The sequence below is a fragment of the Tripterygium wilfordii genome, chromosome 8 (genome assembly GCF_013401445.1).
Source record: "Tripterygium wilfordii isolate XIE 37 chromosome 8, ASM1340144v1, whole genome shotgun sequence".
In the NCBI taxonomy this organism is placed as follows: Eukaryota; Viridiplantae; Streptophyta; class Magnoliopsida; order Celastrales; family Celastraceae; genus Tripterygium; species Tripterygium wilfordii.
Window position 1 is genome coordinate 6,858,968 of NC_052239.1, and position 72,089 is coordinate 6,931,056.

Genomic DNA, 72,089 nt, shown 5'->3' on the forward strand with positions numbered 1-72,089 from the left:
GCGTCTTTACCTTACGAAACGTGGCACAAATGCTCAACTAGCAAGTTATACTTTTAAGAGCACTAAATAGAGTGGAACGGTCCACATTGATGCTTTGGAATTCCTTAAGTCTCTCCATAGAGGAGCTTTTCTAGTTTTTGTGTAATTTCAAACAAAACTTGGTCTATTCGCGTCTTTACCTTACGAAACGTGGCACGAAGGCTCAACTAGCAAGTTAGACTTTTCAGAGCACTAAGTAGTGTACAACGGTCCACATTGATGCTTTGGAATTGCTCAACTCTCTCCATAGAGGAGCATTTCGCGTTTTTGTGCAATTTCAAACATAACTTGGCGTAGTTGCATCTTTACCTTGCAAAACGTGGCACGAAGGCTCAACTAGCAAGTTAGCCTTTTAAGAGAACTAAATAGAGGATAGTGGTCCACATTGATGCTTTGGAATTGCTCAACTCTCTCCATAGAGGAGCTTTTCAAATTTTTGTACATTTTCAAACATAACTTGGCCTATTCGCTTCTTCAACTTACGAAACGTTGCACGAAGACTAAACTAGCTAGTTAGACTTCTAAGAACACTAAATAGAGTAGAACGGTCCACATTGATGCTTTGGAATTGCTCAACTCTCTCCATAGAAGAGCTTTTCGCGTTTTTGTGCAATTTCAAACATAACTTGGTCTATTCGCGTCTTTGCCTTGCGAAACGTGGCACGAAGGCTCAACTAGCAAGTTATACTTTTAAGAGTACTAAATAGAGTGGAACGATCCATATTGCTGCTTTGGAATTCCTCAACTCTCTCCATAGAAGAGCTTTTCACGTTTTTGTGCAATTTGAAACACAACCTGGTCTATTCGTGTCTTTACCTTACGAAACGTGGCACGAAGGCTCAACTAGCAAGTTTTACTTTTAAGAGCACTAAATACAGTGGAACGGTCCACATTGATGCTTTGGAATTGCTCAAATCTCTCCATAGAGGAGCTTTTCACATTTTTGTGCAATTTCAAACATAACTTGGTCTATTCGCATCTTTACCTTACGAAACGTGGCACGAAGGCTCAACTAGCAAGTTAGACTTTTAAGAGCAGCAAATAGATTACAACGGTCCACATTTATGCTTTGGAATTGCTCAACTCTCTCCATAGAGGAGCTTTTCGCATTTTTGTGCAATTTCAAACATAACTTGGTCTATTCGCATCTTTACCTTACGACACGTGGCACGAAGGCTCAACTAGCAAGTTAGACTTTTAAGAGCAGCAAATAGATTACAACGGTCCACATTTATGCTTTGGAATTGCTCAACTCTCTCCATAGAAGAGCTTTTCACGTTTTTGTGCAATTGCAAACAAAACTTTGTCTATTCGCATCTTTAACTTACGAAACGTTGCACGAAGGCTAAACTAGAAAGTTAGACTTCTAAGAACACTAAATAGAGTACAACGGTCCACATTGATGCTTTGGAACTGCTCAACTCTCCCCAGAGAGGAGCTTTTCACGTTTTTGTGCATTTTCAAGCATAACTTGGTCTATTCACGTCTTTACCTTACGAAACGTTGCACGAAGGCTCAACTAGCAAGGTAGACTTTTAAGAGCACTAAATAGAGTACAACGGTCCACATTGATGCTTTGGAATTGCTCAACTGTCTCCATAGAGGAGCTTTTCACGTTTTTGTGCAATTTCAAACATAACTTGGTCTATTCGCATCTTTGCCTTCCGAAACGTGGCACGAAGGCTCAACTAGCAAGTTAGACTTCTAAGAGCAGTAAATAGAGTACAACGGTCCACATTGATGCTTTGGAATTGCTCAACTCTCTCCATAGAGGAGCTTTTCACGTTTTTGTACAATTTCAATCATAACTTGGTCTATTCGCATCTTTAACTTATGAAACGTTGCACGAAGGCTAAACTAGAAAGATAGACTTCTAAGAACACTAAATAGAGAACAACGGTCCACGTTGATGCTTTGGAATTTCTCGACTCTCTCCATAGAGGAGCTTTTCACGTTTTTGTGCAATTTAAGACATAACTTGGTCTATTCACGTCTTTACCTTACGAAACGTGGCACGAAAGCTCAACTAGCAACTAATACTTTTAAGCGCACTAAATAGAGTACAATGGTCCACATTGACGCTTTGGAATTTCTCGACTCTCTCCATAGAGGAGCTTTTCACGTTTTTGTGCAATTTCAAACATAACTTGGTCTACTCGCATCTTTACCTTACGAAACGAGGCACGAAGGCTCAACTAGCAAGTTAGACTTTTAAGAGCACTAAATATAGTACAGCAGTCCACATTGATGCTTTGGAATTGCTCAACTGTCTCCATAGAGGAGCGTTTCACGTTTTTGTGCAATTTCAAACATAACTTGGTCTATTCGCATCTTTGCCTTCCGAAACGTGGCACGAAGGCTCAACTAGCAAGTTAGACTTCTAAGAGCAGTAAATAGAGTACAACGGTCCACATTGATGCTTTGGAATTGCTCAACTCTCTCCATAGAGGAGCTTTTCACGTTTTTGTACAATTTCAATCATAACTTGGTCTATTCGCATCTTTAACTTATGAAACGTTGCACGAAGGCTAAACTAGAAAGATAGACTTCTAAGAACACTAAATAGAGTACAACGGTCCACGTTGATGCTTTGGAATTTCTCGACTCTCTCCATATAGGAGCTTTTCACGTTTTTGTGCAATTTAAGACATAACTTGGTCTATTCACGTCTTTACCTTACGAAACGTGGCACGAAGGCTCAACTAGCAAGTTAGACTTTTAAGAGCAGCAAATAGATTACAACGGTCCACATTTATGCTTTGGAATTGCTCAACTCTCTCCATAGAGGAGCTTTTCGCATTTTTGTGCAATTTCAAACATAACTTGGTCTATTCGCATCTTTACCTTACGACACGTGGCACGAAGGCTCAACTAGCAAGTTAGACTTTTAAGAGCAGCAAATAGATTACAACGGTCCACATTTATGCTTTGGAATTGCTCAAATCTCTCCATAGAAGAGCTTTTCACGTTTTTGTGCAATTGCAAACAAAACTTTGTCTATTCGCATCTTTAACTTACGAAACGTTGCACGAAGGCTAAACTAGAAAGTTAGACTTCTAAGAACACTAAATAGAGTACAACGGTCCACATTGATGCTTTGGAACTGCTCAACTCTCCCCAGAGAGGAGCTTTTCACGTTTTTGTGCATTTTCAAACATAACTTGGTCTATTCACGTCTTTACCTTACGAAACGTTGCACGAAGGCTCAACTAGCAAGGTAGACTTTTAAGAGCACTAAATAGAGTACAACGGTCCACATTGATGCTTTGGAATTGCTCAACTGTCTCCATAGAGGAGCTTTTCACGTTTTTGTGCAATTTCAAACATAACTTGGTCTATTCGCATCTTTGCCTTCCGAAACGTGGCACGAAGGCTCAACTAGCAAGTTAGACTTCTAAGAGCAGTAAATAGAGTACAACGGTCCACATTGATGCTTTGGAATTGCTCAACTCTCTCCATAGAGGAGCTTTTCACGTTTTTGTACAATTTCAATCATAACTTGGTCTATTCGCATCTTTAACTTATGAAACGTTGCACGAAGGCTAAACTAGAAAGATAGACTTCTAAGAACACTAAATAGAGAACAACGGTCCACGTTGATGCTTTGGAATTTCTCGACTCTCTCCATAGAGGAGCTTTTCACGTTTTTGTGCAATTTAAGACATAACTTGGTCTATTCACGTCTTTACCTTACGAAACGTGGCACGAAAGCTCAACTAGCAACTAATACTTTTAAGCGCACTAAATAGAGTACAATGGTCCACATTGACGCTTTGGAATTTCTCGACTCTCTCCATAGAGGAGCTTTTCACGTTTTTGTGCAATTTCAAACATAACTTGGTCTACTCGCATCTTTACCTTACGAAACGAGGCACGAAGGCTCAACTAGCAAGTTAGACTTTTAAGAGCACTAAATATAGTACAGCAGTCCACATTGATGCTTTGGAATTGCTCAACTCTCTCCATAGAGGAGCGTTTCATGTTTTTTACATTTGCGAACATAACTTAGTCTATTCGCATCTTTAACTTACGAAACACTGCATGAAGGCTAAACTAGCAAGCTAGACTTCTAAGAACACTAAATAGAGTACAACGGTCCACATTGATGCTTTGGAATTGCTTAGCTCTCTCCATAGAGGAGCTTTTCACGTTTTTGTGCATTTTCAAACATAACTTGGTCTAATCGTGTCTTTATCTTACGAAACGTGGCACGAAGGCTCAACTTGCAAGTTAGACTTTTAAGAGCACTCAATAGAGTACAACGATCCATATTGATGCTTTGTAATTGCTCAACTCTCTCCATAGAGGGGCTTTTCACGTTTTTGTGCAATTTGAAACACAACTTGGTCTATTCGTGTCTTTACCTTACGAAACGTGGCACGAAGGCTCAACTAGCAAGTTATACATTTAAGAGCACGAAATAGAGTGGAACGGTCCACATTGATGCTTTGGAATTCCTCAACTCTCCCTATAGAGGAGCTTTTCACGTTTTTGTGCAATTTGAAACACAACTTGGTCTATTCGTGTCCTTACCTTACGAAACGTGGCACGAAGGCTCAACTAGCAAGTTATACTTTTAAGAGCACTAAATAGAGTACAACGGTCCACATTGATGCTTTGGAATTGCTCAACTCTCTCCATAGAGGAGCATTTCACGTTTTTGTGCAATTTCAAACATAACTTGGCGTAGTCGCCTCTTTACCTTACAAAACGTGGCACGAAGGCTCAATTAGCAAGTTAGCCCTTTAAGAGCAGTAAATAGAGTATAGCGGTCCACATTGATGCTTTGGAATTGCTCAACTCTCTCCATAGAGGAGCTTTTCACATTTTTGTACAATTTCACACATAACTTGGTCTATTCGCATCTTCAACTTACGAAACGTTGGACGAAGGCTAAACTAGCCAGTTAGACTTCTCAGAACACTAAATAGAGTAGAATGGTCCACATTGATGCTTTGGAATTGCTCAACTCTCTCCATAGAAGAGCTTTTCGCGTTTTTGTGTAATTTCAAACATAACTTGGTCTATTCGCGTCTTTACCTTACGAAACGTGGCACGAAGGCTCAACTAGCAAGTTAGACTTTTAAGAGCAGTAAATAGATTACAACGGTCCACATTGATGCTTTGGAATTGCTCAATTGTCTCCATAGAAGAGCTTTTCACGTTTTTGTACAATTGCAAACAAAACTCGATCTATTCGCATCTTTAACTTACGAAACCTTCCACGAAGGCTAAACAAGAAAGTTAGACTTCTAAGAACACTAAATAGAGTACAACTGTCCACATTGATGCTTTGGAATTGCTCAACTCTCTCCCCAGAGGAGCGTTTCACGTTTTTGTACAATTGCGAACAAAACTTGGTCTATTCGCATCTTTAACTTATGAAACACTGCACGAAGGCTAAACTAGAAAGCTAGACTTCTAAGAACACTAAATAGAGTACAACGGTCCACATTGATGCTTTGGAATTGCTTAGCTCTCTCCATAGAGGAGCTTTTCACGTTTTTGTTCATTTTCAATCATAACTTGGTCTATTCGTGTCTTTATCTTACGAAACGTGGCACGAAGGCTCAACTAGCAAGTTAGACTTTTAAGAGCACTCAATAGAGTACAACGGTCCACATTGATGCTTTGTAATTGCTCTACTCTCTCCATAGAGGAGCTTTTCACGTTTTTGTGCAATTGCGAACATAACTTGGTCTATTCGCGTCTTAACCTTACGAAACGTGGCACGAAGGCTCAACTAGAAAGTTATACTTTTAAGAGCACTAAATAGAGTGGAACGGTCCACATTGATGCTTTGGAATTCCTCAACTCTCTCTAAAGAGGAGCTTTTCACGTTTTTGTGCAATTTGAAACACAACTTGGTCTATTCGTGTCTTTACCTTACGAAACGTGGCACGAAGGCTCAACTAGCAAGTTATGCTTTTAAGAGTTCTAAATAGAGTACAACGGTCCACATTGATGCTTTGGAATTCCTCAACTCTCTCCATAGAGGAGCTTTTCACGTTTTTGTACAATTGCAAACAAAACTTGGTCTATTCGCATCTTCAACTGACAAAACGTTCCACGAAGGCTAAACTAGAAAGTTAGAATTCTAAGAACACTAAATAGAGTACAACGGTCCACATTGATGCTTTGGAACTGCTCAACTCTCTCCATAGAGGAGCTTTTCACGTTTTTGTGCATTTTCAAACATAACTTGGTCTATTCGCGTCTTTACCTTACGAAACGTGGCACGAAGGCTCAACTAGCAAGGTAGACTTTTAAGAGCACTAAATAGAGTACAACGGTCCACAATGATGCTTTGGAATTGCTCAACTCTCTCCATGGACGAGCTTTTCACGTTTTTGTGCAATTTCAAACATAACTTGGTCTATTCGCATCTCTGCCTTCCGAAACGTGGCACGAAGGCTCAACTAGCAAGTTAGACTTCTAAGAGCACTAAATAGAGTACAACGGTCCACAATGATGCTTTGGAATTGCTTTACTCTCTCCATGGACGAGCTTTTCACGTTTTTGTGCAATTTCAAACATAACTTGGTCTATTCGCATCTCTGCCTTCCGAAACGTGGCACGAAGGCTCAACTAGCAAGTTAGACTTTTAAGAGCACTAAATAGAGTACAACGGTCCACAATGATGCTTTGGAATTGCTCAACTCTCTCCATGGACGAGCTTTTCACGTTTTTGTGCAATTTCAAACATAACTTGGTCTATTCGCATCTCTGCCTTCCGAAACGTGGCACGAAGGCTCAACTAGCAAGTTAGACTTCTAAGAACACTAAATAGAGTACAACGGTCCACATTGATGCTTTGTAATTTCTCGACTCTCTCCATAGAGGAGCTTTTCACGTTTTTGTGCAATTTAAGACATAACTTGGTCTATTCGCGTCTTTACCTTACGAAACGTGGCACGAAGGCTCAACTAGCAACTAATACTTTTAAGAGCACTAAATAGAGTACAACGGTCCACATTGACGCTTTGGAATGGCTCAACTCTCTCCATAGAGGAGCTTTTCACATTTTTGTGCATTTTCAAACATAACTTGGTATATTCGTGTCTTTATCTTACGAAACGTGGCACGAAGGCTCAACTAGCAAGTTAGACTTTGAAGAGCACTCAATAGAGTACAACGGTCCACATTGATGCTTTGTAATTGCTCAACTCTCTCCATAGAGGAGTTTTTCACGTTTTTGTGCAATTTGAAACACAACTTGGTCTATTCGCGTCTTTACCTTACGAAACGTGGTACGAAGGCTAAACTAGCAAGTTATACTTTTAAGAGCACTAAATAGAGTGGAACGGTCCACATTGATGCTTTGGAATTCCTCAACTCTCTCCATAGAGGAGCTTTTCACGTTTTTGTGCAATTTTAAACACGACTAGGTGTATTCGTGTCTTTACCTTACGAAACGTGGCACGAAGGCTCATCTAGCAAGTTATACTTTTAAGAGCACTAAATATAGTACAACGGTCCACATTGATGCTTTGGAATTCCTCACCTCTCTCCAAAGAAGAGCTTTTCACGTTTTTGTGCAATTTCAGACAAAACTTGGTCTATTCGCGTCTTTACCTTACGAAACGTGGCACGAAGGCTCAACTAGCAAGTTAGACTTTTAAGAGCACTAAATAGAGTACAACGGTCCACATTGATGCTTTGTAATTGCTCAACTCTCTCCATAGGGGAGCATTTCGCGTTTTTGTGCAATTTCAAACATAACTTGGCGTAGTCGCATCTTTACCTTACAAAACGTGGCCCGAAGGCTCAACTAGCAAGTTAGCCTTTTAAGAGCACTAAAGAGAGTATAGCGGTCCACATTGATGCTTTGGAATTGCTCAACTCTCTCTATAGAGGAACTTTTCACGTTTTTGTACAATTTCTAACATAACTTGGTCTATTCGCATCTTCAACTTACGAAACGTTGCACGCAGGCTAAACTAGCTAGTAAGACTTCTAAGAACACTAAATAGAGTAGAACGGTCCGCATTGATGCTTTGGAATTGCTTAACTCTCTACATAGAGGAGCTTTTCGTGTTTTTGTGCAATTTCAAACATAACTTGGTCTATTTGCATCTTTACCTTACGAAACGGGGCACGAGGGCTCAACTAGCAAGTTAGACTTTTAAGAGAACCAAATATAGTACAGTGGTCCACATTGATGCTTTGGAATTGCCCAACTCTCTCCATAGAGGAGCGTTTCATGTTTTTGTACAATTGCGAACATAACTTGGTCTATTCGCATCTTTAACTTACGAAACACTGCACGAAGGCTAAAGTAGCAAGCTAGACTTCTAAGAACAATAAATAGAGTACAACGGTCCACATTGATGCTTTGGAATTGCTTAGCTCTCTCCATAGAGGAGCTTTTCACGTTTTTGTGCATTTTCAATCATAACTTGGTCTATTCGTGTCTTTATCTTACGAAACGTGGCACGAAGGCTCAACTAGCAAGTTAGACTTTTAAGAGCACTCAATAGAGTACAACGGTCCACATTGATGCTTTGTCATTGCTCAACTCTCTCCATAGAGGAGCTTTTCACGTTTTTGTGCAATTTGAAACACAACTTGGTCTATTCGCGTCTTTACCTTACGAAACGTGGCACGAATTCTCAACTAGCAAGTTATACTTTTAAGAGCACTAAATAGAGTGGAACGGTCCACATTGATGCTTTGGAATTCCTCAACTCTCTCCATAGAGGAACTTTTCATGTTTTTTTGTAATTTGAAACAGAACTTGGTCTATTCGTGTCTTTACCTTACGCAACGTGGCACGAAGGCTCAACTAGCAAGTTATACTTTTAAGAGCACTAAATAGAGTACAACGGTCCACATTCATGCTTTGGAATTCCTCAACTCTCTCCAAAGAGGAGCTTTTCACGTTTTTGTGCAATTTCAAACAAAACTTGGTCTATTCGCGTCTTTACCTTACGAAACGTGGCACGAAGGCTCAACTAGCAAGTTACCCTTTTAAGAGCACTAAATAGAGTACAACGGTCCACATTGATGCTTTCGAATTGCTCAACTCTCTCCATAGGGGAGCATTTCACGTTTTTGTGCAATTTCAAACATAACTTGGCGTAGTCGCATCTTTACCTTACAAAACGTGGGACGAAGGCTCAACTAGCAAGTCAGCCTTTTAAGAGCACTAAATAGAGTATAGCGGTCCACATTGATGCTTTGGAATTGCTCAACTCTCTCCATAGAGGAACTTTTCACCTTTTTGTACAATTTCAAACATAACTTGGTCTATTCACATCTTTAACTTATGAAACGAGGCACGAAGGCTAAACTAGCAAGTTAGACTTCTAAGAACACTAAATAGAGTACAACGGTCCACATTGATGGTTTGGAATTGCTCAACTCTCTCCATATAGGAGCTTTTCACGTTTTTGTGCAAATTCAATTAGAACTTGGTCTATTCGCGTCTTTGCCTTCTGAAACGTGGCACGAAAGCTCAACTAGCAAGTTAGACTTCTAAGAGCACTAAATAGAGTACAACGGTCCACATTGATGCTTTGGAATTGCTCAACTCTCTCCATAGAGGAGCTTTTCACGTTTTTGTACAACTGCAAACTAAACTTGGTCTATTCGCATCTTTAACTTACGAAACGTTGCACGAAGGCTCAACTAGCAAGTTAGACTTTTAAGAGAACTGAATAGAGTACAACGACCCACATTGATGCTTTGAAATTGCTCAACTCTCTCCATAGAGGAGCATTTCACGTTTTTGTGTAATTTCAAACATAACTTGGCGTAGTCGCATCTTTACCTTACAAAACGTGGGACGAAGGCTCAACTAGCAAGTTAGACTTCTAAGAGCACTAAATAGAGTACAACGGTCCACATTGATGCTTTGGAATTGCTCAACTCTCTCCATAGAGGAGCTTTTCACGTTTTTGTACAACTGCAAACTAAACTTGGTCTATTCGCATCTTTAACTTACGAAACGTTGCACGAAGGCTCAACTAGCAAGTTAGACTTTTAAGAGAACTGAATAGAGTACAACGGTCCACATTGATGCTTCGGAATTGCTCAACTCTCTCCATAGAGGAGCTTTTCAAGTTTTTGTGCAATTTCAAACACAACTTGGTCTATTCGCATCTTTGCCTTCTGAAACGTGGCACGAAAGCTCAACTAGCAAGTTAGACTTCTAAGAGCACTAAATAGAGTACAACGGTCCACATTGATGCTTTGGAATTGCTCAACTCTCTCCATAGAGGAGCTTTTCACGTTTTTGTACAACTGCAAACTAAACTTGGTCTATTCGCATCTTTAACTTACGAAACGTTGCACGAAGGCTCAACTAGCAAGTTAGACTTTTAAGAGAACTGAATAGAGTACAACGACCCACATTGATGCTTTGGAATTGCTCAACTCTCTCCATAGAGGAGCATTTCACGTTTTTGTGTAATTTCAAACATAACTTGGCGTAGTCGCATCTTTACCTTACAAAACGTGGGACGAAGGCTCAACTAGCAAGTTAGCCTCTTAAGAGCACTAAATAGAGTAGAGCGGTCCACATTGATGCTTTGGAATTGCTCAACTCTCTCCATAGAGGAGCATTTCACGTTTTTGTGCAATTTCAAACATAACTTGGTCTATTCGCGTCTTTACCTTACGAAACGTGGCACGAAGGCTCAACTATCAAGGTAGACTTTTAAGAGCAGTAAATAGAGTACAAAGGTCCACATTGATGCTTTGGAATTGCTCAACTCTCTCAGTAGAGAAGCTTTTCGCATTTTTATGCAATTTCAAAGAGAACTTGGTGTATTCGTGTCTTTACCTTACGAAACGTGGCACGAAGGCTCAACTAGCAAGTTAGACTTTTAAAAGCAGTAAATAGATTACAATGGTCCACATCGATGCTTTGGAATTGCTCAAATCTCTCCATAGAGGAGCTTTTCACTTTTTTGTACAATTGCAAATAAAACTTGGTCTATTCGTATCTTTAACTTACAAAACGTTGCACGAAGGCTAAACTAGTAAGTTAGACTTCTAAGAACAATAAATAGAGTACAACGGTCCACATTGATGCTTTGGAATTGCTTAGCTCTCTCCATAGAGGAGCTTTTCACGTTTTTGTGCATTTTCAATCATAACTTGGTCTATTCGTGTCTTTATCTTACGAAACGTGGCACGAAGGCTCAACTAGCAAGTTAGACTTTTAAGAGCACTCAATAGAGTACAACGGTCCACATTGATGCTTTGTCATTGCTCAACTCTCTCCATAGAGGAGCTTTTCACGTTTTTGTGCAATTTGAAACACAACTTGGTCTATTCGCGTCTTTACCTTACGAAACGTGGCACGAATTCTCAACTAGCAAGTTATACTTTTAAGAGCACTAAATAGAGTGGAACGGTCCACATTGATGCTTTGGAATTCCTCAACTCTCTCCATAGAGGAACTTTTCATGTTTTTTTGTAATTTGAAACAGAACTTGGTCTATTCGTGTCTTTACCTTACGCAACGTGGCACGAAGGCTCAACTAGCAAGTTATACTTTTAAGAGCACTAAATAGAGTACAACGGTCCACATTCATGCTTTGGAATTCCTCAACTCTCTCCAAAGAGGAGCTTTTCACGTTTTTGTGCAATTTCAAACAAAACTTGGTCTATTCGCGTCTTTACCTTACGAAACGTGGCACGAAGGCTCAACTAGCAAGTTACCCTTTTAAGAGCACTAAATAGAGTACAACGGTCCACATTGATGCTTTCGAATTGCTCAACTCTCTCCATAGGGGAGCATTTCACGTTTTTGTGCAATTTCAAACATAACTTGGCGTAGTCGCATCTTTACCTTACAAAACGTGGGACGAAGGCTCAACTAGCAAGTCAGCCTTTTAAGAGCACTAAATAGAGTATAGCGGTCCACATTGATGCTTTGGAATTGCTCAACTCTCTCCATAGAGGAACTTTTCACCTTTTTGTACAATTTCAAACATAACTTGGTCTATTCACATCTTTAACTTATGAAACGAGGCACGAAGGCTAAACTAGCAAGTTAGACTTCTAAGAACACTAAATAGAGTACAACGGTCCACATTGATGGTTTGGAATTGCTCAACTCTCTCCATATAGGAGCTTTTCACGTTTTTGTGCAAATTCAATTAGAACTTGGTCTATTCGCGTCTTTGCCTTCTGAAACGTGGCACGAAAGCTCAACTAGCAAGTTAGACTTCTAAGAGCACTAAATAGAGTACAACGGTCCACATTGATGCTTTGGAATTGCTCAACTCTCTCCATAGAGGAGCTTTTCACGTTTTTGTACAACTGCAAACTAAACTTGGTCTATTCGCATCTTTAACTTACGAAACGTTGCACGAAGGCTCAACTAGCAAGTTAGACTTTTAAGAGAACTGAATAGAGTACAACGACCCACATTGATGCTTTGGAATTGCTCAACTCTCTCCATAGAGGAGCATTTCACGTTTTTGTGTAATTTCAAACATAACTTGGCGTAGTCGCATCTTTACCTTACAAAACGTGGGACGAAGGCTCAACTAGCAAGTTAGACTTCTAAGAGCACTAAATAGAGTACAACGGTCCACATTGATGCTTTGGAATTGCTCAACTCTCTCCATAGAGGAGCTTTTCACGTTTTTGTACAACTGCAAACTAAACTTGGTCTATTCGCATCTTTAACTTACGAAACGTTGCACGAAGGCTCAACTAGCAAGTTAGACTTTTAAGAGAACTGAATAGAGTACAACGGTCCACATTGATGCTTTGGAATTGCTCAACTCTCTCCATAGAGGAGCTTTTCAAGTTTTTGTGCAATTTCAAACACAACTTGGTCTATTCGCATCTTTGCCTTCTGAAACGTGGCACGAAAGCTCAACTAGCAAGTTAGACTTCTAAGAGCACTAAATAGAGTACAACGGTCCACATTGATGCTTTGGAATTGCTCAACTCTCTCCATAGAGGAGCTTTTCACGTTTTTGTACAACTGCAAACTAAACTTGGTCTATTCGCATCTTTAACTTACGAAACGTTGCACGAAGGCTCAACTAGCAAGTTAGACTTTTAAGAGAACTGAATAGAGTACAACGACCCACATTGATGCTTTGGAATTGCTCAACTCTCTCCATAGAGGAGCATTTCACGTTTTTGTGTAATTTCAAACATAACTTGGCGTAGTCGCATCTTTACCTTACAAAACGTGGGACGAAGGCTCAACTAGCAAGTTAGCCTCTTAAGAGCACTAAATAGAGTAGAGCGGTCCACATTGATGCTTTGGAATTGCTCAACTCTCTCCATAGAGGAGCATTTCACGTTTTTGTGCAATTTCAAACATAACTTGGTCTATTCGCGTCTTTACCTTACGAAACGTGGCACGAAGGCTCAACTATCAAGGTAGACTTTTAAGAGCAGTAAATAGAGTACAAAGGTCCACATTGATGCTTTGGAATTGCTCAACTCTCTCAGTAGAGAAGCTTTTCGCATTTTTATGCAATTTCAAAGAGAACTTGGTGTATTCGCGTCTTTACCTTACGAAACGTGGCACGAAGGCTCAACTAGCAAGTTAGACTTTTAAAAGCAGTAAATAGATTACAATGGTCCACATCGATGCTTTGGAATTGCTCAAATCTCTCGATAGAGGAGCTTTTCACTTTTTTGTACAATTGCAAATAAAACTTGGTCTATTCGTATCTTTAACTTACAAAACGTTGCACGAAGGCTAAACTAGTAAGTTAGACTTCTAAGAACACTAAATAGAGTACAACGGTCCACATTGATGCTTTGGAACTGCTCAACTCTCTCCATAGAGGAGCTTTTCACGTTTTTGTGCATCTTCAAACATAACTTGGTCTATTCGCGTCTTTACCTTACGAAACGTGGCACGAAGCCTCAACTAGCAAGTTAGACTTTTAAGAGCATTCAATAGAGTACAACGGTCCACATTGATGCTTTGGAACTGCTCAACTCTCTCCATAGAGAAGCTTTTCACGTTTTTGTGCATCTTCAAACATAACTTGGTCTATTCACGTCTTTACCTTACGAAACGTGGCACGAAGCCTCAACTAGCAAGTTAGACTTTTAAGAGCATTCAATAGAGTACAACGGTCCACATTGATGCTTTGGAATCGCTCAACTCTCTCCATAGAGGACCTTTTCACGTTTTTGCGCAATTTCAAACATAACTTGGTCTATTCGTGTCTTTACCTTACGAAACGTGGCACGAAGGCTCAACTAGCAAGTTAGACATTTAACAGCACTCAATAGAGTACAACGGTCCACATTAATGCTTTGGAATTGCTCAACTCTCTCCATAGATGAGCTTTTCACGTTTTTGTGCAATTTCAAATATAACTTGGTCTATTCGCATCATTACCTTACGAAACGAGCCACGAAGGCTCAACTAGCAAGTTAGACTTTGAAGAGCACTAAATATAGTACCGCGGTCCCCATTGATGCTTTGGAATTGCTCAACTATTTCCATAGAGGAGCGTTTCACGTTTTTGTACAATTGCGAACATAACTTGGTCGATTCGCATCATTAACTAACGAAACACTGCACGAAGGCTAAACTAGCAAGCTAGACTTCTAAGAACACTAAATAGAGTACAACGGTCCACATTGATGCTTTGGAATTGCTCAAATCTCTCCATAGAGGAGCTTTTCACGTTTTTGTGCATCTTCAAACATAACTTGGTCTATTCACGTCTTTGCCTTCCGAAACGTGGCACGAAGGCTCAACAAGCAAGTTAGACTTCTAAGAGCACTAAATAGAGTACAACGGTCCACGTTGATGCTTTGGAATTGCTCAACTCTCTCCATAGATGAGCTTTTCACGTTTTTGTGCAATTTCAAATATAACTTGGTCTATTCGCATCTTTACCTTACGAAACGAGCCACGAAGGCTCAACTAGCAAGTTAGACTTTGAAGAGCACTAAATATAGTACCGCGGTCCCCATTCATGCTTTGGAATTGCTCAACTATTTCCATAGAGGAGCGTTTCACGTTTTTGTACAATTGCGAACATAACTTGGTCGATTCGCATCATTAACTAACGAAACACTGCACGAAGGCTAAACTAGCAAGCTAGACTTCTAAGAACACTAAATAGAGTACAACGGTCCACATTGATGCTTTGGAATTGCTCAAATCTCTCCATAGAGGAGCTTTTCACGTTTTTGTGCATTTTCAAACATACCATGGTCTATTCGTGTCTTTACCTTACGAAACGTGGCACGAATGCTCAACTGGCAAGTTAGACTTTTAAGAGCACTCAATAGAGTACAACGATCCACATTAATGCTTTGTAATTGCTCAACTCTCTCCATAGAGGAGCTTTTCACGTTTTTGTGCAATTTCAAACATAACTTGGTCTATTCGCATCTTTGCCTTCTGAAACGTGGCACGAAGGCTCAACTAGCAAGTTAGACTTCTAAGAGCACTAAATAGAGTAAAACGGTCCACATTGATACTTTTGAATTGCTCAACTCTCTCCATTGAGGAGCTTTTCAGGTTTTTGTACAATTTCAATCATAACTTGGGCTATTCGCATCTTTAACTTATGAAACGTTGCACGAAGGCTAAACTAGAAAGATAGACTTCTAAGAACACCAAATAGAGTACAACGGTCCACATTGATGCTTTGGAATTTCTCGTCTCTCTCCGTAGAGGAGCTTTTCACGTTTTTGTGCAATTTAAGACATAACTTAGTCTATTCGCATCTTTACCTTATGAAACGTGGCACGAAGGCTCAACTAGCAACTAATACTTTTAAGAGCACTAAATAGAGTACAACGGTCCACATTGATGCTTTGGAATTGCTCAACTATCTCCATAGAGGAGCTTTTCACGTTTTTCTGCAATTTCAAACATAACTTGGTCTATTCGCATCTTTACCTTACGAAACGAGGCATGAAGGTTCAACTAGCAAGTTAGGCTTTTAGGAGCAGTAAATATAGTACAGCGGTCCACATTGATGCTTTGGAATTGCTCAACTCTCTCCATAGAGGAGCGTTTCACGTTTTTGTACAATTGTGAACATAACTTGGTCTATTCGCATCTTTAACTTACAAAACACTGCACGAAGGCTAAACTAGCAAGCTAGACTTCTAAGAACACTAAATAGAGTACAACGGTCCACATTGATGCTTTGGAATTGCTCAATCTCTCCATAGAGGAGCTTTTCACGTTTTTGTGCATTTTAAAACATAACTTGGTCTATTCGTGTCTTTACCTTACGAAACGTGGCACGAAGGCTCAACTAGCAAGTTAGACATTTAACAGCACTCAATAGAGTACAACGGTCCACATTGATGCTTTGTAATTGCTCAACTCTCTCCATAGAGGAGCTTTTCACTTTTTTGTCCAATTTGAAACACAACTTGGTCTATTCGCGTCTTTACCTTACGAAACGTGGCACGAAGGCTCAACTAGCAAGGTAGACCTTTAAGAGCACTAAATAGGGTACAAAGGTCCACATTGATGCTTTGGAATTGCTCAACTCTCTCCATAGAGAAGCTTTTCGCGTTTTTGTGCAATTTCAAAGAGAACTTCGTCTATTCGCGTCTTTGCCTTCCGAAACGTGGCACGAAGGCTCAACTAGCAAGTTAGACTTCTAAGAGCACTAAATAGAGTACAACGGTCCACATTGATGCTTTGGAATTGCTCAACTCTCTCCATAGAGGAGCTTTTCACGTTTTGTACAATTTCAATCATAACTTGGTCTATTCGCATCTTTAACTTATGAAATATTGCACGAAGGCTAAACTAGAAAGATAGACTTCTAAGAACACTAAATCGAGTACAACGGTCCACATTGATGCTTTGGAATTTCTCGATTCTCTCCATAGAGGAGCTTTTCACGTTTTTGTGCAATTTAAGACATAACTTGGTCTATTCGCGTCTTTACCTTACGAAACGTGGCACGAAGGCTCAACTAGCAACTAATACTTTTAAGAGCACTAAATAGAGTACAACGGTCCACATTGATGCTTTGGAATTTCTCAACTCTCTCCATAGAGGAGCTTTTCGCGTTTTTGTGCAATTTCAAACATAACTTGGTCTATTCGCATCTTTACCTTACGAAATGAGGCGCGAAGGCTCAACTAGCAAGTTAGACTTTTAAGAGCACTAAATATAGTACAGAGGTCCCCATTGATGCTTTGGAATTGCTCAACTCTCTCCATAGAGGAGCGTTTCACGTTTCTGTACAATTGCGAACATAACTTGGTCGATTCGCATCTTTAACTTACGAAACACTGCACGAAGGCTAAACTAGAGAGCTAGACTTCTAAAAACACTAAATAGAGTACAACGGTCCACATTGATGCTTTGGAATTGCTCAAATCTCTCCATAGAGGAGCTTTTCACGTTTTTGTGCATTTTCAAACATAACTTGGTCTATTCGTGTCTTTACCTTACGAAACGTGGCACCAAGGCTCAACTAGCAAGTTAGCATTTTAAGAGCACTCAATAGAGTACAACGGTCCACATTGATGCTTTGTAATTGCTCAACTTTCTCCATAGAGGAGCTTTTCACGTTTTTGTGCAATTTGAACACAACTTGGTCTATTCGCGTCTTTACCTTACGAAACGTGGCATGAAGGTTCAACTAGCAAGTTATACATTTAAGAGCACTAAATAGAGTACAACGGTAAACATTGATGCTTTGGAATTCCTCAACTCTCTCCATAGAGGAGCTTTTCACGTTTTTGTGCAATTTCAAACAAAACTTGGTCTATTCGCGTCTTTACGTTACGAAACATGGCACGAAGGCTCAACTAGCAAGTTAGACTTTTAAGAGCACTAAATAGAGTACAACGGTCCACATTGACGCTTTGGAATTGCTCAAATCTCTCCATAGAGGAGCTTTTCTCGGTTTTGTACAATTTCAAACCTAACTTGGTCTAGTCGTATCTTCAACTTACAAAACGTTGCACGAAGGCTAAACTAGCAAGCTAGACTTCTAAGAACACTAAATAGAGTACAACGGTCCACATTGATGCTTTGGAATTGCTCAATCTCTCCATAGAGGAGCTTTTCACGTTTTTGTGCATTTTAAAACATAACTTGGTCTATTTGTGTCTTTACCATACGAAACGTGGCACGAAGGATCAACTAGCGAGTTAGACTTTTAAGAGCACTCAATAGAGTACAACGGTCCACATTGATGCTTTGTAATTGCTCAACTCTCTCCATAGAGGAGCTTTTCACTTTTTTGTCCAATTTGAAACACAACTTGGTATATTCGCGTCTTTACCTTACGAAACGTGGCACGAAGGCTCAACTAGCAAGGTAGACCTTTAAGAGCACTAAATAGGGTACAAAGGTCCACATTGATGCTTTGGAATTGCTCAACTCTCTCCATAGAGAAGCTTTTCGCGTTTTTGTGCAATTTCAAAGAGAACTTCGTCTATTCGCGTCTTTGCCTTCCGAAACGTGGCACGAAGGCTCAACTAGCAAGTTAGACTTCTAAGAGCACTAAATAGAGTACAACGGTCCACATTGATGCTTTGGAATTGCTCAACTCTCTCCATAGAGGAGCTTTTCACGTTTTGTACAATTTCAATCATAACTTGGTCTATTCGCATCTTTAACTTATGAAATATTGCACGAAGGCTAAACTAGAAAGATAGACTTCTAAGAACACTAAATCGAGTACAACGGTCCACATTGATGCTTTGGAATTTCTCGATTCTCTCCATAGAGGAGCTTTTCACGTTTTTGTGCAATTTAAGACATAACTTGGTCTATTCGCGTCTTTACCTTACGAAACGTGGCACGAAGGCTCAACTAGCAACTAATACTTTTAAGAGCACTAAATAGAGTACAACGGTCCACATTGATGCTTTGGAATTTCTCAACTCTCTCCATAGAGGAGCTTTTCGCGTTTTTGTGCAATTTCAAACATAACTTGGTCTATTCGCATCTTTACCTTACGAAATGAGGCGCGAAGGCTCAACTAGCAAGTTAGACTTTTAAGAGCACTAAATATAGTACAGAGGTCCCCATTGATGCTTTGGAATTGCTCAACTCTCTCCATAGAGGAGCGTTTCACGTTTCTGTACAATTGCGAACATAACTTGGTCGATTCGCATCTTTAACTTACGAAACACTGCACGAAGGCTAAACTAGAGAGCTAGACTTCTAAGAACACTAAATAGAGTACAACGGTCCACATTGATGCTTTGGAATTGCTCAAATCTCTCCATAGAGGAGCTTTTCACGTTTTTGTGCATTTTCAAACATAACTTGGTCTATTCGTGTCTTTACCTTACGAAACGTGGCACCAAGGCTCAACTAGCAAGTTAGCATTTTAAGAGCACTCAATAGAGTACAACGGTCCACATTGATGCTTTGTAATTGCTCAACTTTCTCCATAGAGGAGCTTTTCACGTTTTTGTGCAATTTGAACACAACTTGGTCTATTCGCGTCTTTACCTTACGAAACGTGGCATGAAGGTTCAACTAGCAAGTTATACATTTAAGAGCACTAAATAGAGTACAACGGTAAACATTGATGCTTTGGAATTCCTCAACTCTCTCCATAGAGGAGCTTTTCACGTTTTTGTGCAATTTCAAACAAAACTTGGTCTATTCGCGTCTTTACGTTACGAAACATGGCACGAAGGCTCAACTAGCAAGTTAGACTTTTAAGAGCACTAAATAGAGTACAACGGTCCACATTGATGCTTTGGAATTGCTCAAATCTCTCCATAGAGGAGCTTTTCTCGGTTTTGTACAATTTCAAACCTAACTTGGTCTAGTCGTATCTTCAACTTACAAAACGTTGCACGAAGGCTAAACTAGCAAGTTAGACTTTTAAGAACACTAAATAGAGTAGAACGGTCTATATTGATGCTGTGGAGTTGCTCAAGTTTCTCCATAGAGGAGCTTTTCACGTTTTTGCGCAATTTCAAACATAACTTGGTCTATTCGCATCTTTACCTTACGAAACGAGGCACGAAGGCTCAACTAGCAAGTTAGGCTTTTAGGAGCACTAAATATAGTACAGCGGTCCACATTGATGCTTTGGAATTGCTCAACTCTCTCCATAGAGGAGCGTTTCACGTTTTTGTACAATTGTGAACATAACTTGGTCTATTTGTGTCTTTACCATACGAAACGTGGCACGAAGACTCAACTAGCAAGTTACACTTTTAAGAGCACTCAATAGAGTACAACGGTCCACATTGATGCTTTGTAATTGCTCAACTCTCTCCATAGAGGAGCTTTTCACTATTTTGTCCAATTTGAAACACAATTTGGTCTATTCGCGTCTTTACCTTACGAAACGTGGCACGAAGGCTCAACTAGCAAGGTAGACCTTTAAGAGCACTAAATAGGGTACAAAGGTCCACATTGACGCTTTGGAATTGCTCAACTCTCTCCATAGAGAAGCTTTTCGCGTTTTTGTGCAATTTCAAAGAGAACTTCGTCTATTCGCGTCTTTGCCTTCCGAAACGTGGCACGAAGGCTCAACTAGCAAGTTAGACTTCTAAGAGCACTAAATAGAGTACAACGGTCCACATTGATGCTTTGGAATTGCTCAATTCTCTCCATAGAGGAGCTTTTCACGTTTTGTACAACTTCAATCATAACTTGGTCTATTCGCATCTTTAACTTATGAAATGTTGCACGAAGGCTAAACTAGAAAGATAGACTTCTAAGAACACTAAATCGAGTACAACGGTCCACATTGATGCTTTGGAATTTCTCGATTCTCTCCATAGAGGAGCTTTTCACGTTTTTGTGCAATTTAAGACATAACTTGGTCTATTCGCGTCTTTACCTTACGAAACGTGGCACGAAGGCTCAACTAGCAACTAATACTTTTAAGAGCACTAAATAGAGTACAACGGTCCACAATGATGCTTTGGAATTTCTCAACTCTCTCCATGGAGGAGCTTTTCGCGTTTTTGCGCAATTTCAAACATAACTTGGTCTATTCGCATCTTTACCTTACGAAATGAGGCGCGAAGGCTCAACTAGCAAGTTAGACATTTAACAGCACTTAATAGAGTACAACGGTCCACATTGATGCTTTGGAATTGCTCAACTCTCTCCATAGAGGAGCTTTTCACGTTTTGTACAATTTCAATCATAACTTGGTCTACTCGTGTCTTTACCTTACGAAACGTGGCACGAAGGCTCAACTAGCAAGTTAGACTTCTAAGAGCACTAAATAGAGTACAACGGCCCACATTGATGCTTTGGAATTGCTCAACTGTCTCCATAGAGGAGCTTTTCACGTTTTGTACAATTTCAATCATAACTTGGTCTATTCGCATCTTTAACTTATGAAATGTTGCACGAAGGCTAAACTAGAAAGATAAACTTCTAAGAACACTAAATCGAGTACAACGGTCCACATTGATGCTTTGGAATTGCTCAACTCTCTCCATAGAGGAGCTTTTCACGTTTTGTACAATTTCAATCATAACTTGGTCTATTCGTATCTTCAACTTATGAAATGTTGCACGAAGGTTAAACTAGAAAGATAGACTTCTAAGAACGCTAAATCGAGTACAACGGTCCACATTGATGCTTTGGAATTTATCGATTCTCTCCGTAGAGGAGCTTTTCACGTTTTTGTGTAATTTAAGACATAACTTGGTCTATTCGCGTCTTTTCCTTACGAAACGTGGCACGAAGGCTCAACTAGCAACTAATACTTTTAAGAGCACTAAATAGAGGACAACGGTCCACATTGATGCTTTGGAATTGCTCAACTCTCTCCATAGAGGAGCTTTTCCCCTTTTTGTGCAATTTCAAACATAACTTGGTCTATTCGCATCTTTACCTTGCGAAACGAGGCGCGAAGGCTCAACTAGCAAGTTAGACTTTTAAGAGCACTAAATATAGTACAGCGGTCTCCATTGATGCTTTGGAATTGCTCAACTCTCTCCATAGAGGAGCGTTTCACGTTTCTGTACAATTGCGAACATAACTTGGTCGATTCGCATCTTTAACTTACGAAACACTGCACGAAGGCTAAACTAGAGAGCTAGACTTCTAAGAACACTAAATAGAGTACAACGGTCCACATTGATGCTTTGGAATTGCTCAAATCTCTCCATAGAGGAGCTTTTCACGTTTTTGTGCATTTTCAAACATAACTTGGTCTATTCGTGTCTTTACCTTACGAAACGTGGCACCAAGGCTCAACTAGCAAGTTAGCATTTTAAGAGCACTCAATAGAGTACAACGGTCCACATTGATGCTTTGTAATTGCTCAACTCTCTCCATAGAGGAGCTTTTCACGTTTTTGTGCAATTTGAACACAACTTGGTCTATTCGCGTCTTTACCTAACGAAACGTGGCACGAAGGCTCAACTAGCAAGTTATACTTTTAAGAGCACTAAATAGAGTACAATGGTCCACATTGATGCTTTAGAATTCCACAACTCTCTCCATAGAGGAGCTTTTCACTTTTTTGTGCAATTTGAAACACAACTTGGACTATTCGCGTCTTTACCTTACGAAACGTGGCACGAAGGTTCAACTAGCAAGTTATACTTTTAAGAGCACTAAATAGAGTACAACGGTAAACATTGATGCTTTGGAATTCCTCAACTCTCTCCATAGAGGAGCTTTTCACGTTTTTGTGCAATTTCAAACAAAACTTGGTCTATTCGCGTCTTTACGTTACGAAACATGGCACGAAGGCTCAACTAGCAAGTTAGACTTTTAAGAGCACTAAATAGAGTACAACGGTCCACATTGATGATTTGGAATTGCTCAAATCTCTCCATAGAGGAGCTTTTCTCGGTTTTGTACAATTTCAAACATAACTTGGTCTAGTCGTATCTTCAACTTACGAAACGTTGCACGAAGGCTAAACTAGCAAGTTAGACTTCTAAGAACACTAAATAGAGTAGAACAGTCCACATTGATGCTTTGGAATTACTCATCTTTCTCCATAGAGGAGCTTTTCACGTTTTTGCGCAATTTCAAACATAACTTGGTCTATTCGCATCTTTGCCTTCCGAAACATGGCACAAAGGCTCAACTAGCAAGTTAGACATCTAAGAGCACTAAATAGAGTACAACGGTCCACATTGATGCTTTGGAATTGCTCAACTCTCTCCATAGGGGAGCTTTTCACGTTTTTGTACAATTTCAAACATAACTTGGTCTATTCGCATCTTCAACTTACGAAACGTTACACGAAGGCTAAACTAGCAAGTTAGACTTCTAAGAACACTAAATAGAGTAGAACGGTTCATATTGATGCTTTGGAATTGCTCAACTCTCTCCATAGAGGAGCTTTCCGTGTTTTTGTGCAATTTCAAACAGAACTTGGTCTATTCGCGTCTTTACCCTACGAAACGTGGCATGAAGGCTCAACTAGAAAGTTAGACTTTTAAGAGCAGTTAATAGATTACAACGGTCCACATTGATGCTTTGGAAATGCTCAACTCTCTCCATAGAGGAGCTTTTCACGTTTTTGTACAATTGCGAACATAACTTGGTCTATTCGCATCTTTAACTTTTGAAACGTTGCACGAAGGCTAAACTAGCCAGTTAGACTTCTAAGAACACTAAATAGAGTACAACGGTCCACATTGTTGCTTTGGAATTGCTGAACTCTCTCCACAGAGGAGCTTTTCACATTTTTGTGCAATTTGAGACATAACTTGGTCTATTCACGTCTTTACCTTACGAAACGTGGCAGGAAGGCTCAACTAGCAAGTTATACTTTTAAGAGCACTAAATAGAGTACAACGGTCCACATTGATGCTTTGGAATTACTCTACTCTCTCCATAGAGGAGCTTTTCACATTTTTGTGCAATTTGAGACATAACTTGGTCTATTCGCATCTTTACCTTACGAAACGTGGCACGAAGCCTTAACTAGCAAGTTAGACTTTTAAGAGCACTCAATAGAGTACAACGGTCCACATTGATGCTTTGGAATTGCTCAACTCTCTCCACAGAGGAGCTTTTCACATTTTTGTGCAATTTGAGACATAACTTGGTCTATTCACGTCTTTACCTTACGAAACGTGGCACGAAGGCTCAACTAGCAAGTTATACTTTTAAGAGCACTAAATAGAGTACAACGGTCCACATTGATGCTTTGGAATTACTCAACTCTCTCCATAGAGGAGCTTTTCACGTTTTTGTGCAATTTCAAACATAACTTGGTCTATTCGCGTCTTTACCTTACGAAACGCTGCACGAAGGCTCAACTAGCAAGTTAGACTTTTATGAGCATTAAATAGAGTACAACAGTCCACATTGACGCTTTGGAATTGCTTAAATCTCTCCATAGAGGTGCATTTCACGTTTTTGTGTAATTTCAAACATAACTTGGCGTATTCGCATCTTTATCTTACGAAATGTGGCACGAAGGCTCAACTAGCAAGTTAGAATGTTAAGAGCACCAAATAGAGTATAGCGGTGCACATTGATGCTTTGGAATTACTGAACTCTCTCCATAGAGGAGCTATTCACGTTTTTACAATTTCAAACATAACTTGGCGTAGTCGCATCTTTACCTTACAAAACGTGGCACGAAGGCTCAACTAGCAAGTTATCCTTTTAAGAGCACTAAATAGAGTATAGCGGTCCACATTGATGCTTTGGAATTGCTGAACTCTCTCCACAGAGGAACTTTTCACGTTTTTGTACAATTTCAAACATAACTTGGTCTATTCGCATATTAAACTAACGAAACGCTGCACGAAGGCTAAACTAGCCAGTTAGACTTCTAAGAACACTAAATAGAGTAGAATGGTCCACATTGATGCTTTGGAATTGCTCAACTCTCTCCATAGAGCAGCTTTTCACGTTTTTGTGCAATTTCAAACATAACTTGGTCTATTAGCATCTTTACCTTACGAAACGTGGCACGAAGGCTCAACTAGCAAGTTAGACTTTTAAGAGCACTAAATAGAGTACAACGGTCCACATTGATACTTTGGAATTGCTCAACTCTCTCCATAGAGGAGCTGTTCACGTTTTTGTACAACTGCAAACATAACTTGGTCTATTCGCATCTTTAACTTACGAAACGTTGCACAGACGCTAAACTAGCAAGTTAGAGTTCTATGAACACTAAATAGAGTACAACGGTCCACATTGATGCTTTGGAATTGCTCAACTCTCTCCATGGAGGAGCTTTTCACGTTTTTGTGCAATTTCAAACATAACTTGGTCTATTCGCGTCTTTACCTTACGGAACGTGGCACGAAGACTCAACAAGCAAGTTAGACTTTTATGAGCACTAAATAGAGTACAACGGTCCACAGTGATGCTTTGGAACTGCTCAACTCTCTCCATAGAGGTGCATTTCACGTTTTTGTGTAATTTCAAACATAACTTGGTGTATTCGCATCTTTACCTTACGAAACGTGGCACGAAGGCTCAACTAGCAAGTTAGACTTTTAAGAGTACTCAATAGAGTACAACGGTCCACATTGATGCTTTGGAATTGCTCAACGCTCTCCATAGAGGAGCTTTTCACGTTTTTGTGCAGGTTGAGACATAAGTTGGTCTATTCGCGTCTTTATCTTACGAAACATGGCACGTAGGCTTAACTAGCAAGTTATACTTTTAAGAGCACTAAATAGAGTACAACGGTACACATTGATGGTTTGGAATTGCTCAACTCTCTCCATAGAGTAGCTTTTCACGTTTTTGTGCAAGTTGAGACATAAGTTGGGCCATTCGCGTCTTTACCTTACGAAATGTGGCACGAAGGCACAACTAGGAAGTTAGACTTTTAAGAGCACTAAATAGAGTTCAACGGTCCACAATGATGCTTTCGAATTGCTCAACTCTATCCATAGAGGAGATTTTAACGTTTTTGTGTAATTTCACACATAACTTGGTGTATTAGCATATTTACCTTACGAAACATGGCACGAAGGCTAACCTAGCAAGTTAGACTTTTAAGAGTACTCAATAGAGTACAACGGTCCACATTGATGCTTTGGAATTGCTCAACTCTCTCCATAGAGGAGCTTTTCACGTTTTTGTGCAAGTTGAGACATAAGTTGGTCCATTCGCGTCTTTATCTTACGAAACGTGGCACGAAGGCTTAACTAGCAAGTTATACTTTTAAGAGCACTAAATAGAGTACAACGGTACACATTGATGGTTTGGAATTGCTCAACTCTCTCCATAGATTAGCTTTTCATGTTTTTGTGCAAGTTGAGACATAAGTTGGTCTATTCGCATTTTTATCTTATGAAATATGGCATGAAGGCTCAACTAGCAAGTTAGACTTTTAAGAGTACTCAATAGAGTACAATGGTCCACATTGATGCTTTGGAATTGCTCAACTCTCTCCATAGAGGAGCTTTTCACGTTTTTGTGCAAGTTGAGACATAAGTTGGTCCATTCGCGTCTTTGCCTTAAGAAATGTGGCACGAAGGCTCAACTTGCAAGTTAGACTTTTAATAGCACTAAATAGAGTACAATAGCCAACATTGATGCTTTGGAATTGCTCAACTCTCTCCATAGAGGAGCTTTTCACGTTTTTGAGCAATTTGAGACATAACTTGGTCTATTCGCGTCTTTCCCTTACGAAATGTGGCATGAAGGCTCAACTAGCAAGTTAGACTTTAAAGAGCACTAAATAGAGTACAACGTTCCACATTGATGCTTTGGAATTGCTCAACTCTCTCCATAGGGGAGCTTTTAACGTTTTTGTGTAATTTCACACATAACTTGGTGTATTCGCATCTTTACCTTACGAAACATGGCACGAAGGCTCAACCAGCAAGTTAGACTTTAAGAGTACTCAATAAAGTACAACGGTCCACATTGATGCTTTGGAATTGCTCAACTCTCTCCATAGAGGAGATTTTCACGTTTTTGTGCAAGTTGAGACATTAGTTGGTCCATTTGCGTCTTTATCTTACGAAACCTGGCACGAAGGCTTAACTTGCAAGTTATACTTTTAAGAGGACTAAATCGAGTAGAACGGTACACATTGATGGTTCGGAATTGCTCAACTCTCTCCATAGATTAGCTTTTCACGTTTTTGTGCAAGTTGAGACATAAGTTGGTCTATTCGCATTTTTATCTTATGAAATGTGGCACGAAGGCTCAACTAGCAAGTTATACTTTTAAGAGAGCCCTAAATAGAGTACAGCAGTCAAGATTGATGCTTTGGAATTGCTCAACTCTCTCCATAGAGGAGCTTTTCTCGTTTTTGTACAATTTCAATCATAACTTGGTCTATTCACATCTTTAACTTATGAAACGTTGCACGAAGGCTAAACTAGAAACATATACTTCTAAGAGCACTAAATAGAGTACAACAGTCCACATTGATTCTTTTGAATTTCTCGACTCTCTCCATAGAGGAGCTTTTCACGTTTTTGTGCAATTTAAGACATAACTTGGTCTATTCGCGCCTTTACCTTACGAAACGTGGCACGAAAGATCAACTAGCAAGTAATACTCTTAAGAGCACTAAATAGAGTAACACAGTCCACATTGATGCTTTGGAATTGCTCAACTCTCTCCATAAAGGAGCATTTCACGTTTTTGTACAATAGTGAACATAACTTGATCTATTCGCATCTTTAACTTACGAAACATTGGACGAAGGCTAAACTAGCAAGCTAGACTTCTAAGAACACTAAATAGAGTACAACGGTCCACATTGATGCTTTGGAATTGCTCAACTCTCTCCATAGACGAGTTTTTCACGTTTTTGTGCATTTTCAAACATAACTTGGTCTATTAGTGTCTTTACCTTACGAAATGTGGCACGAAGGCTCAACTAGCAAGTTAGACTTTTAAGAGCACTCAATAGAGTACAACGGTCCACATTGATGCTTTGTAATTGCTCAACTCTCTCCATAGAGGAGCTTTTCACATTTTTGTGCAATTTGAAACAGAACTTGGTCTATTCGCGTCTTTACCTTACGAAACGTGGCACGAAGGCTCAACTAGCAAGTTGCACTTTTAAGAGCACTAAACAGAGTACAATGGTCCACATTGATGCTTTGGAATTGATCAACTCTCTCCATATAGGGCCATTTCGCGTTTTTATGCAATTTCAAACATAACTTGGTTTATTCGCATCTTTAACTTACGAAACATTGCACAAAGGCTAAACTAGCAAGTTAGACTTCTATGAGCACTAAATAGAGCACAACGGTCCACATTGGTGCTTTGGAATTGCTCAACACTCTCCATAGAGGAGCTTTTCACGTTTTTGTGTAATTTCAAACATAACTTGGTCTATTCACGTCTTTACCTTACGTAACGTGGCACGAAGGCTCAACTAGCAAGTTGGACTTTGAAGAGCACTAAATAGAGTACAACGGTCCACATTGATGCTTTGGAATTGCTCAACTCTCTCCATAGAGGAGCATTTCACGTTTTTGAGCAATTTCAAACATAACTTGGTGTATTCGCATCTTTACCTTACGAAACGTGGCAAGCAAGTTAGACTTTTAAGAGTACTCAATAGAGTACAACGGTCCACATTGATGCTTTGAAATTGCTCAACTAGCTCCTTAGAGGAGCTTTTCATGTTTTTGTACAATTTCAAACGTAACTTGATCTATTCGCATCTTTAACTTACCAAACGTTGCACGAAGGCTAAACTAGAAAGATAAACTACTAAGAACACTAAATAGATTACAGCGGTCCACATTGATGCTTTAGAATTTCTCGACTCTCTCCATAGAGGAGCTTTTCACGTTTTTGTGCAATTTGAGACATAACTTAGTCTATTCGCGTCTTTACCTTACGAAATGTGGCGTGAAGGCTCAACTAGCAAGTTAGACTTTTAAGAGCACTAAATAGAGTACAACAGTCCACATTGATGCTGTGGAATTGCCCAACTCTCTCCAAAGAGGAGCATTTCACGTTCTTGTGCAATTTCAAACATAACTTGGTGTATTCCCATCATTACCTTAAAGAACGTGGCACGAAGGCTCAACTAGCAAGGTAGACTTTTAAGAGCACTAAATAGAGTAAAACGGTCCACATTGATGCTTTGGAATTGCTACACTCTCTCCATAGAGGAGCTTTTCACGTTTTTGTGCAATTTCAAACATAACTCGGTTTATTCGCATCTTTGCTTTCCGAAACGTGGCACGAAGGCTCAACAAGCAAGTTAGACTTCTAAGAGCCCTAAATAGAGTACGACGGTTGACATTGATGCTTTGGAATTGCTCAACCGTCTCCATAGAGGAGCTTTTCACGTTTTTGTACAATTTCAATCATAACTTGGTCTATTCGCATCTTTAACTTATGAAACGTTGCACGAAAGCTAAACTAGAAAGATAGATTTCTACGAACACTAAATAGAGTACAACGGTCCACATTGATGCTTTTGAATTTCTCGACTTTCTCCATAGAGGAGCTTTCCACGTTTTTGTGCATTTTAAGACATAACTTGGTCTATTCGCGTCTTTACCTTACGAAACGTGGCACGAAGGCTCAACTAGCAACTAATACTTTTAAGATCACTAAATAGAGTACAACGGTCCATATTGATGCTTTGGAACTGCGCAACTCTCTCCATAGAGGAGCTTTTCACGTTTTTGTGCAATTTCAAACATAACTTGGTCTATTCGCATCTTTAACTTACGAAACGAGGCACGAAGGCCCAACTAGCAAGTTAGACTTTTAAGAGCACTAAATATAGTACAGCGGTCTACATTGATGCTTTGGAATTGCTCGACTCTCTCCATAGAGGAGCGTTTCATGTTTTTGTACAATTGCGAACATAACTTGGTCTATTCGCATCTTTAACTTACGAAACACTGGACGAAGGCTAAACTAGCAAGCTAGACTTCTAAGAACACTAAATAGAGTACAACGGTCCACATTGATGCTTTGGAATTGCTCAGCTCTCTCCATAGAGGAGCTTTTCACTTTTTTGGGCATTTTCAAACATAACTTGGTCCATTCTTGTCTTTACCTTATGAAACGTGGCACGAAGGCTCAACTAGAAAGTTATACTTTTAAGAGCACTAAATAGAGTTCAACGGTCCACATTGATGCTTTTGAATTCCCCAACTCTCTCCATAGAGGAGCTTTTCACGTTTTTGTGGAATTTCAAACATAACTTGGTTTATTCGCATCTTTAACTTATAAAACGTGGCACGAAGGCCCAACTAGCAAGTTAAACTTTTAAGGGCACTCAATAGAGTAAAACGGTCCACATTGATGCTTTGTAATTGCTCAACTCTCTCCATAGAGGAGCTTTTCACGGTTTTATGCAATTTGAAACAAAACTTGGTCTATTCGCGTCTTTACCTTACGAAACGTGGCACGAAGGCTCAACTAGCAAGTTAGACTTTTAAGAGCCCTCAATAGAGTACAGTGGTCCACATTGATGCTTTGGAATTCCTCAACTCTCTCCATAAAGGAGCTTTTCACGTTTTTGTGCTGTTTGAAACACAACTTGGTCCATTCGTGTCTTTACCTTACGAAACGTGGCACGAAGGCTCAACTAGCAAGTTATACTTTTAAGAGCACTAAATAGAGTTTAACGGTCCACATTGATGCTTTTGAATTCCCCAACTCTCTCCATAGAGGAGCTTTTAACGTTTTTGTGGAATTTCAAACATAACTTGGTCTATTCGCATCTTTAACTTATAAAACGTGGCACGAAGGCTCAACTAGCAAGGTAGACTTTTAAGAGCACTAAATAGAGTACAACGGTCCACATTGATGCTTTGGAATTGCTCAACTCTCTCCATAGACGAGCTTTTCACGTTTTTGTACAATTTCAAACATAACTTGGTCTATTAGCATCTTCAAGTTACGAAACGTTGCACGAAGGCTAAACTAGTAAGTTAGACTTCTAAGAGCACTAAATAGAGTAGAACGGTCCACATTGATGCTTTGGAATTGCTCAATTCTCTCCATAGAAGAGCTTTTCGCATTTTTGTGCAATTTCAAACATAACTTGGTCTATTCGCATCCTTACCTTACAAAACGTGGCACGAAAGCTCAACTAACAAGTTAGACTTTTAAGAGCAGTAAATAGATTGCAACGGTCCACATTGATGCTTTGGAATTCCTCAACTCTCTCCACAGAGGAGCTTTTCACGTTTTTGTACAATTGCAAACAAAACGTGGTCTATTCGCATCTTTAACTTACGAAACGTTGCATGAAGGCTAAACTAAAAAGTTAGACTTCTAAGAACACTAAATAGAGTACAACGGTCTACATTGATGCTTTGGAACTGCTCAACTCTCTCCATAGAGGAGCTGTTCACGTTTTTGTGCATTTTCAAAAATAACTTGGTCTATTCACGTCTTTATCTTATGAAACGATGCACGAAGGCTCAACTAGCAAGTTAGACTTTAAAGAGCACAAAATATAGTACAGCGGTCCACATTGATGCTTTGGAATTGCTCAACTCTCTCCATAGAGGAGCTTTTCACGTTTTTGTGCAATTTCAAACATAACTTGGTCAATTCGCATCTTTGCCTTCCGAAACGTGGCACGAAGGCTCAACTAGCAAGTTAGACTTCTAAGAGCACTAAATAGGGTACAATGGTCCACATTGATGCTTTGGAATTGCTCAACCCTCTCTCTAGAGGAGCTTTTCACGTTTTTGTACAATTTCAATCATAACTTGGTCTATTCGCATCTTTAACTTATGAAACGTTGCACGAAGGCTAAACTAGAAAGATACACTTCTAAGAACACTAAATAGAGTACAACGGTCCACATTGATGCTTTGGAATTTCTCGACTCTCTCCATAGAGGAGCTTTTCACGTTTTTGTGCATTTTAAGAAATAACTTGGTCTATTCGCGTCTTTACCTTACGAAACGTGGCACGAAGGCTCAACTAGCAACTAATACTTTTAAGAGCACTAAATAGATTACAACGGTCCATATTGATGCTTTGGAATTGCTCAACTCTCTCCATAGACGAGCTTTTCACGTTTTTGTGCTATTTGAAACACAACTTGGTCTATTCGTGTCTTTACCTTATGAAACGTGGCACGAAGGCCCAACTAGCAAGTTAAACTTTTAAGGGCACTCAATAGAGTACAACGGTCCACATTGATGCTTTGTAATTGCTCAACTCTCTCTATAGAGGAGCTTTTCACGGTTTTGTGCAATTTGAAACAAAACTTGGTCTATTCGCGTCTTTACCTTACGAAACGTGGCACGAAGGCTCAACTAGCAAGTTAGACTTTTAAGAGCACTCAATAGAGTACAGTGGTCCACATTGATACTTTGGAATTCCTCAACTCTCTCCATAAAGGAGCTTTTCACGTTTTTGTGCTATTTGAAACACAACTTGGTCCATTCATGTCTTTACCTTACGAAACGTGGCACGAAGGCTCAACTAGCAAGTTATACTTTTAAGAGCACTAAATAGAGTACAACGGTCCACGTTGATGCTTTTGAGTTCCCCAACTCTCTCCATGGAGGAGCTTTTCACGTTTTTGTGGAATTTCAAACATAACTTGGTCTATTCGCATCTTTACCTTATAAAACGTGGCACGAAGGCTCAACTAGCAAGGTAGACTTTTAAGAGCACTAAATAGAGTCCAACGGTCCACATTGATGCTTTGGAATTGCTCAACTCTCTCGATAGAGGAGCTTTTCATGTTTTTGTGCAATTTCAATCATAACTTGATCTATTCGCATCTTTAACTTATGAAACGTTGCACGAAGGCTAATCTAGAAAGATAGACTTCTAAGAACACTAAATAGAGTACAACGGTCCACATTGATGCTTTGGAATTTCTCGACTCTCTCCATAGAGGAGTTTTTCACGTTTTTGTTCAATTTAAGACATAACTTGGTCAATTCGCGTCTCTACCTTACGAAACATGGCACGAAGGCTCCACTAGCAAGTTAGAATTTTAAGAGCACTAAATAGAGTACAACAGTCCACATTGATGCTTTGGAATTGCCCAACTCTCTCCATAGGGGAGCATTTCACGTTTTTGTGTAATTTCAAACATGACTTGGTGTATTCACATCTTTACCTTACGGAACGTGGCATGAAGGCTCAACTAGCAAGTTAGACTTTTAAGAGTACTCAATAGAGTACAACGGTCCACATTGATGCTTTGAAATTGCTCAACTCTCTCCATAGAGGAGCTTTTCACGTTTTTGTGCAAGTTGGGACATAAGTTTGTTCATTCGCGTCTTTACCTTACGAAACGTGGCACGAAGGCTTAACTAGCAAGTTAGACTTTTAAGAGCTCTAAATAGAGTACAACGGTCCACATTGATGCTTTGGAATTGCTCAACTCTCTCCATAGAGGAGCTGTTCGCGTTTTTGTGCAATTTCAAACATAACTTGGTCTATTCGCATCTTTACCTTACAAAACGTGGCACGAAGGCTCAACTAGCAAGGTAGACTTTTAAGAGCACTAAATAGAGTACAACGGTCCACATTGATGCTTTGGAATTACTCAACTCTCTCCATAGAGGAGCTTTTCACGTTTTTGTGCAAGTTGGGACATAAGTTGGTCCATTCGCGTCTTTGCCTTCCGAAACGTGGCATGAAGGCTCAACTAGCAAGTTAGACTTCTAGGAGCACTAAATAGAGTACAACGGTCCACATTGATGCTTTGAAATTGTTCAACTCTCTCCATAGAGGAGCTTTTCACGTTTTTGGGCAATTTGAGACAGAACTTGGTCTATTCGCGTCTTTACCTTACGAAATGTGGCATGAAGGCTCAACAAGCAAGTTAGACTTTTAAGAGCACTAAATAGAGTACAAAAGCCCATATTGATGCTTTGGAATTGCCCAACTCTCTCCAAAGAGGAGCATTTCACGTTCTTCTGCAATTTCAAACATAACTTGGTTAATTCGCATCATTACCTTACGAAACGTGGCACGAATGCTCAACTAGCAAGTTATACTTTTAAGAGGACTAAATGGAGTACAACGGTCCACATTGATGCTTTGGAATTGCTCAACTCTTTCCATAGAAGAGCTTTTCACGTTTTTGTATAATTTCAATCATAAGTTGGTCTATTCGCATCTTTAACTTATGAAACGTTGCACGAAGGCTAATCTAGAAAGATAGACTTCTAAGAACACTAAATAGAGTACAACGGTCCACATTGATGCTTTGGAGTTTCTCGACTCTCTCCATAGAGGAGCTTTTCACGTTTTTGTGCAATTTCAATCATAACTTGGTCTATTCGCATCTTTACCTTACAAAACGTGGCACGAAGGCTCAACTAGCAAGGTAGACTTTTAAGAGCACTAAATAGAGTACAACGGTCCATACTGATGCTTTGGAATTGCTCAACTCTCTCCATAGAGGAGCTTCTCGTGTTTTTATGCAATTTCAAACATAACTTGGTCTATTCGCATCTTTACCTTACGAAACAAGGCACGAAGTCTCAACTAGCAAGTTAGACTTTTAAGAGCACTAAATATAGTACAGCGGTCGACATTGATGCTTTGGAATTGCTCAAGTCTCTCCATAGAGGAGCGTTTCACGTTTTTGTACAATTGCGAACATAACTTGGTCTATTCGCATCTTTAACTTACGAAACACTTCACGAAGGCTAAACTAGCAAGCTAGACTTCTAAGAACACTAAATAGAGTACAACGGTCCACATTGATGCTTTGGAATTTCTCAACTCTCTCCATAGAGGAGCTTTTCACGTTTTTGTGCATTTTCAAACATAACTTGGTCTATTCGTGTCTTTACCATACGAAACGTGGCACGTAGGCTCATCTAGCAAGTTAGACTTTTAAGAGCACTCAATAGAGTACAACGGTCCACATTGATGCTTTGTAATTACTCAACTCTCTCCATAGAGGAGCTTTTCACGTTTTTGTGCAAGTTGGGACATAAGTTGGTCCATTCGCGTCTTTGCCTTCCGAAACGTGGCACGAAGGCTCAACTAGCAAGTTAGACTTCTAGGAGCACTAAATAGAGGACAACGGTCCACATTGATGCTTTGAAATTGTTCAACTCTCTCCATAGAGGAGCTTTTCACGTTTTTGGGCAATTTGAGACAGAACTTGGTCTATTCGCGTCTTTAGCTTACGAAATGTGGCATGAAGGCTCAACAAGCAAGTTAGACTTTTAAGAGCACTAAATAGAGTACAAAAGCCCACATTGATGCTTTGGAATTGCCCAACTCTCTCCAAAGAGGAGCATTTCACGTTCTTCTGCAATTTCAAACATAACTTGGTTAATTCGCATCATTACCTTACGAAACGTGGCACGAATGCTCAACTAGCAAGTTATACTTTTAAGAGGACTAAATGGAGTACAACGGTCCACATTGATGCTTTGGAATTGCTCAACTCTTTCCATAGAGGAGCTTTTCACGTTTTTGTATAATTTCAATCATAAGTTGGTCTATTCGCATCTTTAACTTATGAAACGTTGCACGAAGGCTAATCTAGAAAGATAGACTTCTAAGAACACTAAATAGAGTACAACGGTCCACATTGATGCTTTGGAGTTTCTCGACTCTCTCCATAGAGGAGCTTTTCACGTTTTTGTGCAATTTCAATCATAACTTGGTCTATTCGCATCTTTACCTTACAAAACGTGGCACGAAGGCTCAACTAGCAAGGTAGACTTTTAAGAGCACTAAATAGAGTACAACGGTCCATACTGATGCTTTGGAATTGCTCAACTCTCTCCATAGAGGAGCTTCTCGTGTTTTTATGCAATTTCAAACATAACTTGGTCTATTCACATCTTTACCTTACGAAACAAGGCACGAAGTCTCAACTAGCAAGTTAGACTTTTAAGAGCACTAAATATAGTACAGCGGTCGACATTGATGCTTTGGAATTGCTCAAGTCTCTCCATAGAGGAGCGTTTCACGTTTTTGTACAATTGCGAACATAACTTGGTCTATTCGCATCTTTAACTTACGAAACACTTCACGAAGGCTAAACTAGCAAGCTAGACTTCTAAGAACACTAAATAGAGTACAACGGTCCACATTGATGCTTTGGAATTTCTCAACTCTCTCCATAGAGGAGCTTTTCACGTTTTTGTGCATTTTCAAACATAACTTGGTCTATTCGTGTCTTTACCATACGAAACGTGGCACGTAGGCTCATCTAGCAAGTTAGACTTTTAAGAGCACTCAATAGAGTACAACGGTCCACATTGATGCTTTGTAATTGCTCAACTCTCTCCATAGAGGAGCTTTTCACGTTTTTGTGCAATTTGAGACACAACTTGGTCTATTCGCGTCTTTACCTTATGAAACGTGGCACGAAGGCTCAACTAGCAAGTTATACTTTTAAGAGCACTAAATAGAGTACAATGGTCCACATTGATGCTTTGGACTTCCTCAACTCTCTCCATAGAGGAGCTTTTCGCGTTTTTATGCAATTTCAAACATAAGTTGGTCTATTCGCATCTTCACCTTACGAAACGAGACACGAAGGCTCAACTAGCAAGTTAGACTTTTAAGAGCACGAAATATTGTACAGTGGTCGACATTGATGCTTTGGAATTGCTCAACTCTCCCCGTAGAGGAGCGTTTCACGTTTTTGTACAATTGCAAACATAACTTGGTCACTTCGCATCTTTAACTTACGAAACACTTCACGAAGGCTAAACTAGCAAGCTAGACTTCAAAGAACACTAAATAGATTACAACGGTCCACATTGATGCTTTGGAATTGCTCCACTCTCTCCATAGAGGAGCTTTTCACGTTTTTGTGCATTTTCAAACATAACTTGGTCTATTCGTGTCTTTACCTTACGAAACGTGGCACGAAGGCTCAACTAGCAAGTTAGACTTTTAAGAGCACTCAATAGAGTACAACGGTCCACATTGATGCTTTGTAATTGCTCAACTCTCTCCATGGAGGAGCTTTTCACGTTTTTGTGCAATTTGAGACACAACTTGGTCTATTCGCGTCTTTACCTTATGAAACGTGGCACGAAGGCTCAACTAGCAAGTTATACTTTTAAGAGCACTAAATAGAGTACAATGGTCCACATTGATGCTTTGGAATTCCTCAACTCTCTCCATCGAGATGCTTTTCATGTTTTTGTGCAATTTGAAAGACAACTTGGTCTATTCGCGTCTTTACCTTACGAAACGTGGCACGAAGGCTCAACTAGCAAGTTATATTTTTAAGAGCACTAGATAGAGTACAACGGTCCACATTGATGCTATGGAATTCCTCAACTCTTTCCATAGAGGAGCTTTTCAGGTTTTTGTGCACTTTCAAACAAAACTTGGTCTATTCGCGTCTTTACCTTACGAAACGTGGCACGAAGGCTCAACTAGCAAGTTAGACTTTTAAGAGCACTAAATAGAGTACAACGGTCCACATTGATGTTTTGGAATTGCTCAACTCTCTCCATAGGGGAGCATTTCACGTTTTTGTGCACTTTCAAACATAACTTGGCGTAGTCGCATCTTTACCTTACAAAACGGGGCACGAAGGCTCAACTAGCAAGTTAACCTTTTAAAAGCACTAAATAGAGTATAGCGGTCCACATTGATGCTTTGGAATTGCTCAACTCTCTCCATAGAGGAGCCTTTGACGTTTTTGTACAATTTCAAACATAACTTGGTCTAGTCGCATCTTCAACTTACGAAACGTTACACGAAGGATGAACTAGGACGTTGGACTTCTAAGAACACTAAATAGAGTAGAACGGTCCACATTGATGCTTTCGAATTGCTCAACTCTCTCCATAGAGGAGCTTTCCGTGTTTTTGTGCAATTTCAAACATAACTTGGTCTATTCGCGTCTTTACCTTACGATACGTGGCACGAAGGCTCAACTAGCAAGTCAGACTTTTAAGAGCAGTAAATAGATTACAACGGTCTACATTGATGCTTTGCAATTGCTCAACTCTCTCCATAGAGGAGCTTTTCACGTTTTTGTGCAATTTCAAACATAACTTGGTCTATTAGGATCTTTGCCTTGCGAAACGTGGCACGAAGGCTCAACTAGCAAGTTAGACTTCTAAGAGCACTAAATAGAGTACAACGGTCCACATTGATGCTTTGGAATTGCTCAACTCTCTCCATAGAGGAGCTTTTCACGTTTTTGTACAATTTCAAACATAACTTGGTCTATTTGCATCTTCGACTTACGAAACGTTGCACGAAGGCTAAACTAGCAAGTTAGACTTCTAAGAAAACTAAATAGAGTAGAACGATCCACATTGATGCTTCGGAATCGCTCAACTCTCTCCATAGAGGAGCTTTTCACGTTTTTATGCAATTTCAAACATAACTTGGTCTATTTGCGTCTTTACCTTACGAAACGTGGCACGAAGGCTCAACTAGCAAGTTAGACTTTTAAGAGCAGTAAATAGATTACAACGGTCCACATTGATGCTTTGGAATTGCTCAACTCTCTCCATAGAGGAGCTTTTCACGTTTTTGTGCATTTTCAAACATAACTTGGTCTATTCGCGTCTTTACCTTACGAAACGTGGCACGAAGCCTCAACTAGGAAGTTAGACTTTTAAGAGCACACAATAGAGTACAACGGTCCACATTGATGCTTTGGAATTGCTCAACTCTCTCCATGGAGGAGCTTTTCACGTTTTTGTGCAATTTGAGACATAACTTGGTCTATTCACGTCTTTTCCTTGCGAAACGTGGCATGAAGGCTCAACTAGCAAGTTAACTTTTAAGAGCACTAAATATAGTACAACGGTCCACATTGATGCATTGGGATTCCTCAACTCTCTCCATAGAGGAGCTTTTCACGTTTTTGTGCAATTTCAAACATAACTTGGTCTATTCGCGTCTTTACCTTACGAAACGCGGCACGAAGGCTCAACTAGCAAGTTATACTTTTAAGAGCACTAAATAGAGTACAACAGTCCATATTGATGCTTTGGAATTGCTGAACTCTCTCCATAGAGGAGCTTTTCGCGTTTTTGTGCAATTTCAAACATAACTTGGTCTATTCGCATCTTTACCTTACGAAACGTGGCACGAAAACTCAACTAGCAAGTTAGACTTTTAACAGCACTAAATATAGTACAGCGGTCCACATTGATGCTTTGGAATTGGTCAACTCTCTCCATAGAAGAGCTTTTCACGTTTTTGTACAATTGCGAACATAACTTGGTCAATTCGCATCTTTAACCTACGAAACATTGCACGAAGGCTAAACGAGCAAGCTAGACTTCTAAGGACACTAAATAGAGTACAACGGTCCACATTGATGCTTTGGAATTGCTCAACTCTCTCCATAGAGGAGCATTTCACGTTTTTGTGTAATTTCAAACATAACTTGGTGTATTCGCATCTTTACCTTACGAAACGTGGCACGAAGGCTCAACTAGCAAGTTAGACTTTTAAGAGTACTCAATAGAGTACAACGGTCCACATTAATGCTTTGGAATTGCTCAACTCTCTCCATAGAGGAGCTTTTCACGTTTTTATGCAAGTTGAGACATAAGTTGGTCCATTCGCGTCTTTATCTTACGAAACGTGGCACGAAGGCTTAAGTAGCAGGTTATACTTTTAAGAGCACTAAATAGAGTACAACGGTGGTAATTGAGGGTTTGGAATTGCTCAACTCTCTCCATAGAGTAGGTTTTCACGTTTTTGTGCAAGTTGAGACATAAGTTGGTCTATTCGCATTTTTATCTTATGAAATGTGGCATGAAGGCTCAACTAGCAAGTTAGACTTTTAATAGTACTGAATATAGTACAATGGTCCATATTGATGCTTTGGAATTGCTCAACTCTCTCCATAGAGGAGCTTTTCACGTTTTTGTGCAAGTTGAGACATAAGTTGGTCCATTCGCGCCTTTACCTTACGAAATATGGCACGAAGGCTCAACTAGCAAGTTAGACTTTGAAGAGCACTAGATAGAGTACAAAGGTCCACATTGAAGCTTTGGAATTGCTCAACTCTCTCCATAGAGGAGCTTTTCACGTTCTTGTGCAATTTCAAACATAACTTGGTGTACTCCCATCATTACCTTACGATACGTGGCACGAATGCTCAACTAGCAAGTTATACTTTTAGGAGCACTCAATAGAGTATAGCAGTCCACATTGATGCTTTGGAATTGCTCAACTCTCTCAATAGAGCAGCTTTTCATGTTCTTGTGTAATTTGAGACATAACTTGGTCTATTCGATTGTTTACCTTACGAAACGTGGCACGAAGACTCAAGTAGCAAGTTATACTTTTAAGAGAGCACTAAATAGAGTACAGCAGTCAACATTGATGCTTTGGAATTGCTCAACTCTCTCCATAGAGGAGCTTTTCATGTTTTTGTGCAATTTCAAACATAACTTGGTCTATTAGCATCTTTGCCTTACGAAATGTGGCACGAAGGCTCAACTAGCAAATTAGACTTTTAAGAGCACTAAATAGAGTACAACGGTCCACATTGATGCTTTGGAATTGCTCAACTCTCTCCATAGAGGAGCTTTTCCCATTTTTGTACAATTTCAATCATAACTTGGTCTATTCACATCTTTAACTTATGAAACGTTGCACGAAGGCTGAACTAGAAAGATAGACTTCTAGGAACACTAAATAGAGTGCAACGGTCCATATTGATGCTTTGGAATTTCTCGACTCTCTCCATAGAGGAGTTTTCACGTTTTTGTGCAATTTAAGACATAACTTGGTCTGTTCGCATCTTTACCTTACGAAACGTGGCACAAATGCTCAACTAGCAAGTAATACTTTTAAGAGCACTAAATAGAGTACAACAGTCCATATTGATGCTTTGGAATTGCTCAACTCTCTCCATAGAGGAGCTTTTCGCGTTTTTGTGCAATTTCAAACATAACTTGGTCTATTCGCATCTTTACCTTACGAAACGTGGCACGAAAACTCAACTAGCAAGTTAGACTTTTAACAGCACTAAATATAGTACAGCGGTCCACATTGATGCTTTGGAATTGGTCAACTCTCTCCATAGAAGAGCTTTTCACGTTTTTGTACAATTGCGAACATAACTTGGTCAATTCGCATCTTTAACTTACGAAACATTGCACGAAGGCTAAACGAGCAAGCTAGACTTCTAAGGACACTAAATAGAGTAGAACGGTCCACATTGACGTTTTGGAATTGCTCAACTCTCTCCGTAGAGAAGCTTTTCACGTTTTTGTACATTTTCAAACATAACTTGGTCTATTCGTGTCTTTACCTTACGAAACATGGCACGAAGGCTCAACTAGCAAGTTAGACTTTTAAGAGCACTCAATAGAGTACAACGGTCCACATTGATGCTTTGTAATTGCTCAACTCTCTCCATAGAGGAGCTTTTCACGTTTTTGTGCAATTTCAAACATACCTTGGCGTAGTCGCATCTTTACCTTACGAAACGTGGCACGAAGGCTCAACTAGCAAGTTAGCCTTTTAAGAGCACCAAAATAGAGTATAGCGGTCCACATTGATGCTTTGGAATTGCTCAACTCTCTCCATAGAGGAGCTTTTCACGTTTTTGTACCATTTCAAACATAACTTGGTCCATTCGCATCTCCAACTTACGAAACGTTGCACGAAGGCTAAACTTCCAAGTTAGACTTCTAAGAACACTAAATAGGGTAAAACGGTCCACATTGATTCTTTGGAATTTCTCGACTCTCCTCATAGAGGAGCTTTTCACGTTTTTGTGCAATTTGAGACATAAGTTGGTCTATTCGCGTCTTTACCTTACGAAACGTGGCACCAAGGCTCAACTAGCAAGTAATAGTTTTAAGAGCACTAAATAGAGTACAACGGTCCACATTCACGCTTTGGAATTGCTCAACTCTCTCCATAGAGGAGCTTTTCACGTTTTTGTGCAATTTCAAACATAACTTGGTCTATTCGCATCTTTACCTTACGAAACGTGGCACGAAGGCTCAAGTAGCAAGTTAGACTTTTAGGAGCACTAAATATAGTACAGTGGTCCACATTGATGCTTTGGAATTGTCAACTCTCTCCATAGAGGAGCTTTTCACGTTTTTGTACAATTGCGAACATAACTTGGTCTATTCACATCTTTAACTTACGAAACATTGGACGAAGGCTAAACAAGCAAGCTAGACTTCTAAGAACACTAAATAGAGTACAACGGTCCACATTGATGCTTTGGAATTGCTCAACTCTCTCTGTAGAGGAGCTTTTCACGTTTTTGTGCATTTTCAAATATAATTTGGTCTATCGGTGTCTTTACCTTACGAAACGTGGCACGAAGTCCCAACTAGCAAGTTAGACTTTTAAGAGCACTAAATAGAGTACAGCGGTCCACGTTGATGCTTTGGAATTGCTCAACTCTCTTCATAGAGGAGCTTTTCACGTTTTTGTGCAATTTCAAACATAACTTGGTCTATTCGCGTCTTTAACTTACGAAATGTGGCACAAAGGCTCAACTAGCAAGGTGGACTTTTAAGAGCACTAAATAGAGTACAACGGTCCACATTGATGCTTTGGAATTGCTCAACTCTCTCCATAAAGGAGCATTTCACGTTTTTGTGCAATTTCAAACATAACTTGGTGTATTCGCATCTTTACCTTAGTAAACGTGGCACGAAGGCTCAACTAGCAAGTTAGACTTTTAAGAGTACTCAATAGAGTACAACTGTCCACATTGATGCTTTGGAATTGCTCAACACTCTCCATAGAGGAGCTTGTCACGTTTTTGTGCCAGTTGAGACATAAGTTGATCCATTCCCGTCTTTACCTTACGAAACGTGGCACGAAGGCTTAACTAGAAAGTTATAATTCCAAGAGCACTAAATAGAGTACAACAGTGCACATTGATGGTTTGGAATTGCTCAACTCTCTCCATAGAGTAGCTTTTCACATTTTTGTGCAATTTCAAACATAACTTGGTCTATTCGCATCTTTAACTTACGAAACATTGCACGGAGGCTAAACAAGCAAGCTAGACTTCTAAGAACACTAAATAGAGTACAACGGTCCACATTGATGCTTTGGAATTGCTCAACTCTCTCTGTAGAGGATCTTTTCACGTTTTTGTACAATTTCAAACATAACTTGGTCTATTCGCATCTTTACCTTCCAAAATGTGGCACGAAGGCTCAACTAGCAAGTTAGACTTCTAAGAGCACTAAATAGAGTACAACGGTCCACATTGATGTTTTGGAATTGCTCAACTCTCTCCATAGAGGATCTTTTCACGTTTTTGTACAATTTCAAACATAACTTGGTCTATTCGCATCTTTACCTTCCAAAATGTGGCACGAAGGCTCAACTAGCAAGTTAGACTTCTAAGAGCACTAAATAGAGTACAACGGTCCACATTGATGTTTTGGAATTTCTCAACTCTCTCCATAGAGGAGCTTTTCACGTTTTTGTACAATTTCAAACATAACTTGGTCTATTCGCATCTTTAACTTACGAAACGTTGCACAAAGGCTAAACTAGAAAAATAGTCTTCTAAGAACACTAAATATAGTAGAACAGTCCACATTGATGCTTTGGAATTTCTCGAATCTCTCCATAAAGGAGCTTTTCACGTTTTTGTGCAATTTCAAACATAACTTGGTCTATTCGCATCTTTACCTTACGAAACGTGGCACGAAGGCTCAACTAGCAAGTTAGACTTTTAAGAGCACTAAATATAGTACAGCGGTCCACATTGATGCTTTGGAATTTCTCGACTCTCTCCATAGAGGAGCGTTTCACGTTTTTGTGCAATTTGAGACATAACTTGGTCTATTCGCGTCTTTACCTTACGAAACGTGGCACCAAGGCTCAACTAGCAAGTAATACTTTTAAGAGCACTGAATAGAGTACAACGGTCGACATTCACGCTTTGGAATTGCTCAACTCTCTCCATAGAGGAGCTTTTCGTGTTTTTGTGCAATTTCAAACATAACCTTGTCTATTCGCATCTTTACCTTACGAAACGCGGCACGAAGGCTCAACTAGCAAGTTAGACTTTTGAAAGCACTAAATAGAGTACAGCGGTCCACATTGATTCTTTGGAATTGCTCAACTCTCTCCATAGAGGAGCTTTTCACGTTTTTCTACAATTCCAAACATAACATGGTCTATTCGCATCTTTAACTTACGAAACATTGCACGAAGGCTAAACAAGCAAGCTAGAGTTCTAAGAACACTAAATAGAGTACAACGGTCCACATTGATGCTTTGGAATTGCTCAACTCTCTCCATAGAGGAGTTTTCACGTTTTTGTGCATTTTCAAATATAATTTGGTCTATTCATTTCTTTACCTTACGAAACGTGGCACGAAGGCTCACTTAGCAAGTTAGACTTTTAAGAGCACTAAATAGAGTACAGCGGTCCACATTGATGCTTTGGAATTGCTCAACTCTCTCCATAGAGGAGCTTTTCACGTTTTTGTACAATTGCGAACATAACTTGGTCTATTCGCATCTTTAACTTACGAAACATTGCACGAAGGCTAAACAAGCAAGCTAGACTTCTAAGAACACTAAATAGAGTACAACGGTCCACGTTGATGCTTTGGAATTGCTCAACTCTCTCTGTAGAGGAGCTTTTCACGTTTTTGTGCATTTTCAAATATAATTTGGTCTATTCGTGTCTTTACCTTACCAAACGTGGCACGAAGGCTCAACTAGCAAGTTAGACTTTTAAGAGCACTAAATAGAGTACAGCGGTCCACATTGATGCTTTGGAATTGCTCAACTCTCTCCATGGAGGAGCTTTTCACGTTTTTGTACAATTGCGAACATAACTTGGTCTATTCGCATCTTTAACTTACGAAACATTGCACGGAGGCTAAACAAGCAAGCTAGACTTCTAAGAACACTAAATAGAGTACAACGGTCCACATTGATGCTTTGGAATTGCTCAACTCTCTCTGTAGAGGAGCTTTTCACGTTTTTTTGCATTTTCAAACATAATTTGGTCTATTCGTGTCTTTACCTTACCAAACGTGGCACGAAGGCTCAACTAGCAAGTTAGACTTTTAAGAGCACTAAATAGAGTACAGCGGTCCACATTGATGCTTTGGAATTGCTCAACTCTCTCCATGGAGGAGCTTTTCACGTTTTTGTACAATTGCGAACATAACTTGGTCTATTCGCATCTTTAACTTACGAAACATTGCACGGAGGCTAAACAAGCAAGCTAGACTTCTAAGAACACTAAATAGAGTACAACGGTCCACATTGATGCTTTGGAATTGCTCAACTCTCTCTGTAGAGGAGCTTTTCACGTTTTTTTGCATTTTCAAACATAATTTGGTCTATTCGTGTCTTTACCTTACAAAACGTGGCACGATAGCTCAACTAGCAAGTTGGACTTTTAAGAGCACTCAATAGAGTACAACGGTCCACATTGATGCTTTGTAATTGCTCAACTCTCTCCATAGAGGAGCTTTTCACGTTTTTGTGCAATTTGAAACAGAACTTGGTCTATTCGCGTCTTTACCTTACGAAACATGGCACGAAGGCTCAACTAGCAAGTTATACTTTTAAGAGCACTAAATAGAGTACAATGGTCCACATTGATGCTTTGGAATTGATCAACTCTCTCCATAGAGGAGCATTTCACGTTTTTGTGCAATTTCAAACATAACTTGGCGTAGTCGCATCTTTACCTTACGAAACGTGCACGAAGGCTCAACTAGCAAGTTAGCCTTTTAAGAACACTAAATAGAGTATAGCGGTCCACATTGATGCTTTGGAATTGCTCAACTCTCTCCATAGAGGAGCTTTTCACGTTTTTGTACAATTTCAAACATAACTTGGTCTATTCGCATCTTCAACTTACGAAACGTTGCGTGAAGGCTAAACTTGCAAGTTAGACTTCTAAGAACACTAAATAGGGTAGAACGGTCCACATTGATGCTTTGGAATTTCTCGACTCTGTCCATAGAGGAGCGTTTCACGTTTTTGTGCAATTTGAGACATAACTTGGTCTATTCGCGTCTTTACCTTACGAAACGTGGCACCAAGGCTCAACTAGCAAGTAATACTTTTAAGAGCACTGAATAGAGTACAACGGTCGACATTCACGCTTTGGAATTGCTCAACTCTCTCCATAGAGGAGCTTTTCGTGTTTTTGTGCAATTTCAAACATAACCTTGTCTATTCGCATCTTTACCTTACGAAACGCGGCACGAAGGCTCAACTAGCAAGTTAGACTTTTGAAAGCACTAAATAGAGTACAGCGGTCCACATTGATTCTTTGGAATTGCTCAACTCTCTCCATAGAGGAGCTTTTCACGTTTTTCTACAATTCCAAACATAACATGGTCTATTCGCATCTTTAACTTACGAAACATTGCACGAAGGCTAAACAAGCAAGCTAGAGTTCTAAGAACACTAAATAGAGTACAACGGTCCACATTGATGCTTTGGAATTGCTCAACTCTCTCCATAGAGGAGTTTTCACGTTTTTGTGCATTTTCAAATATAATTTGGTCTATTCATTTCTTTACCTTACGAAACGTGGCACGAAGGCTCACTTAGCAAGTTAGACTTTTAAGAGCACTAAATAGAGTACAGCGGTCCACATTGATGCTTTGGAATTGCTCAACTCTCTCCATAGAGGAGCTTTTCACGTTTTTGTACAATTGCGAACATAACTTGGTCTATTCGCATCTTTAACTTACGAAACATTGCACGAAGGCTAAACAAGCAAGCTAGACTTCTAAGAACACTAAATAGAGTACAACGGTCCATGTTGATGCTTTGGAATTGCTCAACTCTCTCTGTAGAGGAGCTTTTCACGTTTTTGTGCATTTTCAAATATAATTTGGTCTATTCGTGTCTTTACCTTACCAAACGTGGCACGAAGGCTCAACTAGCAAGTTAGACTTTTAAGAGCACTAAATAGAGTACAGCGGTCCACATTGATGCTTTGGAATTGCTCAACTCTCTCCATAGAGGAGCTTTTCACGTTTTTGTGCAATTTCAAACATAACTTGGTCTAATCGCGTCTTTAACTTACGAAATGTGGCACAAAGGCTCAACTAGCAAGGTAGAATTTTAAGAGCACTAAATAGAGTACAACGGTCCACATTGATGCTTTGGAATTGCTCAACTCTCTCCATAAAGGAGCATTTCACGTTTTTGTGTAATTTCAAACATAACTTGGTGTATTCGCATCTTTACCTTCCGAAATGTGGCACGAAGGCTCAACTAGCAAGTTAGACTTCTAAGAGCACTGAATAGAGTACAACGGTCCACATTGATGCTTTGGAATTGCTCAACTCTCTCCATAGAGGAGCTTTTCACGTTTTTGTACAATTTCAAACATAACTTGGTCTATTCGCATCTTCAACTTACGAAACGTTGCGTGAAGGCTAAACTTGCAAGTTAGACTTCTAAGAACACTAAATAGGGTAGAACGGTCCACATTGATGCTTTGGAATTTCTCGACTCTCTCCATAGAGGAGCTTTTCACGTTTTTGTGCAATTCGAGACATAACTTGGTCTATTCGCATCTTTACCTTACGAAATGTGACACGAAGGCTCAACTAGCAAGTTAGACTTTTAAGAGCACTAAATATAGTACAGCGGTCCACATTGATGCTTTGGAATTGCTCAACTCTCTCCATAGAGGAGCTTTTCACGTTTTTGTACAATTTCAAACATAACTTGGTCTATTCGCATCTTCAACTTACGAAACGTTGCGTGAAGGCTAAACTTGCAAGTTAGACTTCTAAGAACACTAAATAGGGTAGAACGGTCCACATTGATGCTTTGGAATTTCTCGACTCTGTCCATAGAGGAGCGTTTCACGTTTTTGTGCAATTTGAGACATAACTTGGTCTATTCGCGTCTTTACCTTACGAAACGTGGCACCAAGGCTCAACTAGCAAGTAATACTTTTAAGAGCACTGAATAGAGTACAACGGTCGACATTCACGCTTTGGAATTGCTCAACTCTCTCCATAGAGGAGCTTTTCGTGTTTTTGTGCAATTTCAAACATAACCTTGTCTATTCGCATCTTTACCTTACGAAACGCGGCACGAAGGCTCAACTAGCAAGTTAGACTTTTGAAAGCACTAAATAGAGTACAGCGGTCCACATTGATTCTTTGGAATTGCTCAACTCTCTCCATAGAGGAGCTTTTCACGTTTTTCTACAATTCCAAACATAACATGGTCTATTCGCATCTTTAACTTACGAAACATTGCACGAAGGCTAAACAAGCAAGCTAGAGTTCTAAGAACACTAAATAGAGTACAACGGTCCACATTGATGCTTTGGAATTGCTCAACTCTCTCCATAGAGGAGTTTTCACGTTTTTGTGCATTTTCAAATATAATTTGGTCTATTCATTTCTTTACCTTACGAAACGTGGCACGAAGGCTCACTTAGCAAGTTAGACTTTTAAGAGCACTAAATAGAGTACAGCGGTCCACATTGATGCTTTGGAATTGCTCAACTCTCTCCATAGAGGAGCTTTTCACGTTTTTGTACAATTGCGAACATAACTTGGTCTATTCGCATCTTTAACTTACGAAACATTGCACGAAGGCTAAACAAGCAAGCTAGACTTCTAAGAACACTAAATAGAGTACAACGGTCCACGTTGATGCTTTGGAATTGCTCAACTCTCTCTGTAGAGGAGCTTTTCACGTTTTTGTGCATTTTCAAATATAATTTGGTCTATTCGTGTCTTTACCTTACCAAACGTGGCACGAAGGCTCAACTAGCAAGTTAGACTTTTAAGAGCACTAAATAGAGTACAGCGGTCCACATTGATGCTTTGGAATTGCTCAACTCTCTCCATAGAGGAGCTTTTCACGTTTTTGTGCAATTTCAAACATAACTTGGTCTAATCGCGTCTTTAACTTACGAAATGTGGCACAAAGGCTCAACTAGCAAGGTAGAATTTTAAGAGCACTAAATAGAGTACAACGGTCCACATTGATGCTTTGGAATTGCTCAACTCTCTCCATAAAGGAGCATTTCACGTTTTTGTGTAATTTCAAACATAACTTGGTGTATTCGCATCTTTACCTTCCGAAATGTGGCACGAAGGCTCAACTAGCAAGTTAGACTTCTAAGAGCACTGAATAGAGTACAACGGTCCACATTGATGCTTTGGAATTGCTCAACTCTCTCCATAGAGGAGCTTTTCACGTTTTTGTACAATTTCAAACATAACTTGGTCTATTCGCATCTTCAACTTACGAAACGTTGCGTGAAGGCTAAACTTGCAAGTTAGACTTCTAAGAACACTAAATAGGGTAGAACGGTCCACATTGATGCTTTGGAATTTCTCGACTCTCTCCATAGAGGAGCTTTTCACGTTTTTGTGCAATTCGAGACATAACTTGGTCTATTCGCATCTTTACCTTACGAAATGTGACACGAAGGCTCAACTAGCAAGTTAGACTTTTAAGAGCACTAAATATAGTACAGCGGTCCACATTGATGCTTTGGAATTGCTCAACTCTCTCCATAGAGGAGCTTTTCACGTTTTTGTACAATTTCAAACATAACTTGGTCTATTCGCATCTTCAACTTACGAAACGTTGCGTGAAGGCTAAACTTGCAAGTTAGACTTCTAAGAACACTAAATAGGGTAGAACGGTCCACATTGATGCTTTGGAATTTCTCGACTCTGTCCATAGAGGAGCGTTTCACGTTTTTGTGCAATTTGAGACATAACTTGGTCTATTCGCGTCTTTACCTTACGAAACGTGGCACCAAGGCTCAACTAGCAAGTAATACTTTTAAGAGCACTGAATAGAGTACAACGGTCGACATTCACGCTTTGGAATTGCTCAACTCTCTCCATAGAGGAGCTTTTCGTGTTTTTGTGCAATTTCAAACATAACCTTGTCTATTCGCATCTTTACCTTACGAAACGCGGCACGAAGGCTCAACTAGCAAGTTAGACTTTTGAAAGCACTAAATAGAGTACAGCGGTCCACATTGATTCTTTGGAATTGCTCAACTCTCTCCATAGAGGAGCTTTTCACGTTTTTCTACAATTCCAAACATAACATGGTCTATTCGCATCTTTAACTTACGAAACATTGCACGAAGGCTAAACAAGCAAGCTAGAGTTCTAAGAACACTAAATAGAGTACAACGGTCCACATTGATGCTTTGGAATTGCTCAACTCTCTCCATAGAGGAGTTTTCACGTTTTTGTGCATTTTCAAATATAATTTGGTCTATTCATTTCTTTACCTTACGAAACGTGGCACGAAGGCTCACTTAGCAAGTTAGACTTTTAAGAGCACTAAATAGAGTACAACGGTCCACATTGATGCTTTGGAATTGCTCAACTCTCTCCATAAAGGAGCATTTCACGTTTTTGTGTAATTTCAAACATAACTTGGTGTATTCGCATCTTTACCTTCCGAAATGTGGCACGAAGGCTCAACTAGCAAGTTAGACTTCTAAGAGCACTGAATAGAGTACAACGGTCCACATTGATGCTTTGGAATTGCTCAACTCTCTCCATAGAGGAGCTTTTCACGTTTTTGTACAATTTCAAACATAACTTGGTCTATTCGCATCTTCAACTTACGAAACGTTGCGTGAAGGCTAAACTTGCAAGTTAGACTTCTAAGAACACTAAATAGGGTAGAACGGTCCACATTGATGCTTTGGAATTTCTCGACTCTCTCCATAGAGGAGCTTTTCACGTTTTTGTGCAATTCGAGACATAACTTGGTCTATTCGCATCTTTACCTTACGAAATGTGACACGAAGGCTCAACTAGCAAGTTAGACTTTTAAGAGCACTAAATATAGTACAGCGGTCCACATTGATGCTTTGGAATTGCTCAACTCTCTCCATAGAGGAGCTTTTCACGTTTTTGTACAATTTCAAACATAACTTGGTCTATTCGCATCTTCAACTTACGAAACGTTGCGTGAAGGCTAAACTTGCAAGTTAGACTTCTAAGAACACTAAATAGGGTAGAACGGTCCACATTGATGCTTTGGAATTTCTCGACTCTGTCCATAGAGGAGCGTTTCACGTTTTTGTGCAATTTGAGACATAACTTGGTCTATTCGCGTCTTTACCTTACGAAACGTGGCACCAAGGCTCAACTAGCAAGTAATACTTTTAAGAGCACTGAATAGAGTACAACGGTCGACATTCACGCTTTGGAATTGCTCAACTCTCTCCATAGAGGAGCTTTTCGTGTTTTTGTGCAATTTCAAACATAACCTTGTCTATTCGCATCTTTACCTTACGAAACGCGGCACGAAGGCTCAACTAGCAAGTTAGACTTTTGAAAGCACTAAATAGAGTACAGCGGTCCACATTGATTCTTTGGAATTGCTCAACTCTCTCCATAGAGGAGCTTTTCACGTTTTTCTACAATTCCAAACATAACATGGTCTATTCGCATCTTTAACTTACGAAACATTGCACGAAGGCTAAACAAGCAAGCTAGAGTTCTAAGAACACTAAATAGAGTACAACGGTCCACATTGATGCTTTGGAATTGCTCAACTCTCTCCATAGAGGAGTTTTCACGTTTTTGTGCATTTTCAAATATAATTTGGTCTATTCATTTCTTTACCTTACGAAACGTGGCACGAAGGCTCACTTAGCAAGTTAGACTTTTAAGAGCACTAAATAGAGTACAGCGGTCCACATTGATGCTTTGGAATTGCTCAACTCTCTCCATAGAGGAGCTTTTCACGTTTTTGTACAATTGCGAACATAACTTGGTCTATTCGCATCTTTAACTTACGAAACATTGCACGAAGGCTAAACAAGCAAGCTAGACTTCTAAGAACACTAAATAGAGTACAACGGTCCACGTTGATGCTTTGGAATTGCTCAACTCTCTCTGTAGAGGAGCTTTTCACGTTTTTGTGCATTTTCAAATATAATTTGGTCTATTCGTGTCTTTACCTTACCAAACGTGGCACGAAGGCTCAACTAGCAAGTTAGACTTTTAAGAGCACTAAATAGAGTACAGCGGTCCACATTGATGCTTTGGAATTGCTCAACTCTCTCCATAGAGGAGCTTTTCACGTTTTTGTGCAATTTCAAACATAACTTGGTCTAATCGCGTCTTTAACTTACGAAATGTGGCACAAAGGCTCAACTAGCAAGGTAGAATTTTAAGAGCACTAAATAGAGTACAACGGTCCACATTGATGCTTTGGAATTGCTCAACTCTCTCCATAAAGGAGCATTTCACGTTTTTGTGTAATTTCAAACATAACTTGGTGTATTCGCATCTTTACCTTCCGAAATGTGGCACGAAGGCTCAACTAGCAAGTTAGACTTCTAAGAGCACTGAATAGAGTACAACGGTCCACATTGATGCTTTGGAATTGCTCAACTCTCTCCACAGAGGAGCTTTTCACGTTTTTGTACAATTTCAAACATAACTTGGTCTATTCGCATCTTCAACTTACGAAACGTTGCGTGAAGGCTAAACTTGCAAGTTAGACTTCTAAGAACACTAAATAGGGTAGAACGGTCCACATTGATGCTTTGGAATTTCTCGACTCTCTCCATAGAGGAGCTTTTCACGTTTTTGTGCAATTCGAGACATAACTTGGTCTATTCGCATCTTTACCTTACGAAATGTGACACGAAGGCTCAACTAGCAAGTTAGACTTTTAAGAGCACTAAATATAGTACAGCGGTCCACATTGATGCTTTGGAATTGCTCAACTCTCTCCATAGAGGAGCTTTTCACGTTTTTGTACAATTTCAAACATAACTTGGTCTATTCGCATCTTCAACTTACGAAACGTTGCGTGAAGGCTAAACTTGCAAGTTAGACTTCTAAGAACACTAAATAGGGTAGAACGGTCCACATTGATGCTTTGGAATTTCTCGACTCTCTCCATAGAGGAGCTTTTCACGTTTTTGTGCAATTTGAGACATAACTTGGTCTATTCGCGTCTTTACCTTACGAAACGTGGCACCAATGCTCAACTAGCAAGTAATACTTTTAAGAGCACTGAATAGAGTACAACGGTCGACATTCACGCTTTGGAATTGCTCAACTCTCTCCATAGAGGAGCTTTTCGCGTTTTTGTGCAATTTCAAACATAACCTGGTCTATTCGCATCTTTACCTTTCGAAACGTGGCACGAAGGCTCAACTAGAAAGTTAGACTTTTGAGAGCACTAAATAGAGTACAGCGGTCCACATTGATTCTTTGGAATTGCTCAACTCTCTCCATAGAGGAGCTTTTCACGTTTTCTACAATTCCAAACATAACTTGGTCTATTCGCATCTTTAACTTACGAAACATTGCACGAAGGCTAAACAAGCAAGCTAGACTTCTAAGAACACTAAATAGAGTACAACGGTCCACATTGATGCTTTGGAATTGCTCAACTCTCTCTGTAGAGGAGCTTTTCACGTTTTTGTGCATTTTCAAATATAATTTGCTCTATTCGTGTCTTTACCTTACGAAACGTGGCACGAAGGCTTAACTAGAAAGTTATAATTCCAAGAGCACTAAATAGAGTACAACAGTGCACATTGATGGTTTGGAATTGCTCAACTCTCTCCATAGAGTAGCTTTTCACATTTTTGTGCAATTTCAAACATAACTTGGTCTATTCGCATCTTTACCTTTCGAAACGTGGCACGAAGGCTCAGCTAGCAAGTTAGACTTCTAAGAGCACTAAATAGAGCACAACATTCCACATTGATGCTTTGGAATTGCTCAACTTTCTCCATAGAGGATCTTTTCACGTTTTTGTACAATTTCAAACATAACTTGGTCTATTCGCATCTTTACCTTCCAAAATGTGGCACGAAGGCTCAACTAGCAAGTTAGACTTCTAAGAGCACTAAATAGAGTACAACGGTCCACATTGATGTTTTGGAATTTCTCAACTCTCTCCATAGAGGAGCTTTTCACGTTTTTGTACAATTTCAAACATAACTTGGTCTATTCGCATCTTTAACTTATGAAACGTTGCACAAAGGCTAAACTAGAAAAATAGTCTTCTAAGAACACTAAATATAGTAGAACAGTCCACATTGATGCTTTGGAATTTCTCGAATCTCTCCATAAAGGAGCTTTTCACGTTTTTGTGCAATTTCAAACATAACTTGGTCTATTCGCATCTTTACCTTACGAAACGTGGCACGAAGGCTCAACTAGCAAGTTAGACTTTTAAGAGCACTAAATATAGTACAGCGGTCCACATTGATGCTTTGGAATTGCTCAACTCTCTCCATGGAGGAGCTTTTCACGTTTTTGTACAATTGCGAACATAACTTGGTCTATTCGCATCTTTAACTTACGAAACATTGCACGGAGGCTAAACAAGCAAGCTAGACTTCTAAGAACACTAAATAGAGTACAACGGTCCACATTGATGCTTTGGAATTGCTCAACTCTCTCTGTAGAGGAGCTTTTCACGTTTTTTTGCATTTTCAAACATAATTTGGTCTATTAGTGTCTTTACCTTACAAAACGTGGCACGATAGCTCAACTAGCAAGTTGGACTTTTAAGAGCACTCAATAGAGTACAACGGTCCACATTGATGCTTTGTAATTGCTCAACTCTCTCCATAGAGGAGCTTTTCACGTTTTTGTGCAATTTGAAACAGAACTTGGTCTATTCGCGTCTTTACCTTACGAAACATGGCACGAAGGCTCAACTAGCAAGTTATACTTTTAAGAGCACTAAATAGAGTACAATGGTCCACATTGATGCTTTGGAATTGATCAACTCTCTCCATAGAGGAGCATTTCACGTTTTTGTGCAATTTCAAACATAACTTGGCGTAGTCGCATCTTTACCTTACGAAACGTGGCACGAAGGCTCAACTAGCAAGTTAGCCTTTTAAGAACACTAAATAGAGTATAGCGGTCCACATTGATGCTTTGGAATTGCTCAACTCTCTCCATAGAGGAGCTTTTCACGTTTTTGTACAATTTCAAACATAACTTGGTCTATTCGCATCTTCAACTTACGAAACGTTGCGTGAAGGCTAAACTTGCAAGTTAGACTTCTAAGAACACTAAATAGGGTAGAACGGTCCACATTGATGCTTTGGAATTTCTCGACTCTCTCCATAGAGGAGCGTTTCACGTTTTTGTGCAATTTGAGACATAACTTGGTCTATTCGCGTCTTTACCTTACGAAACGTGGCACCAAGGCTCAACTAGCAAGTAATACTTTTAAGAGCACTGAATAGAGTACAACGGTCGACATTCACGCTTTGGAATTGCTCAACTCTCTCCATAGAGGAGCTTTTCGTGTTTTTGTGCAATTTCAAACATAACCTTGTCTATTCGCATCTTTACCTTACGAAACGCGGCACGAAGGCTCAACTAGCAAGTTAGACTTTTGAAAGCACTAAATAGAGTACAGCGGTCCACATTGATTCTTTGGAATTGCTCAACTCTCTCCATAGAGGAGCTTTTCACGTTTTTCTACAATTCCAAACATAACATGGTCTATTCGCATCTTTAACTTACGAAACATTGCACGAAGGCTAAACAAGCAAGCTAGACTTCTAAGAACACTAAATAGAGTACAACGGTCCACATTGATGCTTTGGAATTGCTCAACTCTCTCCATAGAGGAGTTTTAACGTTTTTGTGCATTTTCAAATATAATTTGGTCTATTCATTTCTTTACCTTACGAAACGTGGCACGAAGGCTCACTTAGCAAGTTAGACTTTTAAGAGCACTAAATAGAGTACAGCGGTCCACATTGATGCTTTGGAATTGCTCAACTCTCTCCATAGAGGAGCTTTTCACGTTTTTGTACAATTGCGAACATAACTTGGTCTATTCGCATCTTTAACTTACGAAACATTGCACGAAGGCTAAACAAGCAAGCTAGACTTCTAAGAACACTAAATAGAGTACAACGGTCCACGTTGATGCTTTGGAATTGCTCAACTCTCTCTGTAGAGGAGCTTTTCACGTTTTTGTGCATTTTCAAATATAATTTGGTCTATTCGTGTCTTTACCTTACCAAACGTGGCACGAAGGCTCAACTAGCAAGTTAGACTTTTAAGAGCACTAAATAGAGTACAGCGGTCCACATTGATGCTTTGGAATTGCTCAACTCTCTCCATAGAGGAGCTTTTCACGTTTTTGTGCAATTTCAAACATAACTTGGTCTAATCGCGTCTTTAACTTACGAAATGTGGCACAAAGGCTCAACTAGCAAGGAAGAATTTTAAGAGCACTAAATAGAGTACAACGGTCCACATTGATGCTTTGGAATTGCTCAACTCTCTCCATAAAGGAGCATTTCACGTTTTTGTGTAATTTCAAACATAACTTGGTGTATTCGCATCTTTACCTTCCGAAATGTGGCACGAAGGCTCAACTAGCAAGTTAGACTTCTAAGAGCACTGAATAGAGTACAACGGTCCACATTGATGCTTTGGAATTGCTCAACTCTCTCCATAGAGGAGCTTTTCACGTTTTTGTACAATTTCAAACATAACTTGGTCTATTCGCATCTTCAACTTACGAAACGTCGCGTGAAGACTAAACTTGCAAGTTAGACTTCTAAGAACACTAAATAGGGTAGAACGGTCCACATTGATGCTTTGAAATTTCTCGACTCTCTCCATAGAGGAGCTTTTCACGTTTTTGTGCAATTCGAGACATAACTTGGTCTATTCGCATCTTTACCTTACGAAATGTGGCACGAAGGCTCAACTAGCAAGTTAGACTTTTAAGAGCACTAAATATAGTACAGCGGTCCACATTGATGCTTTGGAATTGCTCAACTCTCTCCATAGAGGAGCTTTTCACGTTTTTGTGCAATTTGAGACATAACTTGGTCTATTCGCGTCTTTACCTTACGAAACGTGGCACCAATGCTCAACTAGCAAGTAATACTTTTAAGAGCACTGAATAGAGTACAACGGTCGACATTCACGCTTTGGAATTGCTCAACTCTCTCCATAGAGGAGCTTTTCGCGTTTTTGTGCAATTTCAAACATAACCTGGTCTATTCGCATCTTTACCTTTCGAAACGTGGCACGAAGGCTCAACTAGAAAGTTAGACTTTTGAGAGCACTAAATAGAGTACAGCGGTCCACATTGATTCTTTGGAATTGCTCAACTCTCTCCATAGAGGAGCTTTTCACGTTTTCTACAATTCCAAACATAACTTGGTCTATTCGCATCTTTAACTTACGAAACATTGCACGAAGGCTAAACAAGCAAGCTAGACTTCTAAGAACACTAAATAGAGTACAACGGTCCACATTGATGCTTTGGAATTGCTCAACTCTCTCTGTAGAGGAGCTTTTCACGTTTTTGTGCATTTTCAAATATAATTTGCTCTATTCGTGTCTTTACCTTACGAAACGTGGCACGAAGGCTCAACTAGCAAGTTAAACTTTTAAGAGCACTAAATAGAGTACAGCGGTCCACATTGATGCTTTGGAATTGCTCAACTCTCTCCATAGAGGAGCTTTTCACGTTTTCTTGCAATTTCAAACATAACTTGGTCTATTCGCGTCTTTAACTTACGAAATGTGGCACAAAGGCTCAACTAGCAAGGTAGACTTTTAAGAGCACTAAATAGAGTACAACGGTCCACATTGATGCTTTGGAATTGCTCAACTCTCTCCATAAAGGAGCATTTCACGTTTTTGTACAATTTCAAACATAACTTGGTGTATTCGCATCTTTACCTTAGTAAACGTGGCACGAAGGCTCAACTAGCAAGTTAGACTTTTAAGAGTACTCAATAGAGTACAACTGTCCACATTGATGCTTTGGAATTGCTCAACTCTCTCCATAGAGGAGCTTGTCACGTTTTTGTGCCAGTTGAGACATAAGTTGATCCATTCCCGTCTTTACCTTACGAAATGTGGCACGAAGGCTTAACTAGCAAGTTATAATTCCAAGAGCACTAAATAGAGTACAATAGTGCACATTGATGGTTTGGAATTGCTCAACTCTCTCCATAGAGTAGCTTTTCACATTTTTGTGCAATTTCAAACATAACTTGGTCTATTCGCATCTTTACCTTTCGAAACGTGGCACGAAGGCTCAACTAGCAAGTTTGACTTCTAAGAGCACTAAATAGAGCACAACGGTCCACATTGATGCTTTGGAATTGCTCAACTCTCTCCATAGAGGATCTTTTCACGTTTTTGTACAATTTCAAACATAACTTGGTCTATTCGCATCTTTACCTTCCGAAATGTGGCACGAAGGCTCAACTAGCAAGTTAGACTTCTAAGAGCACTAAATAGAGTACAACGGTCCACATTGATGCTTTGGAATTGCTCAACTCTCTCCATAGAGGAGCTTTTCACGTTTTTGTACAATTTCAAACATAACTTGGTCTATTCGCATCTTTAACTTACGAAACGTTGCACAAAGGCTAAACTAGAAAAATAGTCTTCTAAGAATACTAAATATAGTAGAACAGTCCACATTGATGCTTTGGAATTTCTCGACTCTCTCCATAGAGGAGCTTTTCACGTTTTTGTGCAATTTCAAACATAACGTGGTCTATTCGCATCTTTACCTTACGAAACGTGGCACGAAGGCTCAATTAGCAAGTTAGACTTTTAAGAGCACTAAATATAGTACAGCGGTCCACATTGATGCTTTGGAATTGCTCAACTCTCTCCATGGAGGAGCTTTTCACGTTTTTGTACAATTGCGAACATAACTTGGTCCATTCGCATCTTTAACTTACGAAACATTGCACGAAGGCTAAACAAGCAAGCTAGACATCTAAGAACACTAAATAGAGTACAACGGTCCACATTGATGCTTTGGAATTGCTCAACTCTCTCTGTAGAAGAGCTTTTCACGTTTTTGTGCATTTTCAAACATAATGTGGTCTATTCGTGTCTTTACCTTACGAAACGTGGCACGAAGGCTCAACTAGCAAGTTAGAATTTTAAAAGCACTCAATAGAGTACAACGGTCCGCATTGATGCTTTGTAATTGCTCAACTCTCTCCATAGAGGAGCTTTTCACGTTTTTGTGCAATTTGAAACAGAACTTGGTCTATTCGCGTCTTTACCTTACGAAACGTGGCACGAAGGCTCAACTAGCAAGGTATACTTTTAAGAGAACTAAATAGAGTACAATGGTCCACATTGATGCTTTGGAATTGATCAACTCTCTCCATAGAGGAGCATTTCACGTTTTTGTGCAATTTCAAACATAACTTGGCGTAGTCACATCTTTACCTTACGAAAGGTGGCACGAAGGCTCAACTAGCAAGTTAGCCTTTTAAGAACACTAAATAGAGTATAGCGGTCCACATTGATGCTTTGGAATTGCTCAACTCTCCATAGAGGAGCTTTTCACGTTTTTGTACAATTTCAAACATAACTTGGTCTATTCGCATCTTCAACTTACGAAACGTTGCGTGAAGGCTAAACTTGCAAGTTAGACTTCTAAGAACACTAAATAGGGTAGAACGGTCCACATTGATGCTTTGCAATTTCTCGACTCTTTCCATAGAAGAGCTTTTCACGTTTTTGTGCAATTTGAGACATAACTTGGTCTATTCGCGTCTTTACCTTACGAAACGTGGCACCAAGGCTCAACTAGCAAGTAATACTTTTAAGAGCACTGAATAGAGTACAACGGTCGACATTCACGCTTTGGAATTGCTCAACTCTCTCCATAGAGGAGCTTTTCGCGTTTTTGTGCAATTTCAAACATAACCTGGTCTATTCGCATCTTTACCTTACGAAACGTGGCACGAAGGCTCAACTAGAAAGTTAGACTTTTGAGAGCACTAAATAGAGTACAGCGGTCCACATTGATTCTTTGGAATTGCTCAACTCTCTGCATACAGGAGCTTTTCACGTTTTTCTACAATTCCAAACATAACTTGGTCTATTCGCATCTTTAACTTACGAAACATTGCACGAAGGCTAAACAAGCAGGCTAGACTTCTAAGAATACTAAATAGAGTACAACGGTTCCCATTGATGCTTTGGAACTGCTCAACTCTCTCTGTAGAGGAGCTTTTCACGCTTTTGTGCATTTTCAAATATAATTTGGTCTATTCGTTTCTTTACCTTACGAAACGTGGCACGAAGGCTCAACTAGCAAGTTAGACTTTTAAGAGCACTAAATAGAGTACAGCGGTCCACATTGATGCTTTGGAATTGCTCAACTCTCTCCATAGAGGAGCTTTTCACGTTTTTGTACAATTTCAAACATAACTTGGTCTATTCGCATCTTCAACTTACGAAACGTTGCGTGAAGGCAAACTTGCAAGTTAGACTTCTAAGAACACTAAATAGGGTAGAACGGTCCACATTGATGCTTTGCAATTTCTCGACTCTCTCCATAGAAGAGCTTTTCACGTTTTTGTGCAATTTGAGACATAACTTGGTCTATTCGCGTCTTTACCTTACGAAACGTGGCACCAAGGCTCAACTAGAAAGTAATACTTTTAAGAGCACTGAATAGAGTACAATGGTCGACATTCACGCTTTGGAATTGCTCAACTCTCTCCATAAAGGAGCTTTTCGCGTTTTTGTGCAATTTCAAACATAACCTGGTCTATTCGCATCTTTACCTTACTTCACGTGGCACGAAGGGTCAACTAGCAAGTTAGACTTTTGAGAGCATTAAATAGAGTACAGCGGTCCACATTGATTCTTTGGAATTGCTCAACTCTCTCCATAGAGGAGCTTTTCACGTTTTTCTACAATTCCAAACATAACTTGGTCTAGTCGCATCTTTAACTTACGAAACATTGCACGAAGGCTAAACAAGCAAGCTAGACTTCTAAGAACACTAAATAGAGTACAACGGTCCACATTGATGCTTTCGAATTGCTCAACTCTCTCTGTAGAGGAGCTTTTCACGTTTTTGTGCATTTTCAAATATAATTTCGTCTATTCGTGTCTTTACCTTACGAAACGTGGCACGAAGGCTCAATTAGCAAGTTAGACTTTTAAGAGCACTAAATATAGTACAGCGGTCCACATTGATGCTTTGGAATTGCTCAACTCTCTCCATGGAGGAGCTTTTCACGTTTTTGTACAAATGCGAACATAACTTGGTCCATTCGCATCTTTAACTTACGAAACATTGCACGAAGGCTAAACAAGCAAGCTAGACATCTAAGAACACTAAATAGAGTACAACGGTCCACATTGATGCTTTGGAATTGCTCAACTCTCTCTGTAGAAGAGCTTTTCACGTTTTTGTGCATTTTCAAACATAATTTGGTCTATTCGTGTCTTTACCTTACGAAACGTGCCACGAAGGCTCAACTAGCAAGTTAGCATTTTAAAAGCACTCAATAGAGTACAACGGTCCGCATTGATGCTTTGTAATTGCTCAACTCTCTCCATAGAGGAGCTTTTCACGTTTTTGTGCAATTTGAAACAGAACTCGGTCTATTCGCGTCTTTACCTTACGAAACGTGGCACGAAGGCTCAACTAGCAAGGTATACTTTTAAGAGCACTAAATAGAGTACAATGGTCCACATTGATGCTTTGGAATTGATCAACTCTCTCCATAGAGGAGCATTTCACGTTTTTGTGCAATTTCAAACATAACTTGGCGTAGTCGCATCTTTACCTTACGAAAGGTGGCACGAAGGCTCAACTAGCAAGTTAGCCTTTTAAGAACACTAAATAGAGTATAGCGGTCCACATTGATGCTTTGGAATTGCTCAACTCTCCATAGAGGAGCTTTTCACGTTTTTGAACAATTTCAAACATAACTTGGTCTATTCGCATCTTCAACTTACGAAACGTTGCGTGAAGGCTAAACTTCCAAGTTAGACTTCTAAGAACACTAAATAGGGTAGAACGGTCCACATTGATGCTTTCCAATTTCTCGACTCTTTCCATAGAAGAGCTTTTCACGTTTTTGTGCAATTTGAGACATAACTTGGTCTATTCGCGTCTTTACCTTACGAAACGTGGCACCAAGGCTCAACTAGCAAGTAATACTTTTAAGAGCACTGAATAGAGTACAACGGTCGACATTCACGCTTTGGAATTGCTCAACTCTCTCCATAGAGGAGCTTTTCGCGTTTTTGTGCAATTTCAAACATAACCTGGTCTATTCGCATCTTTACCTTACGAAACGTGGCACGAAGGCTCAACTAGAAAGTTAGACTTTTGAGAGCACTAAATAGAGTACAGCGGTCCACATTGATTCTTTGGAATTGCTCAACTCTCTCCATATAGGAGCTTTTCACGTTTTTCTACAATTCCAAACATAACTTGGTCTATTCGCATCTTTAACTTACGAAACATTGCACGAAGGCTAAACAAGCAAGCTAGACTTCTAGGAATACTAAATAGAGTACAACGGTTCCCATTGATGCTTTGGAACTGCTCAACTCTCTCTGTAGAGGAGCTTTTCACGCTTTTGTGCATTTTCAAATATAATTTGGTCTATTCGTTTCTTTACCTTACGAAACGTGGCACGAAGGCTCAACTAGCAAGTTAGACTTTTAAGAGCACTAAATAGAGTACAGCGGTCCACATTGATGCTTTGGAATTGCTCAACTCTCTCCATAGAGGAGCTTTTCGCGTTTTTGTGCAATTTCAAACATAACCTGGTCTATTCGCATCTTTACCTTACTTCACGTGGCACGAAGGCTCAACTAGCAAGTTAGACTTTTGAGAGCACTAAATAGAGTACAGCGGTCCACATTGATTCTTTGGAATTGCTCAACTCTCTCCATAGAGGAGCTTTTCACGTTTTTCTACAATTCCAAACATAACTTGGTCTAGTCGCATCTTTAACTTACGAAACATTGCACGAAGGCTAAACAAGCAAGCTAGACTTCTAAGAACACTAAATAGAGTACAACGGTCCACATTGATGCTTTCGAATTGCTCAACTCTCTCTGTAGAGGAGCTTTTCACGTTTTTGTGCATTTTCAAATATAATTTCGTCTATTCGTGTCTTTACCTTACGAAACGTGGCACGAAGGCTCAATTAGCAAGTTAGACTTTTAAGAGCACTAAATATAGTACAGCGGTCCACATCGATGCTTTCGAATTGCTCAACTCTCTCCATGGAGGAGCTTTTCACGTTTTTTTACAATTGCGAACATAACTTGGTCCATTCGCATCTTTAACTTACGAAACATTGCACGAAGGCTAAACAAGCAAGCTAGACATCTAAGAACACTAAATAGAGTACAACGGTCCACATTGATGCTTTGGAATTGCTCAACTCTCTCTGTAGAAGAGCTTTTCACGTTTTTGTGCATTTTCAAACATAATTTGGTCTATTCGTGTCTTTACCTTACGAAACGTGGCACGAAGGCTCAACTAGCAAGTTAGCATTTTAAAAGCACTCAATAGAGTACAACGGTCCGCATTGATGCTTTGTAATTGCTCAACTCTCTCCATAGAGGAGCTTTTCACGTTTTTGTGCAATTTGAAACAGAACTCGGTCTATTCGCGTCTTTACCTTACGAAACGTGGCACGAAGGCTCAACTAGCAAGGTATACTTTTAAGAGCACTAAATAGAGTACAATGGTCCACATTGATGCTTTGGAATTGATCAACTCTCTCCATAGAGGAGCATTTCACGTTTTTGTGCAATTTCAAACATAACTTGGCGTAGTCGCATCTTTACCTTACGAAAGGTGGCACGAAGGCTCAACTAGCAAGTTAGCCTTTTAAGAACACTAAATAGAGCATAGCGGTCCACATTGATGCTTTGGAATTGCTCAACTCTCCATAGAGGAGCTTTTCACGTTTTTGTACAATTTCAAACATAACTTGGTCTATTCGCAGCTTCAACTTACGAAACGTTGCGTGAAGGCTAAACTTGCAAGTTAGACTTCTAAGAACACTAAATAGGGTAGAACGGTCCACATTGATGCTTTCCAATTTCTCGACTCTTTCCATAGAAGAGCTTTTCACGTTTTTGTGCAATTTGAGACATAACTTGGTCTATTCGTGTCTTTACCTTACGAAACGTGGCACCAAGGCTCAACTAGCAAGTAATACTTTTAAGAGCACTGAATAGAGTACAACGGTCGACATTCACGCTTTGGAATTGCTCAACTCTCTCCATAGAGGAGCTTTTCGCGTTTTTGTGCAATTTCAAACATAACCTGGTCTATTCGCATCTTTACCTTACGAAACGTGGCACGAAGGCTCATCTAGAAAGTTAGACTTTTGAGAGCACTAAATAGAGTACAGCGGTCCACATTGATTCTTTGGAATTGCTCAACTCTCTCCATACAGGAGCTTTTCACGTTTTTCTACAATTCCAAACATAACTTGGTCTATTCGCATCTTTAACTTACGAAACATTGCACGAAGGCTAAACAAGCAAGCTAGACTTCTAGGAATACTAAATAGAGTACAACGGTTCCCATTGATGCTTTGGAACTGCTCAACTCTCTCTGTAGAGGAGCTTTTCACGCTTTTGTGCATTTTCAAATATAATTTGGTCTATTCGTTTCTTTACCTTACGAAACGTGGCACGAAGGCTCAACTAGCAAGTTAGACTTTTAAGAGCACTAAATAGAGTACAGCGGTCCACATTGATGCTTTGGAATTGCTCAACTCTCTCCATAGAGGAACTTTTCGCGTTTTTGTGCAATTTCAAACATAACCTGGTCTATACGCATCTTTACCTTACGAAATGTGGCACGAAGGCTCAACTAGCAAGTTAGACTTTTGAGAGCACTAAATAGAGTACAGCGGTCCACATTGATTCTTTGGAATTGCTCAACTCTCTCCATTGAGGAGCTTTTCACGTTTTTGTACAATTTCAAACATAACTTGGTCTATTCGCATCTTCAACTTACGAAACGTTGCGTGAAGGCTAAACTTGCAAGTTAGACTTCTAAGAACACTAAATAGGGTAGAACGGTCCACATTGATGCTTTGCAATTTCTCGACTCTCTCCATAGAAGAGCTTTTCACGTTTTTGTGCAATTTGAGACATAACTTGGTCTATTCGCGTCTTTACCTTACGAAACGTGGCACCAAGGCTCAACTAGCAAGTAATACTTTTAAGAGCACTGAATAGAGTACAATGGTCGACATTCACGCTTTGGAATTGCTCAACTCTCTCCATGGAGGAGCTTTTCACGTTTTTCTGCAATTTCAAACATAACCTGGTCTATTCGCATCTTTACCTTACTTCACGTAGCACGAAGGCTCAACTAGCAAGTTAGACTTTTGAGAGCACTAAATAGAGTACAGCGGTCCACATTGATTCTTTGGAATTGCTCAACTCTCTCCATAGTGGAGCTTTTCACGTTTTTCTACAATTCCAAACATAACTTGGTCTAGTCGCATCTTTAACTTACGAAACATTGCACGAAGGCTAAACAAGCAAGCTAGACTTCTAAGAACACTAAATAGAGTACAACGGTCCACATTGATGCTTTCGAATTGCTCAACTCTCTCTGTAGAGGAGCTTTTCACGTTTTTGTGCATTTTCAAATATAATTTCGTCTATTCGTGTCTTTACCTTACGAAACGTGGCACGAAGGCGCAATTAGCAAGTTAGACTTTTAAGAGCACTAAATATAGTACAGCGGTCCACATTGATGCTTTGGAATTGCTCAACTCTCTCCATGGAGGAGCTTTTCACGTTTTTGTACAATTGCGAACATAACTTGGTCCATTCGCATCTTTAACTTACGAAACATTGCACGAAGGCTAAACAAGCAAGCTAGACATCTAAGAACACTAAATAGAGTACAACGGTCCACATTGATGCTTTGGAATTGCTCAACTCTCTCTGTAGAAGAGCTTTTCACGTTTTTGTGCATTTTCAAACATAATGTGGTCTATTCGTGTCTCTACCTTACGAAACGTGGCACGAAGGCTCAACTAGCAAGTTAGAATTTTAAAAGCACTCAATAGAGTACAACGGTCCGCATTGATGCTTTGTAATTGCTCAACTCTCTCCATAGAGGAGCTTTTCACGTTTTTGTGCAATTTGAAACAGAACTTGGTCTATTCGCGTCTTTACCTTACGAAACGTGGCACGAAGGCTCAACTAGCAAGGTATACTTTTAAGAGCACTAAATAGAGTACATTGGTCCACATTGATGCTTTGGAATTGATCAACTCTCTCCATAGAGGAGCATTTCACGTTTTTGTGCAATTTCAAACATAGCTTGGCGTAGTCGCATCTTTACCTTACGAAAGGTGGCACGAAGGCTTAACTAGCAAGTTAGCCTTTTAAGAACACTAAATAGAGTATAGCGGTCCACATTGATGCTTTGGAATTGCTCAACTCTCCATAGAGGAGCTTTTCACGTTTTTGTACAATTTCAAACATAACTTGGTCTATTCGCATCTTCAACTTACGAAATGTTGCGTGAAGGCTAAACTTGCAAGTTAGACTTCTAAGAACACTAAATAGGGTAGAACGGTCCACATTGATGCTTTGCAATTTCTCGACTCTTTCCATAGAAGAGCTTTTCACGTTTTTGTGCAATTTGAGACATAACTTGGTCTATTCGCGTCTTTACCTTACGAAACGTGGCACCAAGGCTCAACTAGCAAGTAATACTTTTAAGAGCACTGAATAGAGTACAACGGTCGACATTCACGCTTTGGAATTGCTCAACTCTCTCCATAGAGGAGCTTTTCACGTTTTTGTACAATTTCAAACATAACCTGGTCTATTCGCATCTTTACCTTACGAAACGTGGCACGAAGGCTCAACTAGAAAGTTAGACTTTTGAGAGCACTAAATAGAGTACAGCGGTCCACATTGATTCTTTGGAATTGCTCAACTCTCTCCATACAGGAGCTTTTCACGTTTTTTTACAATTCCAAACATAACTTGGTCTATTCGCATCTTTAACTTACGAAACATTGCACGAAGGCTAAACAAGCAAGCTAGACTTCGAAGAATACTAAATAGAGTACAACGGTCCCCAATGATGCTTTGGAACTGCTCAACTCTCTCTGTAGAGGAGCTTTTCACGCTTTTGTGCATTTTCAAATATAATTTGGTCTATTCGTTTCTTTACCTTACGAAACGTGGCACGAAGGCTCAACTAGCAAGTTAGACTTTTAAGAGCACTAAATAGAGTACAACGGTCCACATTGATGCTTTGGAATTGCTCAACTCTCTCCATAAAGGAGCTTTTCGCGTTTTTGTGCAATTTCAAACATAAAATGGTCTATTCGCATCTTTACCTTACGAAACGTGGCACGAAGGCTCAACTAGCAAGTTAGACTTTTGAGAGCACTAAATAGAGTACAGCGGTCCACATTGATTCTTTGGAATTGCTCAACTCTCTCCATAGAGGAGCTTTTCACGTTTTTGTACAATTTCAAACATAACTTGGCCTATTCGCATCTTCAACTTACGAAACGTTGCGTGAAGGCTAAACTTGCAAGTTAGACTTCTAAGAACACTAAATAGGGTAGAACGGTCCACATTGATGCTTTGCAATTTCTCGACTCTCTCCATAGAAGAGCTTTTCACGTTTTTGTGCAATTTGAGACATAACTTGGTCTATTCGCGTCTTTACCTTACGAAACGTGGCACCAAGGCTCAACTAGCAAGTAATACTTTTAAGAGCACTGAATAGAGTACAACGGTCGACATTCACGCTTTGGAATTGCTCAACTCTCTCCATAGAGGAGCTTTTCACGTTTTTGTGCAATTTCAAACATAACCTGGTCTATTCGCATCTTTACCTTACGAAACGTGGCACGAAGGCTCAACTAGAAAGTTAGACTTTTGAGAGCACTAAATAGAGTACAGCGGTCCACATTGATTCTTTGGAATTGCTCAACTCTCTCCATACAGGAGCTTTTCACGTTTTTTTACAATTCCAAACATAACTTGGTCTATTCGCATCTTTAACTTATGAAACATTGCACGAAGGCTAAACAAGCAAGCTAGACTTCTAAGAACACTAAATAGAGTACAACGGTCCACATTGACGCTTTGGAATTGCTCAACTCTCTCTGTAGAGGAGCTTTTCACGTTTTTGTGCATTTTCAAATATAATTTGCTCTATTCGTGTCTTTACCTTACGAAACGTGGCACGAAGGCTCAACTAGCAAGTTAGACTTTTAAGAGCACTAAATAGAGTACAGCGGTCCACATTGATGCTTTGGAATTGCTCAACTCTCTCCATAGAGGAGCTTTTCACGTTTTTGTGCAATTTCAAACAAAACTTGGTCTATTCGCGTCTTTACCTTACGAAATGTGGCACAAAGGCTCAACTAGCAAGGTAGACTTTTAAGAGCACTAAATAGAGTACAACGGTCCACATTGATGCTTTGGAATTGCTCAACTCTCTCCATAAAGGAGCATTTCACGTTTTTGTACAATTTCAAACATAACTTGGTGTATTCGCATCTTTACCTTAGTAAACGTGGCACGAAGACTCAACTAGCAAGTTAGACTTTTAAGAGTACTCAATAGAGTACAACTGTCCACATTGATGCTTTGGAATTGCTCAACTCTCTCCATAGAGGAGCTTGTCACGTTTTTGTGCCAGTTGAGACATAAGTTGATCCATTCCCGTCTTTACCTTATGAAACGTGGCACGAAGGCTTAACTAGCAAGTTATAATTCCAAGAGCACTAAATAGAGTACAATAGTGCACATTGATGGTTTGGAATTGCTCAACTCTCTCCATAGAGTAGCTTTTCACATTTTTGTGCAATTTCAAACATAACTTGGTCTATTCGCATCTTTACCTTTCGAAACGTGGCACGAAGGCTCAACTAGCAAGTTAGAGTTCTAAGAGCACTAAGTAGAGCACAACGGTCCACATTGATGCTTTGGAATTGCTCAACTCTCTCCATAGAGGATCTTTTCACGTTTTTGTACAATTTCAAACATAACTTGGTCTATTCGTATCTTTACCTTCCGAAATGTGGCACGAAGGCTCAACTAGCAAGTTAGACTTCTAAGAGCACTAAATAGAGTACAACGGTCCACATTGATGCTTTGGAATTGCTCAACTCTCTCCATAGAGGAGCTTTTCACGTTTTTGTACAATTTAAAACATAACTTGGTCTATTCGCATCTTTAACTTACGAAACGTTGCACAAAGGCTAAACTAGAAAAATAGTCTTCTAAGAATACTAAATATAGTAGAACAGTCCACATTGATGCTTTGGAATTTCTCGACTCTCTCCATAGAGGAGCTTTTCACGTTTTTGTGCAATTTCAAACATAACTTGGTCTATTCGCATCTTTACCTTACGAAACGTGGCACGAAGGCTCAATTAGCAAGTTAGACTTTTAAGAGCACTAAATATAGTACAGCGGTCCACATTAATGCTTTGGAATTGCTCAACTCTCTCCATGGAGGAGCTTTTCACGTTTTTGTACAATTGCGAACATAACTTGGTCTATTCGCATCTTTAACTTACGAAACATTGCACGAAGGCTAAACAAGCAAGCTAGACATCTAAGAACACTAAATAGAGTACAACGGTCCACATTGATGCTTTGGAATTGCTTAACTCTCTTTGTAGAAGAGCTTTTCACGTTTTTGTGCATTTTCAAACATAATTTGGTCTATTCGTGTCTTTACCTTACGAAACGTGGCACGAAGGCTCAACTAGCAAGTTAGAATTTTAAGAGCACTCAATAGAGTACAACGGTCCGCATTGATGCTTTGTAATTGCTCAACTCTCTCCATAGAGGAGCTTTTCACGTTTTTGTGCAATTTGAAACAGAACTTGGTCTATTCGCGTATTTACCTTACGAAACGTGGCACGAAGGCTCAACTAGCAAGGTATACTTTTAAGAGCACTAAATAGAGTACAATGGGCTACATTGATGCTTTGGAATTGATCAACTCTCTCCATAGAGGTGCATTTCACGTTTTTGTGCAATTTCAAACATAACTTGGCGTAGTCGCATCTTTACCTTACGAAAGGTGGCACGAAGGCTCAACTAGCAACTTAGCCTTTTCAGAACACTAAATAGAGTATAGCGGTCCACATTGATGCTTTGGAATTGCTCAACTCTCCATAGAGGAGCTTTTCACGTTTTTGTGCAATTTCATACATAACTTGGTCTATTCGCATCTTCAACTTACGAAACGTTGCGTGAATGCTAAACTTGCAAGTTAGACTTCTAAGAACACTAAATAGGGTAGAACGGTCCACATTGATGCTTTGCAATTTCTCGACTCTTTCCATAGAAGAGCTTTTCACGTTTTTGTGCAATTTGAGACATAACTTGGTCTATTCGCGTCTTTACCTTACGAAACGTGGCACCAAGGCTCAACTAGCAAGTAATACTTTTAAGAGCACTGAATAGAGTACAACGGTCGACATTCACGCTTTGGAATTGCTCAACTCTCTCCATAGAGGAGCTTTTCGCGTTTTTGTGCAATTTCAAACATAACTTGGTCTATTCGCATCTTTACCTTACGAAACGTGGCACGAAGGCTCAACTAGAAAGTTAGACTTTTGAGAGCACTAAATAGAGTACAGCGGTCTACATTGATTCTTTGGAATTGCTCAACTCTCTCCATAGAGGAGCTTTTCACGTTTTTCTACAATTCCAAACATAACTTGGTCTATTCGCATCTTTAACTTACGAAACATTGCACGAAGGCTAAACAAGCAAGCTAGACTTCTAAGAATACTAAATAGAGTACAACGGTCCCCAATGATGCTTTGGAACTGCTCAACTCTCTCTGTAGAGGAGCTTTTCACGCTTTTGTGCATTTTCAAATATAATTTGGTCTATTCGTTTCTTTACCTTACGAAACGTGGCACGAAGGCTCAACTAGCAAGTTAGACTTTTAAGAGCACTAAATAGAGTACAGCGGTCCACATTGATGCTTTGGAATTGCTCAACTCTCTCCATAGAGGAGCTTTTCGCGTTTTTGTGCAATTTCAAACATAACCTGGTCTATTCGCATCTTTACCTTACGAAACGAGGCACGAAGGCTCAACTAGCAAGTTAGACTTTTGAGAGCACTAAATAGAGTACAGCGGTCCACATTGATTCTTTGCAATTGCTCAACTCTCTCCATAGAGGAGCTTTTCACGTTTTTGTACAATTTCAAACATAACTTGGTCTATTCGCATCTTCAACTTACGAAACGTTGCGTGAAGGCTAAACTTGCAAGTTAGACTTCTAAGAACAATAAATAGGGTAGAACGGTCCACATTGATGCTTTGCAATTTCTCGACTCTCTCCATAGAAGAGCTTTTCACGTTTTTGTGCAATTTGAGACATAACTTGGTCTATTCGCGTCTTTACCTTATGAAACATGGCACCAAGGCTCAACTAGCAATTAATACTTTTAAGTGCACTGAATAGAGTACAACGGTCGACATTCACGCTTTGGAATTGCTCAACTCTCTCCATAGAGGAGCTTTTCGCGTTTTTGTGCAATTTCAAACATAACCTGGTCTATTCGCATCTTTAACTTACTTCACGTGGCACGAAGGCTCAACTAGCAAGTTAGACTTTTGAGAGCACTAAATAGAGTACAGCGGTCCACATTGATTCTTTGGAATTGCTCAACTCTCTCCATAGAGGACCTTTTCACGTTTTTCTACAATTCCAAACATAACTTGGTCTATTCGCATCTTTAACTTACGAAACATTGCACGAAGGCTAAACAAGCAAGCTAGACTTCTAAGAACACTAAATAGAGTACAACGGTCCACATTGATGCTTTCGAATTGCTCAACTCTCTCTGTAGAGAAGCTTTTCACGTTTTTGTGCATTTTCAAATATAATTTCGTCTATTCGTGTCTTTACCTTACGAAACGTGGCACGAAGGCTCAACTAGCAAGTTAGACTTTTAAGAGCACTAAATAGAGTACAGCGGTCCACATTGATGCTTTGGAATTGCTCAACTCTCTCCATAGAGGACCTTTTCACGTTTTTGTGCAATTTCAAACATAACTTGGTCTATTCGCGTCTTTAACTTACGAAATGTGGCACAAAGGCTCAACTAGCAAGGTGGACTTTTAAGAGCACTAAATAGAGTACAACGGTCCACATTGATGCTTTGGAATTGCTCAACTCTCTCTATAAAGGAGCATTTCACGTTTTTGTGCAATTTCAAACATAACTTGGTGTATTCGCATCTTTACCTTAGTAAACGTGGCACGAAGGCTCAACTAGCAAGTTAGACTTTTGAGAGCACTAAATAGAGTACAGCGGTCCACATTGATTCTTTGGAATTGCTCAACTCTCTCCATAGAGGAGCTTTTCACGTTTTTCTACAATTCGAAACATAACTTGGTCTATTCGCATCTTTACCTTACGAAACATTGCACGAAGGCTAAACAAGCAAGCTAGACTTCTAAGAATACTAAATAGAGTACAACGGTCCCCATTGATGCTTTGGAACTGCTCAACTCTCTCTGTTGAGGAGCTTTTCTCGTTTTTGT